Raw genomic sequence first — 61,620 nt, 5'->3', positions numbered from 1 at the left:
AAGGCAATGTCCCAGTTTCTATTCTTCAATAAATCCTGGAGCGGTGTCTGTTGAGTGTGTGGATGTGTAAGGAAATGATAAGACAGCCCCTTATTCTAAAAGTACAGAGAAGCAGTAGAAATAGGCTGTACATTAATTTTTTCTCTAAAGCAGCTCAAAACTGGCATCTCTCTCTCTCTCTCTCTCTCTCTCTCTCCCTCTCTCTCTCTCTTTCTTTCTTTCCTTCTTTCTTGGTACCAGGAATCAAACTCAGGACCTTGTGCTTGCTAGGCAGGCGCTGTGCTAATGAACTATATTCCTGGCCCCAATCTCTTTCTTTAAAATGTGGACCGTCCACAACACTCTTTGTCAACATGTTACTGTTCTAGGGCTTCTGTGTGAGTCTTCTGGAGAGCGGGTCATTGGAAATGTTCATCAAATTAGACTCACTGCCAAGAAAAATATTCATCCTCACGGCATCTTGAGAGGAGATGGGCTTCTTTTTGCGTTGCTTAACGTTTTCCATTTCCTCACACCATGATTTCTTTTCCGTTACTGTGTCTTTTACTGTGATTGCAGAAAATACTTTTGTAGAGTTAGCTTTTTTCTCTCACCTACTTTTTTCTTTGACCATACTTGCCGGTGAGGTCTTCCCACTTTGTGTCTGTCCCCGGGAGCCCTCTGCTCAGGGACCTGCGGCGTTGGGGACGTGGCATTTTACCCAGCTGTGGGTCCAAGTGTGAGTGTGATAGAGACTGGAATAGCTCAGTGACAGCATCAGAAATGTGCTCGTACAATCAGAGGGGTATTTCTGGACTGGGTCTGGACCTGAGGGGCAGTGCTATGAAGGACATTATTAGGCTATGTAGTGAAATTTGAAAAAGTTTGTGGATTAGAGAATAGTATTATACTCGTTTAAATTCCCTGATTTTGAAAGTGGTACAGTGGTTTGATAAAGGAATATTGTTGTTCTTGGGAAATATATGCCGAAATCTTTGAGAGTCAGAGCATGATTATTCTCAAATGCTTCAGAAAAGTGATACATACCCACCAAATAAGTCTGCACACGTCTCTGGAGATGGGGAGAAGGAGCTCGGCAAGGTGTGACCTGGGGGAATGGGGCGAAGAGTCTCGCAGGAGTGTTTTTATCCTGTTTTTGCAGGTTATTTCCACATTGAGCGAGTGCTGTCTTACTTACGCCGGTTTCTCCCTTTGCCCCACAGGCAGACGGGCACCATGTCCCGGCTCCAGAACCAGAACACCATCCAGGAGCTGCTGCAGAACTGCGCCGACTGCCTGATGCGGGCTGAGCTCATCGTGCAGCCTGTGAGCGTCCCTCCCCTCCCCGGCCCTGACCAGGTCCCCCGCCACCTGCGGCTGGCTGCAGCCCGCTGGCCCCGTGTGCATCCCTGTCCCCGATCTCTGCCACAGGCTTGGTGTTTACAGATGATCTTTTCCAGAACAGAGCAGAAAGCGGGGGCGTTTTAGTCCGTTTCCTGTTGCTAATAAGACAGTGACACAGATGCCTAAATTATAACGCACAGAGGTATATTTAGGCTCACAGTCCAGGGCCAAGGTCGAGGGGTCCTATTCAGTGATGCCTTTTTGCTGGCGGAGTCCCCAGCGGTGCAGCGTGTCACATGGTGAGAGACGGGGATCCTGTGGGCGGGAGGCCTTGCCAAGCTGGCTTTTGTAGCAGCCCCACTCGGAAGGTAATCCACGAATCACACAGAGGGATTAATCCCCTCTCACATGTCCCGCTTCTTCATAGTTCATGATAGGGGTTACATTTCAACAGGAATTTTCTTTCCTAGTACTTGGGAAGGAACCCAGGGCCTTTTGCACTGAGCTATATTCTCGGCTTTTTTTTTTTTTTTTTTTTTTTTTATGAGACAGGGTCTTGCTATATAGTTTGGGCTGGCCTTGACTTCATGGTGATCCTCCTGCCTCAGCCTCCCTAGTGCTGGCATTACTGGCGTGCACCACCACAGCTCCTGGAACAGTGTTCTTACACAGTGAAATCCCCATAAATGAGAGTTCCATGTAAATATAAAAGATGGACGCATTTCACATATTGAAGCAAGGGGAAGATGAACATTCTGTGAATTTCCTTTTAAAATCCAAATGAAAATTTAAAAGACTGTCCGCAAAATTTGTTTCCTGAGTCTCCCTCAGTGACCTCCTAATCTCAAGTTCATAGGATCACTTTCAGTGAGGAATCTTTTGCAATGTGATGAGGCGGGGACACCTGACACCTGTTCTGCGTATAGTAGGTTTTGCTTCCTTTCCGCACACGAAGCTTTCCTTCCCAGTACGATGTGTTTTCCCTCCTGTGAACTGTTTCCTTTAGGAACTGAAATATGGAGACGGGATCCAGCTGGCTCGGAGCAGGGAGCTGGATGAATGCTTTGCACAGGCCAACGACCAGATGGAAATCACTGACAGCTTGATCCGGGAGATGCGCCACATGGGCCAGCCCTGCGACGCCTATCAGAAAAGGTGCAGTTGTCAGGCACGGAGCGGGCAGCCCCGCACACCCACTCCCGCTCGGTCCCTCTGCTCCAGTCTTCCTCCGGGAGAAGCACCAGGTTCCTGGGGAAAGCCTTCCTTCCTTGGTGTTCTGCAGCTTTCTGTATCTTCAGTAAAAAACGACCCAAATCATACTTTCATCTTTTTGTAGAATCACAAAGCTGCCACGAGAAGAATGAAATAGATTTGCCCAAGAGCGTTCTGTTTTTTATTTTTATTTTTGTAAATTTTTCTGTGTGATACTGGGGATTGAAGCAGGGCCTTTGCGCTGAGCTACATCCCCTGCCCTTTTATTTTATTTTTTTATTTTGAGAAAAGTCTTGCAAAGTTGCTCGGGGTGGGCTTGACCTCGCGATCCTCCTGCCTCGGCCTCCCAGAGTGGTCCTGTTTATTTTGGAGGGCTGAGTTGCTTAAGGGATGTTACTGCACCTCCACTTACAGGGTGGCGGGTTCTGAAAGGATGATGTCAACTCCAGTTTAATGAATAGGAAAGTGGGACTCTGGAGTTGGCAGTGAGGAATAAAGCAGAGGCGCATGGTCTCAATTTGCTGTCATGATGCCCGGGCATGGGCTACAGGGAAGAGCTCAAGGACAAGACCCCTGAGGTGCGACCTCCTTGGGTGGCAACAGTGACACTTCCATGATGGTTCAGGCTCTTGGCATCTTCCCAGGACTTAATGTTGTTTACACCATCAAGTTTCAAGCCGTGCATGAAGAAAGACAGTTTTCAAATAAAACCTATGTGGCCTCTGCAGTGATTCGCAGGAATCCCAGAAAAGGGGGAACTTGCCCTGAATGTGTCCCCTAACCCAGCGATGGCGAACCTTTTAGTGCTTTCAATGATAACCAACAGCCGGCTGCAGAGCGAGTGCCATAGGTTCGCCACCGCTGTCCTGGGCCCGCTTCCTGCAGTGATCATTGTTTGCGTTCTCTTTCAGGCTGCTTCAGCTCCAGGAGCAGATGCGAGCCCTGTACAAAGCCATCAGCGTCCCCCGCGTGCGAAGGGCCAGCTCCAAGGGTGGCGGAGGGTACACGTGTCAGAGCGGCTCCGGCTGGGACGAGTTCACCAAACGCCTCACCAGCGAGTGTCTGGGGTGGATGAGGCAGCAGCGGGTGAGCAGCAGCTGGATGGGCAAGTGTGGCTCCTCAGACTCCGAACGCCCGCATCCGGAGACCTAGGGGTGGTGGGGTCACAGCCTCCCTGTCCTCGTCACTCAGTGCTCGGGACCTCAGGCAGCAGCAGTTGCTTGGGGTTAGGTGCTAAAGAATAATGTGCAGTTCTGTGCGGGTGATAACTGACCTCCTCAAAGGGAGGTATTCAGATCCCTACTTTCACTGAAAACAGTCTCCCACTGGGGTGGACGGGATGTTCTGGTTCGGGCTCGTGGTTCCCTACCTTGTATCTGTGAGGCGTCAGTTGTCTCGCAGGCAGGCATTGCGTCCCTGGTGTGGGAGTGGAGTGGGACCATGGCAGCAGTAGGATGAACTGGGGCTCTCTCGAGTATTTTTCGAGGCTAATTGTTGTTTTGTTGGTTTATGTAGTGATTATGCCCTATAATGAACAGTAGAACTATGCCCAAACCGTGGAGATGGGGATTTTATAATGAAAACGCACCGCTAAAGAACCATCTTTCTCTGGAGGAGAAAGCGGATATGTTAGGATATGTTAGGATATGTTGTGGTGGGATCGTTATGCAATGTGGAGAGAAGCTTTTGTTACTGTGGAACCAGTTTGACCACGGTTCTGAAATCCTTCAGCCACTTTTGTTTTTTAATTTGACATTGGGTTTCCTTTTGTTGCCCAGGCTGGTGTTGAACTCATGGGCTCAGGTGATCCTCCCTCTTAACCTCTTGATAAGCTGGGTCCACTGGCTCGTGTGCCCATGTCAGCTTTTTAAAATTTTTGAGTGGATTCTTTCCTAAGAAGTGAGGGCTTTTGCCACTAGACATTGATGAAGTCATTCAATCAGTTAACTTTTTCTCAGATTTATTTTATCTTTATTTTGATTTATCTATCTATCTATCTATTTTTGTTTTTTGAGATAGGGTCTTGCCACGTAGTTCAGGTTGACTTTGAACTCTCTGTGTAGCCCAGGCTAGCCTCGAACCAGTGGCGATCCTCCTGCCTCAGCCTCCTAAGTGCTGGGATTACAGGTGTGTACCACTATGCCTGGCTTCTCCCATTTATTATAAAGATTATAAACTACTACAGAAGGTGGGATATATGAAGGAGCAAAATCAGTGATAATCTCAGAAACCTAAGTGTAACCCTTTTTCACATTTCCTTCAAATATTTATTTATTTATTTATTTTTGAGGCAGGGTCTTGCTATGCAGTTCAGGCTGGCCTTGAGCTCACTTTGTAGCCCAGGCTGGCCTTGAACTCACAATGATCCTCCTGCCTCAGCCTCCTGAGTGCTGGGATTACAGGTGTGTGCCACCATGCCCAGCCTTCCTTCAAATCTTTAAACACATATTTCTTTAGGAGTGTGTATGTATTGGCACCATGCCAGAAACATGAACCCTCATCCTGAAAGTGTTAAAGAAGAAAAAATATATACCCCCAAATGCTAAATAATTGCGTGTGTGTGTCTTGCTTAGTTAGGAGTGAGGGAAAGGGTGGCGCTGAGCCCTTTTGGGAGGGAAGGGAGATTTGAATGGATGGGGATGAACTACACCTTCAGGACCCTTTTTTATTTTGACATAAGGTCTCACTGTGTAGTTCAGGCTGGCCACAGACTCTAGGTGATCCTCCCGCCTCAGCCTCCTCAGCGCTGGGGTTATTGGTGTGCACCACCACGCCCAGCTCAGGATCCTTAGTGATAGGCAAAGCAACCTTTGAACCAAACAAATTACAAAACATCATAGCCCCAATGCCGTGTAAATCAGCATGCCAGGGGCTGGGGATTTAGCTCAGCCGCAAAGCGCCTGCCTGGCAAGTGCAAGGTCATGAGTTTGGTTTCCGGTACCGGAGAAAAACCAAAAAAAAAAAAAAAATAAAATAAATCAGTAGCCGGTTGTGTAAGCTGCCAGCTTACCCTTTGTCGTTCTCTGTGTTCATGCTGGGTGTGGCTTTAAGAATGTGCTGTAGCAAAGACTCAACATTTTTAAATTTCAAGGGCTGGGGATATAGTACAGTGGCATGGTGCCTCCCTTGCAAGCATGAGGTCATGAGTTCGACTCCCGGTACCACCAAAAAACCAAAACCAAACAAACAAAAAACCCAGAAACGTTTTTTAAGTTTCAGAAAAAGGCGCTGTCCCATGGACTCAGTGGTACATCGTTTTCTAACAGAAACCTCTTCATGGATCACGCCTCTGAGGTCAGGCAGGTGACCCTGGTGGCTTTCGACAAACTGAGGGCTTTGACCACCCCCTGCCACACACACGGTGTAGCCTGCATTCTTCCTCCTCCTGCGAGTCCCTGTTGAGCCCCTGTGGTAAAGGAGCTGCTTCCTACCAGCATAGTCTGGAGAGGAGGCAGGCACGCGTCTTCCCATGCCGGGGTTTTGTTTTCGCTCCCTGATTTGTGTGGCTGCTGATGGGCGAGTCCGATACCGATACTCGATACCGTACAGCTGGACACCAAACACCGGCCGGCAGGGAGCGGCCTGCGCTGCAGCCCGGGTGTCCCGCTAATGTCCCAACGCGTGCACCTGCTGCTTCTGGTGTAAAGCCAGGACAGCCGCAGGAGCCGGGGGGCGAAGTCCCCGGAGCCCAGGTTATCTGACTCTGAAACGGTCCTGCTTCCTGAAGCCTCGCATGGCGTGTGGCTTGAACAATGTGCAGGCTGTCCTTGCTGCCATCCCACAGGCTGGAGCGTCTGTCCCTGGCTTGTGCGAGAGATGCAAGTGATGTGGAACTTTGCGCATGCTCCTGGGAGGGAGGCGGAGAGGGTGGCCCTGCCGGGGTAGAGCCTGTGGGACCATGCAGTATCGTCTGTTTTGGTTTTGGTGGTACTAGGGATTGGACTCCAGGTGTTTACGCTGACCTCTGTCCCAGCCCTTTTTGGCAAGCACCACCACACCTGGCTTGTCTGTCTGTCTCTCCTTCCTTCCTTCCTTCCTTTCTTTTTTTTTTTGAGACAGAGTCTCTCTATGTAGTTCAGGCAGGCCTTGAACTTACTGTGTAGCCCAGGCTAGCCTCAAACTCATGGCGGCCCTCCTACCTCAGCCTCCCAAGTGCTGGGATCACAGGCCAGCTCAGGCCATAATCTTGAGTGAAATAAATAAGTCAGACACACAAGTTTAAATATTTTGATTTATTTGCTCTGTGTGGCAAGCCCAAAGTGTAAACAAGGAGCAAAATGAATAGATATTGGGAGGTAGGAAGATCTTATTCAAACGGGAAGGGGAACAAGGCAGGGAGGGTAGGAAGGGAAGGATTAAAAAGAGAATGAAAGGAAAAGATGGAAATAGCTTTTTACATGGGGGCAGGGAAGAAGGGTTGAAGAGGGGGAGAGGAATGGGAAAAAAAAGACTTAAGATATATTACGCACAGGTACAAATTCCCTATGATGAATTTGTTTTTGTTTTTTTTTTGGCTTTTCTCCGGTAACGGGAACCGAACTCATGACCTTGCGCTTGCCAGGCAGGCGCTTTGCCGCTGAGCTAAATCCCCAGCCCCCTATGATGAATTTGTATGGCAAACATGTACTAAAAATAATTGCCAACATGAATTAAAATTAAGACCTTGAGTTTGATAGTAACTTGTTTTTCTTCTTTACCTTATTTTTATCTTTTTTTATTAGTATGTGCTTGCAATACATATTGGTAGCTTTTCTTTTTTTCTGAGGTAGTCTCATTATGTGGCCCAGGTTGACCTTGAACTCCTAGGCTAAAGCAATCCTCCTGCCTCAGCCTCCCAAGTAGCTCTACATCTTTAGTTTTATCCGAAGCATAGCTGTGTCTGTTCCCCGGGCACTTTGCTGAGAATGAGTCACTTGCAGACGAGGGACAGTCAAGGGACCTCCCTTTCTCTTCCCTCTGCAGGCGGAGATGGACATGGTGGCCTGGGGTGTGGACCTGGCGTCGGTGGAGCAGCACATCAACAGCCACCGGAGCCTGCACAACGCCATCGGGGACTACCGCTGGCAACTGGACAAGATCAAAGCCGACCTGGTACCTCGCCGCATTTCTGTTCAGTCCAGAAAGCACCTGGGAGGGTTTGTGATCACTCTGTGCCAGGCAGCATTGTCTGAAAGATGAAGCTGTTATTTTCTCCTGTTTTTTTTTTTTTTTTTTGGTTTTTCTCCGGTACCGGGAACCAAACTCATGACCTTGCGCTTGCCAGGCAGGTGCTTTGCTGCTGAGCTAAATCCCCAGCCCCCTGGTTTTTTTTTTTTGTTGTTGTTTGTTTATCTTTTGTGCTCTTGAGACAGGGTCTCGCTACGCGGTTCAGGCTGGCCTTGGGCTCCCAACAGTCCTCCTGCCTCAGCCTCCCGAGTCCTGGTGTGCACCACGCCCGGCTGTTAGTCTTTCCCAAGAGACTGGAAATTTCTAAAAACTCCACAGAGGGGGAAGTGAACTGAGATGGACCTGCCAGAGAGGGTGTTAGCGGCGGGGAGGAGTGGAGCCAAAGGTCAGGGGCCTGTGCACACATGCCCTGGTTCACAGCTTGGAAGGACGCACTTCCAAGGCAGGTAAAGCACTGTTCCTGCAGAAAGCAGAGCCTCACTCTGAGGGAGAAACTGCGACGCCTCTGCAGAGGATGCGGTTGGCGCCTCCTTCCCCCATGGTAATTGGAGTGTGGAGTGCAGTGGTAGAGCACCGGCCGGGTGTGCGTGGGGCCGTAGGTTTGAACCTCAGCCCTGCAAAATGAAGGAAAGCACATTTCATCTGAAGCTGTCTGTTTGCCAGACTCGAGGCTGGGAGAATGACAGCATAGGTACTCACTGCTCTTCCCTGCGTGGTTACCTCTCGGATCTCACCTGAGGCTTTTTTTTTTTTTTTCTTTGGTTTTTTTCTGGTACCGGGAATCGAGCTCATGACCTTGCGCTTGCCAGGCAGGCACTGTGCTGCTGAGCTAAATCCCCAGCCCCACGTAAATCATTTTTTCAATTAGAGCAACGCTGAGGCCAGCATCTGACACCAAAGCTGTTCATCCTCACTTCTTTTCACACCTTTTGCCTTATCCACTTGAGTACACTGCCTGATGGCCGTTCTCCCTCATTTCTCTAAGATTCTGGTTCTTTCAAACCATATTTTCAAACTTTTAAAAAAATTTGTGACCAGAGAGTTAAATTTTTTTTTTTTTTATCCTTCAGTACTGCAGATTAAACCCAGGGCCTTTGCACTGAGTTACTCCCCAACCCTGTTTTTTATTTTGAGACAGAATCTTGCTAAGTTATGAAGTCTGGGCTTGAACTTGTGATCCTCCTGCCTCAGCCTCCCAGAGTGCTAGGATTGCAGGCGTGAACCAGGGAGCTTTTAATTGACAAAGATCAGGCCTTCACTCTGTAGCAGGCACTACAGGCCAGCAAAGGGTTCCCTTCAAACCACCTGGGATAAGGTCCTGTAGGTAAATGACTTCACAGAGAAAATCCCTTTCTGCTGAGGGGGCTGAGGCCAGCATCTGATACCAAGAGGTTTTTTTTTTTTGTTTGTTTTGTTTTTGTTTTTTTTTCCGGTACCAGGAATTGAACTCACCACCTCGCGCTTGCCAGGCAGGTGCTGTGCCACTGAGCTAAATCCCCAGCTCTACACCAAGAGGTTTGGAAGGGCTGCTGCCTTTGTTTGTTTTGTTTTTTTGAGACAGGGTCTCATTGTGTAGTTTGGGCTGGCCTTGAACTCACTTTTAGCCCTGGCCGGTCTAGAACTCCTGGTGAGACTCGTGATACAGCCCAGCAAGAGCTGCTCTTTCTGCGCAATTCCCAGGATCATGAAATCATTAACCTGTTTTTGTCATCTTCTAGCGTGAGAAGTCTGCGATCTACCAGTTGGAGGAGGAATATGAAAACTTGCTGGTAAGTGGGTTTATTTCTGAGTTCTGTGCTTACCACGTACTTCCTGGGCCGGGGCAGGGCCTGGGCTCCCAGTTGGCGTCACACCTAGGACTTTGGAGCGGTGCTCACTCAGGGGCTCGTAGGTGCTGATGTTGTTGCTGCTCCTGAGTTTTTCCTTTTGAAGTGAGCTTTAAAAGTTTCTTGTTTTCCTTTTTTTGAAAACAGTGCCTAGCACTGTTCTGTTTTCAGGTTATCTGTTACATAAATGACAGTTGTTCAATCCTTGCAGTTAAAACAATTAAGCTTTGCCATTTACAAATCAGCTCTTTTGAAGAGGTACAGATGTTCCTTGCTAATGTCCTGAGTTGAGGCTGTGACTCCCTCCTTCCGTGAACTGGCTGCTAAATGAGGAATTGTGTACAGTATGTAGGTTACAAAGAAGTGGTCAAAGGAAATTCCAGCTTGGTGACTTTGCTTTTATTTGCGTAACTCTCACATGCGGTACTGCAATGGATAACAGAACATGAAACTAAAGCACTGCGCTGTACAGTACAGTCAGCAAAGGCTCACTCAGTTCTGTATGAACAAGGGGTACCGAACCAAAAAAAAAAGGACATTGAGGCTCTATAAACAAGATGTACAGAATTCTACCAAAAAAAAAAAAAATAGGGTCGAAAGTCTGAGCAGTGGTTAAATGGGTAGGTTGTTAAGGAATGAATGTATTTCCTTGTTGGTAGTGATGAAATAACGTGGCTCTTGGTGACACACAGTTTTCCTGGTGAGCCTGGGGGTATAGCAGATGGCACCTTGAATGGGGGTGAGGAAGAAGAGGGCGAGAAGAGCTTGATTTAGCGTTAGAAAGTCCCAGTAAGCGCAAACATCGCTGTATACAACAAGGCCTCTTGGGCTGGGTGCGGTCAGCGGTAGAGAGCTTGCTTTCCATGAGTGAGTCCTGAGTTCGGTCCCCTGCACCGCAGTCAATCCATCTGTCAATCAGCCCAGTGAAAGGACCTTTCAGGATTAGGCTGCTTGAATCGTGCTCTCTTATTCACCACAAATCCGCGCGAGTTCTTTTCCCATACCACATGATTAGCAAATGCACCAGGTGAGTAAGTGTTACCTGCTCTTAGAATTGTTTTGATAAAAGGAGCGGCAGTGTGTGTTTGCTTTTGCGGTGGTGGAGATCACACCCAGGTCCTCCCACATGCTAGGCAAGAGCTCTATCACTGAGGTCCACTGCAGCCCGGTAAAAGGCAGACCAAGGTTTAACCGAGGGTCTGCAGAATGCTTTTCACCTGCATGTTGTTGCTCTAACGCTGCTGTTGACCTTGTCCTGCAGAAAGCATCCTTTGAGCGGATGGACCACCTGCGGCAGCTGCAGAACATCATCCAGGCCACGTCCAGAGAGATCATGTGGATCAACGACTGCGAGGAGGAGGAGCTGCTGTATGACTGGAGCGACAAGAACACCAACATCGCGCAGAAGCAGGAGGCCTTCTCTGTAAGCTGCCCCCGAGGTTGTGGGCTCCTTGGAGGACTCCAGGCGGGGCTGGGGGGCCCTTCAGTAATGTCCTCAGCCACTTGGAATTCAGCCTTGAAACATTATTCTTTCTTGAATGCTACTTGATGATGCAGAAGGTGCAGTACATTGTTTTTTTTTATGGGGTCTTGCTGTGCTGCCCAGGTTGGCCTTGAACTGTTGCTTTCTTTTGTTTGTTTTTGTTTTTTCTTCTTTTTGAGGCAGGGTCTCACTATGCAGTTCAGGCTGGCCTTGAGCTCACTTTGTAGGTCAGGCTGGTCTCGAACTCCTGACAGTCCTCCTGCCTCAGCCTCCCAAGTGCTGGGATTATAGGCGTGCGCCACCATGCCCGGCCTGGCCTTAAACTCTTGGACTCAAGCAGTCCTCCCTCAGCCTCCTGAGTAGCTGGGACTACAGGCATGCACCGCTGTACCCAGCTAAAAACACTGCCCTTCCCAGCGCATTGTGTAACATCCCAGAAAACTAAGGTTCATTAGGCATGGGGAGAATTAGTTCATTCAGATGACCTAGAGTTGGGGGCCCTGGTGTGTGGCAGATTAAAATCAGGGAGGAGGAATTAATACACATTGAACATCTCTGATTGAAAAATGTGAAATGCTCTAAAATCTTTGGGCTGAAATGATGCCATTCCACACCTGACCTCAGGACAGGTTGCAGTCAGAACACAGGTGCACACAAATACAACATAAAATCACCTTCAGCTTGTGCGTATAAGATGTATATGAAACCTAATGAGTCTCGTGTTTACACTGGAATCTCATTGTGTATGAGCCAGTGTTCCAAAATCTGAAAAAATCCCAATGCTGAAACACTTCTGGTCCCAGGCATTTCAGGTAAAGGCTACTCGGCTGGTATTCATGGCAGCTCTTGTCACTACCTGGGCAGGCTGTGTCCAGCCTCAGCCACATATTGTCTGATCACACATACCCTACCCAGCCTTCAAGAGAAAGTTGTGTTTCTTGAGGAAAACACAACAAGATTCTTTGGCATTTTTTAATTTCCAAAATGTCCTTTTGTACTTAGCCCCCTTAAATGCTTGGGCATGCTGGCGACTTGTGCTAAAGGACTTTTATTTTACAGATACGCATGAGCCAACTGGAAGTCAAGGAAAAGGAGCTCAATAAGCTTAAACAGGAGAGTGACCAGCTTGTCCTCAATCAGCATCCAGCTTCAGACAAAATTGAGGTGGGCTTCCCGACATTTCTGTTGTTAGGATGCAAGGCTAACTTTTCTATAAAGAAAGACTATATGAAAAAATAAATGATCCATCTTCTTCATAACACTGTGCCAATTTTATTTTCTATTCTTGGATCAATACTGTAGGCTAGGAGTTAGGAGACATTTTCTGGACAAACCAGGTAATAAATAGTTTAAAGTTGTGGGTCATATAGTCTCTCCCAGTTCCTTAACTCTGCTGTTATATCACAAAAGTAATTGTAGATATATGTAAATGAATGACCATGGCTGTGCTCCAATAAAACTTTATTTACAAATACAAGCGGTGGGCCAGATATGGCCCTTGGGCTGTAGTTTGCTGATTTCTACCAGACACTGCAATCTACAGTCTGTGCTCAGGGCTGGCATTAGCTCTTAGCACTGGCATGGCCGTATTGGTTGTTAAATTGAAATTTTCATGGGAGTAGGTAAGAAGTACCATCTTAAGCCCTCAAGATCTGGAACCTCCTAGGAACAGGGCTTGGTGTGGCAGAGGGACCCCATTCCCTCTCTGTCCCTAGTATCTGTTCTGACTGGTCAGTAGCTGCATCATTTGGGTAAGCTACATGTGGACTAATCCAGTACTCCTAGTGGTAGTTATTTGTGCAAACTGATTTAAAATTCACTTTCTCCCATATCAAGGCTACTTTGGTGGGAGGCTCTGTATTTATTAGACAGGTCCACTTGACTGGGAATTAGATGAGAAGGTGTTTCATAGCTTTTATCAGGCTCATGCATCTGTTCAGGGACCACTCCACTAGTCTCTGGGTGGCTGAGTTGGCGTCAGAGAGCTGCCGTTTTTGTGTTCCAGGCATACATGGACACTCTCCAGACGCAGTGGAGTTGGATTCTGCAGATCACCAAATGTATTGATGTTCATCTCAAAGAAAATGCTGCCTACTTTCAGGTTTTTATCCTTACTAACTTCATTGTCTTTTAGGTCTTACTACTTTATCTTTGGAGTGTGTTTTAAAAGGTGCTAAAAAACAATCTTGAAAATACAGCATAAATCCTATTGGTTTTCAATGTAGAGAAATATTTATAACCTGGACACCAGTGACTCATTCTTTTGCTGCCACATACATAAATATTTTCTGATGCAACCCTTTCCTTTCGCCACTTATCCAAGAGAGGTTTAGGGATAGTAGTCCTCGAGACAGAACTGCTAAAGGATTGTGTTGGCTAGCTTTCCAGTACTGTAATAAAACACCTGAGATAACTGACTTCTAGAGAGAAAAGGTTCATTTTGGCTTGCAGTTTTGGAGGTTCTAGTGCATGATGGATTGGGCCGCATGATAATGTGAGGAGTCAGCACATCATGGTGGGGAACACACGGCAGAGCAAAAGCCACTTACTTCAGTAGCCAGAGAGCAAAGGGAGGAGGAGGAAGGGGTGGGTCCACGCCCCCAATGACTTAAGCACCTCTCATTAGGCCCCTCCTCCTGAAAGCTCCATTGGCTCCCATAGTGCCACCCTGGGACCAAGCCTTCCATACAAGGCCCCATGGGGGACATTCAAGGTCCACACTATAGCAGTGACATTGCTTATGTTGCTTTCATTAATGCGGGGTTACTCTCATCCCTAACAGTTTTTTGAAGAGGCCCAGTCAACTGAAGCCTACCTGAAGGGCCTGCAGGACTCCATCAGGAAGAAGTACCCCTGTGACAAGAACATGCCCTTGCAGCACCTGCTGGAGCAGATCAAGGAGCTCGAGGTAGCATCTCAGACCTGGGCCCCCCGCAGCTATGCTGGAGGAGATGCGTGTATTGCTGACCGCTGTTAAGATCTGTGGTTCCCCAGAGCCCTAGCCAGTGTTTGGTTTCTGAGCCTTTCAGTAGCTTCTCACAATACACTTCTTTGCATGCTCAACTACTGCTGAGAATGACTTTGGCTTCCATACTGGGTCACTTGCTGAAAACAAAAGGAACGTGATATAGCTCAAGACATAAGCATCTGCTTGGCAAGCGCAAGGTCCTGAGTTCCATTCCTGGTACCAAAATAACCATGATACGGCCAGGGATATATATAGCTCAGTGGTACAAGCGCCTGCCTGGCAAGTGCAAGGTTCTGAACTTGATTCCTGGTACAAAAAAATACCATGACAACCCTTTTAAGAAAGTGTACTTCAAGTTTTAGCAGCATGGCTTTGACACAAGCAGGTCCTGTCCTGCTCTCTTACTCCATGGCTATATAACTGCTGGAGAGGCTGGTTTTGGAAGCTTCTCATGTTCCCTGCAGACAAATTTGTGGCAAATTTGAGGCCAACTATAGTGATACTTAGCTTGTAATGTAGCTACCTCACTGTCATTTGTTGGTCTCCTCTAAAATTCACAGGGATGCTAAGGGATGATTTTGTTTGCAATTGCAGAAAGAACGAGAGAAAATCCTTGAATATAAGCGTCAGGTGCAGAACTTGGTAAACAAGTCCAAGAAGATTATACAGCTGAAACCTCGGAACCCCGACTACCGGAGCAATAAACCCATTATTCTCAGAGCGCTGTGTGACTACAAACAAGACCAGGTGTGTAGTCTGCTATTCAGAGTGATACAAAAGCTTTCCTTTTCTTAACATTAGCTTCTTGTCCATTCAGACAGCAGACTTTTAACCTTGATTCCAATAATCACCATTGTTGCTTCTTGCATATATAAAGCAGTGACCTGTTGAATAATTGCAGCAGCTCTGTTCTGAGCCATCTGGTAGCTGTCAGTAATTAGGACAAGAGATAATTTCTCCTTTTGTGTGTGTGTAGGTGATTGCACGTAGGGTCTCTGGCCATGCTACACACGTAACTCTATCACTGAGCTACATCTTCAGCCCAAAACAACTGTTATTTTGAGAACTTGAAAACATTCTAAAGCTTACTACATCTTTTTCTGTAGTATAACTTGCTTGTCTATGATCACTGTCATTTTAAAATTTTGGATAAAAGACATGACAAATGGTACCATTACTGCAGCCTTTAAAGTGAATGTCATTGCTTAATGTGGTGGTGAACCCCAGTAATCCCAGCTACTCAGGAGGCTGAGGCAGGAAGACTGCAAATTTGAGACCAGCTTGGGCAACTTAGTAAGAGCTTGTCTTAAAATTAAAAATGAAAGGGGCTGGGGGTATAGCTCAGTGGTAGAGTGCTTTTGGGTTCAATCAGCAGTACTGTAATAAATATTTCTTTCAAAAAGTGAATGTCATTGCAAATTTTATTCAGTAATTGAACACATCAATTCTGTATGCTGAGGAGTAAATGCAATCATTTAAATACAAGTTTAATAGTCATTTATATGATTCCCATGTTCTAGTTTCTTATGTTAAAATTATGAAGGATTTAAGAAGCCACATGTAATTTGTTGGTCAGATAAGCTTGTAAAATATGGGAGTCTAGTCTACTGTGTAGAATGTTTTAAGAATTCTTACTGAAGTAAGAAATAAGTTGAAATGAAGATTGAAGTACATAGAAATCAAGCTTCTTACATTTTGCCAGTTGAAATAACCATCATATTTTAAACACTCTTGTTTTGTTTTGTGTGCTAGGGATCAGGGGCTTGTGCATATTAGGCAAGGGCCCTGCCACTGAGCTATAGCCCCAGCCTCTAAGTAGTCACTTCAAGATGCTAAGTTAATTAATACAGGAAACCATTTAGATACTTGAGTTAATTTAGAAAGCTTTCTCTAGAGACTGATACTAGACTTTTTTTTTAAGTTTAAAGAGCAAATAAGTGAGACAAGAGACTCCCTCATATTATTAAAGTCTAATATATAAAACATGAATACACCGAAATATAAACACAGTGGTGTGAGGTTTTGCTGTACAAAGGGGTTTCTCAGGTAGGTTGATTCCCCAGGCTACTATCGAGTTAAATAACGGTTAGTTACTGCAGGCTGATCAGGCCTGCAGTCTCCCAAGTGATTGGACAGCGAAGGCTTAAATAAATGAGACAATTGAAATGATTTCGGGGCTCCAGGAGCGTCTAACTCTCTTACAGTTTCCATATTCTCTAGGTTTAAACAAAGACTTCTCTGGGCAGCCCCTCTTTATTTGGTTTACAAACAAAGGAGGAAGATACTCAAGAAAATGGGGGAATCTGAGCAGGATCTTGGGAGAATTTTCCCAAGTAGTAAATTATGTCAATCAGTGGAACTACCTTATCTTTAGGTTGACATTTATTGTAGGAGTGTGGAGCCTGCAGCTGCAGTCTCCTTGTGGTTAATTGGGTTGGAGCCAAAGTCCTCAGCTGTGGCCTTATCTTGTCCTTTGACGTGTCACAGCTCCACAGGCCAATACAGGCCTCAGCGGTGACCAGTGACTCACAGAGGTCTACTTACAATAAGTCCACTGCCCATCTTCAAACAAGGTGCCTAAGCTTCAGACAACTCGCAAGTAAACACGGAAAGCCAATTGGTTAATATTAAATCCGGCTCAGAACCAGTTTGTAGTGGTCTCCAACAGGCTACCTTTGAAAAGCCACTTCCTCCACTGTCTTACAGTGTAGTTGTCTGTATATGCACTTTTTAGGCTTACACATATTTAAAGCGTCAATATTGTTGGGCTGTTTGAGGGAGAAATACACCCAGATCATAACTTACGCTCCTTGTCACGAAATTTAACCCCACACAGAATGATCTGCTTCACTGATAGGGGGAAAATAAGAGTTCAGCAGTCCCATGTTTTCATGTCTTTTTCACTGAGAAAAAGGTGAACATCTGTACTTGCGAATAAAGCTGAAACGCAGGGCTGCTTGCCTTTCAGAAAATCGTGCACAAAGGGGACGAATGTATCCTGAAAGACAACAACGAGCGTAGCAAGTGGTACGTGACGGGCCCAGGAGGCGTGGACATGCTGGTTCCTTCCGTGGGGCTGATCATTCCGCCTCCAAACCCTCTGGCTGTGGACCTGTCTTGCAAGTACGTTGCTGGAGCTCCTGGTAGCCGCTGTGTGGTGCGCGATGGGGAAAGGGAGGGCCTGTGCTCAGACGGGAAGCTTAGATCGGCATCTTCTTCCACCTTCCCAAGAGCAGCCTTGAGACGGTCACTCTCACTCTGTCTTGGTGGGCACTGTGGTTCCTTTGGGGAAGTTAGTGCGGGAGGGTTGGCGTGAATAGTATTTGCCCTGCACTTGGAAGCTGTTGTCTCGAATTTCTTTACTTCTTAGTCAGTCCGTTATTGCAGGCAGCCACAGATGGAAAATGCCCATCATGCCAACATTCGCTCACCAATAGGCAGAGCATTCATTTCACAGGTTGTCCACAGCAGATTTTCTTTCCTTCTTTTTTGATCTTTTTGAGACAGGGTCTTGCTATGCAGTTCAGGCTGGCCCTGAGCTCACTTTGTAGCTCAGGCTGGCCTTGAACTCACAATGATCCTTCTGCCTCAGCCTCCAGAGTGCTGGGATTACAGGTGTGCACCACTACATCCAGCAGATTTTATTTATTTATTTATTTTTGGTGCTTTTTTTTTTTTGTCTTTTTGAGACAGGGTCACATTATATAGTTCAGGCTGGTCTTGAACTCGGAGTAGTTCTCCTGCCTCAACCTCCCAGCTGCTGGGACTACAAGCGCGCACCACCACACCCAGCCAGCAGATTTTCTTAAACCTGTTGGTACATTGGTATAGAAGTCTTCAATCACGCAGGGACTAGAGGAGTGTGTAGGGCCCAGTTCTCACTCATGCCAGGCTCTGGTTGTCACTGACATCTCATGTACCTGCCCTCCTACATTAGACCTTTTCTGTTGAAAACTTGCTGGCAAATAACACAGTAGCAAAAAAAACATATCACACATGTCCACCAAAAAGGATTTGAATGGGTCTATACTCATGTTAGATTGAAAATGGATTTTTTGGGGACTAGTTTAGTCTAAATCCATTGAAATATTGACTGTTTTGAAAATGACACATGTACCAGTTCTTCCTTAAGGGAGTTTTCCATGCAGTTGTGTAAACATGTTCAGGTCTCCGGCTTGCACTGACGTGTGAGCTTGACTCCCTCTGCCTCTCGCAGGATTGAGCAGTACTACGAAGCCATCCTGGCGCTGTGGAACCAGCTGTACATCAACATGAAGAGCCTGGTGTCCTGGCACTACTGCATGATCGACATCGAGAAGATCCGGGCCATGACCATCGCCAAGGTATGTCCTCGGGCCCACTCAGGCTGCCTGGGGGAGCCCCGCGCTGCCGCCGCTGTGGTGCCTGATGCTGCCAGGCAAACCTTGCACCAGGCAGCTACTGCCTTGCATCTCCCAAGTAAAGCCTCAGCTTCCCACAGAGGCTCTGATCTGTATAGGATGGCGGAGGCAGGAGTGTAGCCTAGGAGCAGAGGACTTGCCTGGTGTGTGCGAGGCCTGGGTTTGAATCCTAGCTCTGGAGGGGAAAGCCCAAAAGAACAGGGGGAATTAGCACACGGCTGGTCATGAGACAAATGAGAACAGTAACTGAAGTGATCTGATAAGCCAGATGTCCTTTTATGGAAAAGACAGTGTGGCTGGTAATAGTCTAGATCCTGTGCTCCATGGGCATCGTGGAATATTAGGTTGTAAATGTCTCGCTGGAATACGCAGCAGAAACCAGGAGGGGATTTGTGGAAGAAGGAACACCAAAAGTGTTTGTTCTCTGAATCAGTGGTTTGAATTTTGATCTGAAGAATCCTAGGTGGGGAGAGCATCCGAGGTGACTGGGATTGAGTGAGGAGAAGGGCCCAGGATGGCTAAGTTTTGGGGTCCCCAGCCCCCTCCTCTGATTGTAGTCAGAGCAGTTGTCATGCTATGTTTTACATTTGGGGCTTGCATTCCACTGCTATGGCTCCTAGGAACAGTGATTAAGTCCTGAAAGATTTATTTTTTGGCAGCTTAAAACCCAGGGCCTAACTGCACTCCATTCCCAATGCTTTTTATTGTTTTTTTTGTAATTTTTAGACAAGGTCTCGCTAAGTTGCTAAGTTGCCTATGCTGGACCTCAACTTGCGATCCTCCTGCCTCTGCCTCCCAAGGGCTGGGATCACAGGTGTGCACCACCACAGCTGGCTCTCAAAGACCTTTTATATCTTTATGTGACTATGACAAGCGTCGCCTCCAGCCCCATCTAGTGAGAGGCATTTTTAAACCAACACTTCTTGGTTGCACTGGCGGCGGGGAGTCACAAACGATTGATCGCTTTTTCTGATTTCCTGTGCCTGCCTGCCTTCCAGCTGAAAACCATGCGGCAGGAAGATTACATGAAGACCATAGCTGACCTTGAGCTGCATTACCAAGAGTTCATCAGAAACAGCCAAGGCTCTGAGATGTTTGGTGACGATGACAAGCGGAAAATGCAGTCTCAGTTCACGGACGCCCAGAAGCATTATCAGACCCTGGTCATTCAGCTTCCTGGTCACCCACAGCACCAGACAGGTCAGCCTGGGACGTCTCTCTCTTTGTATCCACCACCTACGTGATTCCAGAAAGAAAGTTGCTTGTGTATAAACGTAGCTTGAGAACCATTTCTTTGAAAATTATTGCCTTAGTCTCTTGCGTGTTGCTATAACAAAACACCTGCAGCTGGGTAAGCGGTAAAGAAAAGAGGTGCGTTTAGCTAACGGTTCTGGTGGCTGCAGAGTCCAAACAGCATCGCCCCTGGGTCCTTGATTGCATCACAGCAAGGTGGAGAAGCAGAAAGAGATGGCAGTGTACAGAAAAGGCCAAGCTCACTTTAGAGCAGCACCCCTCTTGAGAATTAATCCGGTCTCTAGAGACCCCCCTCCCAAGCGAGGGACGTTGGTCCTTTCTGGGAGTGGTGCTAATCATCTCCTACCTGGTCCCCTATCTACATAGCATTACATTAGGGACCAATTTGAATCTCTGGGGAACCAGCTATATCCAAGCTATAGAAGATATATGTAAAAAAATCAGGAAGCAGGCATACTTTTTATGCAATGTGGATGTTTTTCAAGGTCTAGCGCCCTACGAGTAAGAAATTCTGATTTTTGTGGTCTTTATTGTTACAGTAACTAAAACGGAAATCACTCACGTTGGTTCCTGCCAAGACGTCAACCATAATAAAATGATTGAAACCAACAGAGAAAATGACAAGCAAGAGACATGGCTGCTGATGGAGCTCCAGAAGGTTCGCAGGCAGATAGAGCACTGCGAGAGCAGGATGACCCTCAAGAACCTCCTGCTGGCCGACCAGCCATCCACACACCACATCACCGTGAAAATCAATGAGCTCAAGGTAGGTATTCATCCACTCTGTGCTGGACTTCACGTGTATCTTTACAGTTATCTGCAAATGAATAAAAATCTCCAGGTTTGCATGTTTATAGGCAAGTATATAAAATAAACAACTCAGTAGACTAGTAAAGGGTCCAGAAACATACCCACACATACGTGATCAGGGGCTGTTTTATAAATGTTGCAATTTGCTTGAAAGTTCTGATTTTAACACAAACAGGAATATTCATAGGAAAAATAATAATCCATTCCTTATACCTTACAATAAAGACTGATCAAGGGCAAAGATAAGAATCACACAGCTACAGCACCAAGTACAAATCACTGTATGAACATACTTCACCAAAAGTATGGTTTATATATACAGTGGAACACAATGGAATATCATTCAGCCTTTAAAAAAGAAAGACATTCTGGAAATTGCAGCAATATGGCTGAACATGGGGGACATTACACCTGGGTGAAATAAGCCAGACACAGAAAGATAAGCACTGCATAATCTCAGTTGTGTTCAGAGTAAAAAAAAAGTCAAACTCACAGAAATAGAAGATAGAACAATGGTGACCAAGGATGGGGCCAGGGAGGACGTGGGAGACGTAGGTTAAGAAGGTATAACCCTGTAGTTTTGTTTGATAAATATCAACGTCTAATATATAACAGCAGCACTTGATGTAAAAATACCGAGTACTTTGAAAATTCACTAAGAGGATACACTTAGGTGCTCTTACACACGTGTATGCACACACTCACACTCACACACACACACGCAAAGGTAACTGTGGGAGGTGATGAATATATTAATTTGCCTCCCCAGGGTAATCATTTCACATATGTATCTCAAAGCAGCATGTTGCAGACCTTAAGTATATATGGTAAAAAATAATCAAAAGCGCTTTCCCCCATTTTTTTTTGGACAGAGTGTACAGAATGATTCACAAGCACTTGCTGAAGTGCTCAACCAGCTTAAAGACATGCTGGCTAACTTCAGAGGTTCTGAAAAATACTGCTACTTACAGAACGAGGTATTCGGACTGTTTCAGAAACTGGAAAATATCAATGGTGTTACAGATGGCTACTTAAATAGGTAAGCACAGCCAGGACTAATCAGAGGTGTTTTGCTTTTCCCAAGCTTCGTTGTTGCCAGATGTCATTGGCCATATGTGCTTGGCTTATTAGAGCCTTTGCCGTGTGGAATCTTTGGCTTTCCTTTACTAGATTTACTTACACTCTTTAGTGGCTTGGTGAGAGTGTCCTCAATCAAGCCTAGGGCATTAATTCTACTGCTCTGAAATCTCATAGCTATTCTCATGTTTCTTAGAACTACAAGTAATGGATTGTCTAGGGCCATGACCAAGCATAAACATTATTGTTCCCACAGCTTATAAAATAAGCAAAAATACATTGTATGCGCCTTAACACTGTTCTTTTTTATGAATGGTGCCGAGAACCACATGCTCACCTTGTCATTATGTCTCCGGCGATTTCGCCCGATTCTCTTGCTCTTCGCAGCTTGTGCACAGTGAGAGCACTACTCCAGGCCATCCTGCAAACAGAGGACATGCTGAAGGTTTACGAAGCCAGGCTCACCGAGGAGGAAACTGTTTGCCTGGACCTGGATAAAGTGGAAGCTTACCGCTGTGGGCTGAAGGTAACTCAAGTGGAGATGACAGGAAGTAGCGTAGGACTCGGCCCCCAGTTATCAAACCTCATGAGGTTTTCATGAGTAGGCTTTTTTGTTGTTGTTGATAACTTTTTGAAAAGACAGTTTGTTTTTAGAAGATAGTGATATACAGAGAAATTAACACGATGGTACAGAATCCGTGTACCTTACACCTAGTTGCTCCTGTTCCTAGTGTCTTATATTTGTGTGGTATATTTGTTACCATTAATAAATCAGTGTTGAGGTATTAGTGTGAACTGAAACATACACTGTAGCTTTGCTGAGTTTTGATGACCACAAACTTCCATGGCTGCCCATGGTTGATACCTGTTATCTCTGAAATTTTTCCAGTGTGTTCAGCACACTGTAAGATGATACAAGTAATTTTGGGGTGGGATTAGTTTGGAAGATGCTCACACTGATTTCTTTACTATGGAATGTCTTAGAACCTTGAAGATACTTATAGGCGTTAGAATTATTCAGGAATGATATGTAATATTTAGCATTTATTTCTCAAACTAATTGACATAATAAATCCTTTTTAAACTAGGTATCACCAGGAATTAGATCACTGGAACAAATCCCCCCAAATTACAATTCAGTAAATACATTTTTCTGAGATATCACTAGCGTCATGAGTGTTCTAAAAAGTTTTATAAATGTGTTTTCCTTTTCAATCTGAGAATTAGACTCAGGGCCTCATGCATACAGAGTATGTGCTCTGCCTCTGAACTACATCCCCGAATCTCTGATTTTTTTCTTTTAATTTGGCAGCGTGTAGCATAGCATGCAGTGGGAGAAGAGATTGATTTGTGCTAAATTTTTATTTCTTTTTTTTTTTTAATTGATTCTTGCAGAAAATAAAAAATGACTTGAATTTGAAGAAATCCTTGCTGGCCACCATGAAGGCGGAACTGCAGAAAGCCCAGCAGATCCACAGTCAGACTTCACAGCAGTATCCGCTTTATGACCTGGATCTGGGAAAGTTCAATGACAAAGTCATCCAGCTGACGGATCGCTGGCAGAAAATAGACAAACAGATAGACTTCAGGTGAGTCAGCCTCCGTCACCTCTTTTTGCCCAGTTGGCAGTTCAAGGAGATAAGGAAGTGGTCACTGTTTAAAAAAACAATGATTTGGACCAGCTAAAGTAGTCACTACAGAAAAATACCATTGTATGTGGGAGATAAGGCTAGTTGGTACTCCTTTCTTGGATGGCTTGGTCTGCACGCAGCTTTGTGATGGAATGGGCTTGTCCCAGTAGCCTGCCAGGGTCTTAGAGAAACAGCAGAAGTCGTTTAATCTTCCCTGTATACTTTTGTTATGACTGTTGCAAGAAGCTGCTTTGAGTCAGTGTTCTCCAAAAATTTGGGAAAATTAAACCTTAGGCCACAAAAATGCCGTACTGTAACTCAGCCAAGTTTGTTTCCTCACACCATGGAAAGGCCACATCACTGAGGCAAGGAAAGAGATTTAGTTGTAAACCAAAGATGGCGGCTGGGCCTGTTGTCTTCAAAGCTCTTAGGGTTCTTGGGTACAAGGGCATTTACGGGGAGGAGAAGGCAGGCGGGGGACATGGGCGGGGAGGCTGTGTGCTGAGTAGGAGCCCCATCATCTAGGGTCTGTGCTTGCCTTTCTATTCTACTGGAGTGTCCTTGAGATGGACCATCCTTGCGAATAGATCTCCTGTGCCAGCCCCTGCACTTCCCTAGATAAACACATTATTTCTCTTCAAGTTAAACATTATTCTACTTTTAATGAAAGCCTAAGATTCTTAAATCCTTGGTCCACACTTAGATGTTATCTGAAGACCAGCAGCTTTCCTCGGCTCTATAAAACTAAAGAAAAGTTAATGAGTAGTAAGTTTTATGACCGGTGGCTTTTTAGTGCCTTTTCTCAGGAGCAGCTAAGATCAGCACTATAGTCCTTGTACACACAAAGGCATCCTTCCCCAGGGAACTGGGGAGAGGTGGTAAAGAGGCAGCAGTTTTACCTTGTTAGAAGGCCTCAGTCAGAGGTGTCACATGGCCTGCAAAGTGATTTTTAAAGTCAACTAGTAACAAGTGAAGCTGGAGGGTTTGTTTAGGTTTGCTCTAGCTTACATGACTAGAAATGATAATGAAAAAGTCTCCTGAATTACCTCGCTTCTAGTCCAATTTGCTAGTAGTACTTTTTAAAAATGTCTTTATGGAGCTGTAATAGACCAATCACACAAACCTTTGTATAGAATTTGCACGGTGAAATAAATATCTGGCAAACAAGACAAATCGGAAGAAGTACAAAAGATTGCAGTTCAGTGGGTTTAATGTATCCAGAGTTGTATAACCGTCACTACAGCATGAGGGTTTTTACTGTTGGTGTGGTTTTGGGTTCTTTCGTGGCACTGGGGATGGAATGCAGGGCTCTGTGTGGAGGCTCTGCTGAACCACGACCCCAGCCCTATAGTCTGAGTTTTGAACATTTTCATCACCCAAATGAAATCTCATCCTACCCAATGATAGCTGGCTGCCCAGCCCTAGGGATAGTCTGGGTATTCCAAGTAACTGGAACCATAACGCTGTGTGGCCTTTGGTGACTAGCTGATCCTGTAGTATGGTGCTCCCAAATTCATCCAGATTGTGTCATGTTTTAGCACTTCATTTCGTTTTCTTTCTTTGTGTGGATAGTATTCAACTGTCTGACGGTGACACATCTTTTAAAGCTTTTCATTAGTTGATGGCTGTTTGCATTGTGTCCAATTTTTAGATCTGATGAAAAATGCTATGAACGTACATGTATAGGTGTCTCTGCGGATGCATGATTTCAGTTCTCAGGGGTATACACCAGGCAGAATTGTTGGATGTGACTCAGTATGTTGCATATTCTGGGAGCCAGTAATAGCATTTGCAATTTTATCATACCTGTTTTCCCTAGGCTGTGGGACCTGGAGAAACAAATCAAGCAACTGCGGAATTATCGTGATAACTATCAGAATTTCTGCAAGTGGCTGTATGACGCCAAGCGCCGGCAGGATTCCTTAGAGTCCATGAAGTTTGGAGATTCCAACACAGTTATGCGGTTTTTGAATGAGCAGAAGGTATAAGCCAACCTGTCATTCCATTGCTCTTTTGAGATTAATCGGTTGTAAATTCCGGTCCTCAAAGCAGCCATGTTTGTTTGAAATGATGAATGCTTCATTTAACGACTCTGCTTTGTGAATGCTTAAAGAATATACCCACAGGAAAAGCAACCAAGATACTTAAAAAGAAATGCAATGTGAACATAGAGATAATGTAACAATGTTCATTTCATTATAATAAAGTATGTTTATAAACCAAGATAATAAGACCAGAAAATGGTGCTGACTGGAAAGCAATCTCTTATACATAATAATAAGTTGGAGAACTTTCTTCTCTTTTCTGCATGGAAAAAAAACATACTTTTTTCTTTTTTTTTTTTGTTTTTGTTTTTCTTCCAGTACCAGGAATCGAACTCATGACCTTGTGCTTGCCAGGCAGGTGCTGTGCCGCTGAGCTAAATCCCCAGCCCCAAAGATACTTTTTTCTTAAGCTCTAACTGAAAACAGGAGATCAGTACAGAAAGAAAACAAAGAATAACCAAAGTAAAAGTGAAATAGCATTTATTTAAAAATATCTGTGTATTTTAACATGTGTAAATATCTCATTCTTTGTGTAGAATTTGCACAGTGAAATATCCGGCAAACGAGACAAATCAGAAGAAGTACAAAAGATTGCTGAACTCTGTGCAAATTCCATTAAGGTATGTTGGGGTCACTAAGAATGATGTGTTTCATTACAAATATCAACTGTATTTGCTGACTTGCTTCAAACATAATCAACTACTTGAGAGTGGTGATTGTGGCTTTTATATATTGTCTCCTAAATGCCATCAAAGCTTGTTATCCCTTAATGAATTCAAGCACATTGGCAATATCCATGGGAATGCGGATATACTAGTGTTTCAGGGATAGATTATGTTTTATGCAAAATTCTCCAGTTAACCTGTAAAGATGTACATCCCCGGTTTAATAACATGTTAGTTACTTAGACAGTATGGCACATTCCAGCTTTTGGGATTGGTTACTAGAAATAATTTTATGACTTTAAACTGTGTAATGAGCCACTAGCAACTCATTTTAAGTCCTCTAAGAGTTTTTTCTAAGGGCTGAGAGTGTAGCTCCTTGGTAAGGTGCTTTCCTGCTGGTGCAAGGTCCTAGGTTTGATCCCCAGCACAGACAAAAAAAAACTTTACTTTTTTCTTAAACTTTACTTTGCAGGACTATGAACTCCAGCTGGCATCATACACCTCTGGGTTGGAAACTCTACTGAACATACCTATCAAGAGAACCATGGTTCAGTCCCCATCTGGGGTGATTCTGCAAGAGGTATACACGTCATTACATGTGTCTCACTCTCTACCCTCACTTCTTCCTCCTTCCCCTGCTTCCTGCCTGACTCCCTACCATCCCTAAATCCATCCCTGTTTTAGGGTATCCACTCAAAAAGGGTCAATAGCAGATAATACTCTTTCCGAAGTGAGCCTCAATATGTGATATATTTTTGGAGATGACCACTAAAATTCTTAGTGTTTCATTTGTAAACTAGAGTTTTTACAGAAATTGGACTTAAATTTCTGGATTATGTGAAGGAGGCTTCTAAAAAGTGGAAGTTATATAGTAGATTTCTAAAAGACAGCTTTTCTCAAAAGAGTTAAAAAAATATCAACAGTCAGATGGTTTTAAGGGAAAAACCTGGAGTCCTAAGGACAGAATACAGATGTTTTTGTCCCTCTGATTTGCTATACTTCTAGATTTTGGAACCAGCAAATATGAAAGAAAGGGAATTTACTTTTTAAATTATAATGTCACTATTTTACTGTTTTAGAATACAAAGTGAAACATTTTAAAAATTATTTTCTGGGGCTAGAGGGAAAGGGGAAAAAAAGAAATGTGTTTTGTACATGTACCCATTCCCTACAGTGAATGTAACCATTATGTACTGTAAACATGTACTAGTAAAAGTTAAAAAATATTTTTAAAAATGAAATCATTATTTTCTTCTCTTTCTCTCAGGCTGCAGACATTCATGCTCGGTACATAGAGCTGCTTACACGATCTGGGGACTATTATAGATTCTTAAGTGAGATGCTCAAGAGTTTGGAGGATCTGAAGGTAATTTACTTAAGTCATTTCCTTGGAATGTCAAAGAAAATAGAATAGAGCTTTATTACTACCTCATTATAATACAGATTGGAAACTCACTGGTAAAGTGGCATTTCCTCTAAATATTCAATATAATACTGTTTGTTTATAAGTCTGGAATTAGTCCTGTGCTCCAGTATACTGCTCTAAATGAACATAAGTAATACTTGCAAAATTGCAGCCGCTTCACTTTGCCAGAAATGGTAATTTCATTTAGGGTTTGGTTAAGGAATTGCCTTTACTCCTTTCTGTGAAATTTGGATAAGCATACCCTGGACTAGCTCGATTTGAACCTTTCATGTCAAGTGATTATTTACTGTTCCTTTCTAATCCTGGAACTAATATGGAAATTTTATACCTTGAAGTAAAAAGAAGGTCATGTATGAAGTCATAAGCCTTTGATCTTGAAAGATACTACTTCATTTTATAGTTGAGGAAGCTGAGATTAAAATGATCATCTAAGATACAAGCAGCTGGTGGAAAAATTATGATGAGAATCCAGATTTCTTGAATTTTTGTCTAGTTTTGCCTCATTTTGCTCTGTGTGTATGTGGGTGTGCACATGGGTGTGAGTATATGTATGTGGGCCTACAAAGAAAAAGAAAAATGGGGGCTGGGGATTTAGCTCAGCGGCAAAGCTCCTGCCTGGCAAGCGCAAGGTCGTGAGTTTGGTTCCTGGTACCGGAGAAAAACCAAAAAAAAAAAAAAAAAAAAAAAGAGAAAAATGTACATCATTGTGGGAGGAGAAAAGTACTGTTTGTTTCTTACGGTGTGGAGTGCTTTTCTTTCAACATAATTTCTGATTTCATGTCCACAGCTGAAAAATACCAAGATTGAAGTTTTGGAAGAGGAGCTCAGACTGGCCCGAGATGCTAATTCAGAAAACTGCAACAAGAACAAATTCCTGGATCAGAACCTGCAGAAATACCAGGCAGAATGTTCCCAGTTCAAAGCGAAGCTCTCGAGCCTGGAGGAGCTGAAGAGACAAGCGGAGCTGGACGGAAAGTCTGCCAAGCAAAATCTAGACAAGTGCTATGCCCAAATAAAAGAGCTCAATGAGAAGATCACCAGGTTGACATACGAGATCGAAGATGAAAAGAGAAGAAGAAAGTCTGTGGAAGACAGATTCGACCAGCAGAAGAGTGACTACGATCAGCTGCAGAAAGCCAGGCAATCTGAAAAGGAGAGCCTTGGTTGGCAGAAACTGGAATCTGAGAAAGCCATTAAGGAGAAGGAGTACGAGATAGAAAGGTTGAAGGTTCTGCTGCAGGAGGAGGGTGCCCGGAAGAGAGAATATGAAAATGAGCTGGCAAAGGTAAGAAACCACTATAATGAGGAGATGAGTAATTTAAGGAACAAGTATGAAACAGAGATTAACATTACGAAGACCACCATCAAGGAGATATCCATGCAGAAAGAGGATGATTCCAAAAGTCTTAGAAACCAGCTTGATAGACTCTCAAGGGAGAACCGAGATCTGAAAGATGAGATTGTCAGGCTCAATGACAGCATCTTGCAGGCCACTGAGCAGCGAAGGCGGGCTGAGGAAAATGCCCTTCAGCAAAAAGCCTGCGGCTCTGAGATCCTGCAAAAGAAGCAACACCTGGAGATCGAGCTGAAGCAGGTTATCCAGCAGCGCTCAGAGGATAACTCGAGACACAAACAATCCCTGGAGGAGGCTGCAAAGACGATTCAGGACAAAAATAAGGAGATTGAAAGACTCAAGGCCGAGTTTCAGGAGGAGGCCAAGCGCCGCTGGGAATATGAAAATGAACTGAGTAAGGTAAGAAACAGTTACGACGAGGAGATCATTAGCTTAAGGAACCAGTTCGAGACGGAGATCAACATCACCAAGACCACCATCCACCAGCTCACCATGCAGAAGGAAGAGGACACGAGTGGCTACCGAGCTCAGATTGACAACCTCACCAGAGAAAACAGGAGCTTGTGCGAAGAGATCAAGAGGCTAAAGAACACCCTGTCCCAGACCACCGAGAATCTCAAGAGGGTTGAGGAGAACATCCAACAGCAGAAGGCCACTGGCTCGGAGATGTCCCAGAGGAAACAGCAGTTGGAGATCGAGCTGAGACAGGTCACTCAGATGCGCACGGAAGAGAGCACCCGGTACAAGCAGTCCCTTGACGATGCTGCCAAGACTATCCAGGATAAAAACAGGGAGATAGAAAGGTTAAAGCAACTGGTAGACAAAGAAACGAGTGAGCGGAAATGCCTGGAAGATGAAAATGCGAGATTGGAAAGGGTCCAGTACGACCTGCAGAAAGCCAACAGCAGTGCAACGGAGACCATAAGCAAACTCAAGGGTCAGGAGCAAGAACTGACGCGCCTGAGGATCGACTATGAGCGGGTTTCCCAGGAGAGGACCGTGAAGGATCAGGACATCACCCGCTTCCAGAGCTCCCTCAAGGAGCTGCAGTTGCAGAAGCAGAAAGTGGAAGAGGAGCTGGGTCGGCTGAAGAGGACGGCCTCTGAAGACTCTTCGAAGAGGAAGAAGCTCGAGGAGGAGCTGGAGGGCATGAGGAGGTCTTTGAAAGAGCAGGCCATCAAAATCACCAGCCTGACCCAGCAGCTGGAGCAGGCATCCATCGTGAAGAAGAAGAGCGAGGACGACCTCCGGCAGCAGAGGGACGTGCTGGACGGGCACCTGCGGGAGAAGCAGAGGACCCAGGAGGACCTGAGGAGGCTCTCCTCGGAGGTGGAGGCCCTCAGGCGGCAGCTGCTCCAGGAGCAGGACAGTGTCAAACAGGCTCACCTGAGGAACGAGCATTTCCAGAAGGCCATAGAAGATAAAAGCAGAAGCCTTAACGAAAGCAAAATAGAAATCGAGAGGCTGCAGTCTCTCACGGAGAACCTGACGAAGGAGCACCTGATGCTGGAGGAAGAGCTGCGGAACCTGAGGCTGGAGTATGACGACCTGAGGAGGGGCCGGAGTGAGGAGGATCACGATAAAAACGCTGCCATCTGTGAACTGAGGAACCAACTGCAGATCAGCAACAACCGGACCCTGGAACTGCAGGGCCTGATTAATGATTTACAGAGAGAGAGGGAAAATTTGAGACAGGAAATTGAGAAATTCCAAAAGCAGGCTTTAGAGGTATTCACAAATATTTGATCCCAGCTTCACTGTTTCTCAAATAATTCACTGCCTTTCCATCTGTTCTGAACCGTTCGCTTGCTACTTACAAGACTGCTCAGCTATCACTGTCTTAATCCAGATAACTGCTTTAAAATAATTGCAGTGCTATTTGCCCTCCTGTCCTACGACTGAATTGAATGCCAGTCGTATGGAGCCTGTGTTTAGCTCTGCATGTGTGTAACATCTAAGATCACTCCTCTGAATGTTCTGCTCTCCTTTCTAGCAGATACCTCTTGGCTGGGGGTGTGGCTCAGGGGTAGCGCACCGTTCAGTACGAACAAGGTCCTGGGTTCAATCCTCAGCTGCAAAAAATTTAAAATAAATAAACTTGAAATAAAATAGAGGGTCATTCCTAGTGAGCTGGGATGTACCAGTTTTGGTCAAAATTGAACTCTATTTATTTATTTACTACATGTTTGTAGTGCATAATTTTTACATTCCTTGTGGGGAACTGATACATGTACATAGCAGGATGTGCATGTTTAATTCCAATTTTCCTCGATGAAAGCCATATTAAAGCATTTATCTATGCAGTTTCAAGATCGTCTTTTTTTCTTACACACTTGAGTTTTCTGCATGCATTATTGTGTTCTTTGGACCATGCTCCTAATATTTTTCTTTGTTTGAGCTTTCCTTTAACCCCTAGTTTAACATCTTTTAACTTTTAATACATGTGACCTTTATAGACAATATTTGTGTGGGGCTGGGTGGGGTGTGTGCATGTATCCGTATATGTGTATTGCTTTATTGAGTATTAGTACAGCTGTAACAGGTGAGGTATAGAGCTATCAGGGATGATGACCTTGAACAAAACTCCCCATATTCTTTCAAACCGTTATGATCGCTGAGAGTAAGACAGGTCCACAATTTCTCCTAGTTTCTTCTATGGAAAAAAGAAAGTAAGTATGAAGCCACTTATTGAAGTGGCAACACATATTTACAGAATTTTTTCCATGAATTTGTATGTCCAGGGAAAATACAGAAAGGAAAAACAAGTTAAAAAAAAATAATGCAAGAAGGAAGTTAAATTGTGATAGTAATATGATCTGATCAAAACATTATTTTTTTCCCCCCCATTTCTTCCTTTGCAATTCCAGGCATCTAATAGGATTCATGAGTCAAAGAGTCAGTGTACCCAGGTGGTGCAGGAGCGGGAGAGCCTCCTGGTGAAGATCAAGGTCCTGGAGCAGGACAAGGCCCGGCTGCAGAGGCTGGAGGAGGAGCTCAATCGCCTGAAGGCCACACTGGAGGCAGAAGGAAGGCTGAAGCAGCGGCTGGAGAGTGAGAAGCAGCAGATCCAGAATGACCTGAATCAGTGGAAGACACAGTTCTCCCGCAAGGAGGAGGCGATCCGGAAGATAGAGTCCGAGAGAGAAAAGAGTGAGAGAGAGAAGAACGGCCTCCGGAGTGAGATCGAAAGACTCCAGGCCGAAATCAAGAGGATTGAAGAGAGATGCCGGCGAAAGCTGGAAGACTCTAGCAGGGAGACCCAGTCCCAGCTGGAGACGGAACGCTGCCGGCTTCAGAGGGAGATCGACAAACTCAAACAGCGCCCGTACGGGTCTCACCGAGAGACGCAGACCGAGTATGAGTGGACTGTTGACTCCTCCAAGCTGGTGTTTGATGGGCTGAGGAAGAAGGTGACAGCGATGCAGCTCTACGAGTGCCAGCTGATTGACAAAACGACCTTGGACAAACTGTTGAAGGGGAAGAAGTCCGTGGAAGAGGTTGCTTCTGAAATCCAGCCTTTCCTTCGGGGTGCAGGAGCAATCGCTGGAGCATCTGCTTCTCCTAAAGAAAAATACTCTTTGGTAGAGGCCAAGAGAAAGAAATTCATCACTCCAGAATCCACAGTCATGCTTCTGGAGGCCCAGGCAGCTACAGGCGGGATCATTGACCCCCACCGGAACGAGAAGCTGACCGTGGACAATGCCATAGCTCGGGACCTCATCGACTTCGATGACCGCCAGCAGATATACACGGCAGAAAAAGCCATCACGGGTTTTGATGATCCATTTTCAGGCAAGACAGTATCCGTCTCAGAAGCCATTAAGAAGAATTTGATTGATAGAGAAACCGGAATGCGCCTGCTAGAAGCCCAGCTTGCCTCAGGGGGTGTAGTAGACCCTGTGAACAGTGTCTTTTTGCCAAAGGATGTCGCGTTGGCCCGTGGCCTGATTGACAGAGATTTGTATCGATCCCTGAATGACCCCCGAGACAGTCAGAAGAACTTTGTGGATCCATTCACCAAAAAGAAGGTCAGTTACATGCAGCTAAGGGATCGGTGCAGGATTGAGCCCCATACTGGTCTGCTCTTGCTCTCGGTACAGAAGAGAAGCATGTCCTTCCAGGGAATCCGACAGCCTGTGACCGTCACGGAGCTTGTGGATTCAGGTATATTGAGACCGTCCACTGTAAATGAACTGGAATCAGGTCAGATTTCTTATGATGAGGTCGGTGAGAGAATTAAGGATTTCCTCCAGGGTTCGAGCTGCATAGCAGGCATATACAATGAGACCACAAAACAGAAGCTTGGCATTTATGAAGCCATGAAAATTGGCTTAGTTCGACCTGGTACTGCCCTGGAGTTGCTGGAAGCCCAAGCAGCCACTGGTTTTATAGTGGATCCTGTGAGCAACTTAAGATTACCCGTGGAGGAAGCCTACAAAAGAGGCCTGGTGGGCATTGAGTTCAAAGAGAAGCTTCTGTCTGCTGAACGCGCTGTCACTGGTTATAATGATCCCGAAACTGGAAGCATCATCTCTTTGTTCCAAGCCATGAACAAGGAGCTCATCGAAAAGGGCCATGGCATTCGCTTACTGGAAGCGCAGATCGCAACCGGAGGGATCATTGATCCCAAGGAGAGCCACCGCTTACCAGTCGACATGGCGTACAAGAGGGGCTATTTTAATGAGGAGCTCAGTGAGATTCTTTCCGATCCAAGTGATGACACCAAAGGATTTTTTGATCCCAACACTGAAGAAAATCTTACCTATCTGCAACTGAAAGAAAGATGCATTAAGGATGAGGAAACAGGGCTCTGTCTTCTGCCCCTGAAAGAAAAGAAGAAGCAGGTGCAGACGTCACAAAAGAATACCCTCAGGAAGCGTAGAGTGGTCATAGTTGACCCCGAAACCAATAAGGAGATGTCTGTGCAGGAAGCCTACAAGAAGGGCCTCATCGATTATGAAACCTTCAAAGAACTGTGTGAGCAGGAATGTGAGTGGGAGGAAATAACTATCACAGGGTCAGATGGCTCCACCCGAGTGGTCCTGGTAGACAGGAAGACAGGCAGTCAGTATGACATCCAAGATGCTATCGACAAGGGCCTTGTCGACAAGAAGTTCTTTGATCAGTACCGATCTGGCAGCCTTAGCCTCACCCAGTTCGCTGACATGATCTCCTTGAAAAACGGCGTCGGCGGTGGCATCAGCATGGGCGGTAGCGTCAGCGATGATGTTTTTAGCAGTTCTCGACACGAATCAGTAAGTAAGATTTCCACCATATCCAGCATCAGGAATTTAACCATCAGGAGCAGTTCCCTGTCTGACCCCCTGGAAGAATTGAGCCCTATCGCAGCCATCTTTGATACCGAAAACCTAGAGAAAATCTCCATCACAGAAGCTATAGATCGGGGCATTGTCGATAGCATCACCGGGCAGAGGCTTCTGGAGGCTCAGGCCTGCACAGGCGGCATCATCCACCCCACCACTGGGCAGAGGCTGTTGCTTCAGGACGCGGTAGCCCAGGGTCTCATTGACCAAGACATGGCCACCAGGCTGAAGCCTGCTCAGAAGGCCTTCGTTGGCTTCGAAGGTGTGAAAGGAAAGAAAAAGATGTCGGCAGCAGAAGCAGTGAAAGAAAAGTGGCTCCCGTATGAGGCAGGCCAGCGCTTCCTGGAGTTCCAGTTCCTCACTGGTGGTCTTGTTGACCCAGAAGTGCATGGGAGGATAAGCACAGAAGAAGCCATCAGAAAGGGCTTCATCGATGGCCGAGGAGCTCAGAGGCTGCAAGACACCAGCAGCTATGCCAAAATCCTGACCTGCCCCAAGACCAAATTAAAGATATCCTACAAGGATGCTGTGAATCGCTCCATGGTGGAGGATATCACCGGGCTACGCCTCCTGGAAGCCGCCTCAGTGTCTTCCAAGGGCTTACCTAGCCCTTACAACATGTCCTCGGCTCCGGGCTCCCGCTCGGGCTCCCGTTCGGGCTCCCGCTCTGGTTCCCGCTCTGGTTCCCGCAGCGGGTCCCGGAGAGGAAGCTTTGATGCCACGGGAAATTCTTCCTACTCTTACTCCTACTCCTTCAGCAGTAGCTCCATTGGCCACTAGTTGACAGCTGGAAATGATTGCTATACCTTGGATTCATTTATATGATTTCTAGTTTATGAAATAACAGCAAAAAGAAAACCTGGTGCTTGTAGGATAGTGAATAGAACCTTCTGTGCTTAAAACAGCCTTGGTTGGAATAGAATAGTAAAGGTTTTTCTGGCTTTTTATCTTTTTAGCTCATCTTAACTAATGCAGTCCTCTTTGATGTAGTTGTGTGAAGTGGTAATCACTTGTAAGGATGGCACAAATTGAATTTAGAATTGGCTTTTTGTGTTTAGATTGATCACTTCTTGAGCTTTTGGGGGGGGCAGTAAGACAGATTTCTGTTCTTGGAGATAAAAATTAAGTTAATCTGATAGTTCCATCATCATTCTCTTTTTCATCTAAATATTTCCACTTTCTGCATTAGGAGAAGATTATCCATACACCTGCCAAAAAACCCTGCCCCAAACCCAAGTATTTTGGAATGTGTTTCCCTTAGGTGAAAAAGCATGGATTGTATAACCCATATATTCTTTAATGCATTTGTTTGGTTTAGCATTAAAAAAAAATGGCTATATGTGCACAATAGCAGTAATCTTTGCTTTTCTTTGGTCAAAGTTTTCTGTTTATTTTGCTTGTCATTTTCTATGTACTTTAAAAAGGTGTCTTTATGAAGTTTGCCGTTCTGACAATAAACTTTTAGACTTTGGAAATTTTTGTGTTTTAATATGTTTGTACATATATTTAATAGCAGCTTATTCTTTATCATGCATCTTTATCCTTTGTTTACTAAATATCCCAATACAAGAAAAAAGCCATTAAAATACTGTTCTGGCTTGTAACTCTTGGTAGGTGATGGTCTTGGAAAGGTAGTTCTTTCAATACTTCTTCACATGGTGCATACCAGATGGAGTCCTTAGAAAGACACCCATGGAAATAGGCCATTCCAGAGGTCAAAACTCTGCTCTGGCTGATTCTGGACTGCACCAGAAGCGCTGGCAATGTCACTATCATAACACTGAAAAATCATGAAGAGGCTAAGATTTTTCTTTTCTCTTTTTTGATATCCTCAAAATAGGTAGTGTTTTGCCCCCTAAGAAGAAAGAATTATTTTTGGATCTATGAACACAGTCCTTGAAGAGTTCTAGTTTCTGGGATGAAGGATAATGGAATATAAGCTTGTTCCTTTGGGTCATAAAGAACCCACTGAAATTCAGTCATTAAATTAACATGACTTTATGGGATACCTGTTATGACAGGTATTGGGTAGTTATTGCAAAGATTCAGTAGAATTTACTAGCTTTCTAACTGCAAGATATTTGCAGTCTGGGTGGGGATAGGAGACAGATAGCAACCAGTGGGACAATTTTCATTTATCTGCAGTATAAATAGAATTAAATCTTATAATACAGGTAGAAGTTAGAAGGCAAGTGAAATGGTGAACACAGAACAAAAAATATGATCAGATACCAGAGTTACTGGGGACTCGAATGGGCCACTTTCCTCACAATACGCATGCCTCATCTCACCTCTTTCTTCCCTTTTGCTGCATCACACAGGTTTTATGACCCAAAATTAATTTCATTAAGTAATTGAGTTCTGTGTGCCATCCCTTGTGCCAGAGTCATGGATTCCCTGATAGAAATACATGGTACAAAAATAGCTTGTGTAATCTAGAAGGAAGAAGAGAGATAAATGCCGTTGGTGGGAAGCAGGGGTAATAGAATTCCTATGCTAGAGATGGAAGATTTAGTCACTTCAGGTGCCATAGCAAGATTCTACAAACTGCAGGGCTTAAAGAAAAATATTTTCTTACAGTTGTGGAGCCTGGCAGTCCAAAGAAAAGGTGCTGTTAGGGTTGACTTTTGATGAGACCAGTCCTCAAGGTCTGTGTGTGACCACCTTTTTAACGTGTGTTCACAGGACTTTCTCTGTGCCTAAGTAGAGAGGAGACGGATAGCTCTGGTCTCTGGTAGGGAACCCTGTTTTACCCTTATGATCTCAGTTACAGCACTGACCTCCTTAAACGTCCATCTCAAAATGCATTCACATTGTGGGTCAGGGTTTCAGCCCAGGAACTTTGGAAAGTCCCAAGTCAGTCTATAACAAGGATCTAACATAGAGCAGGTGACTAGAGACCTCTCCAGAAAAGTGATAATTAGATCAATAACACCAATGTATAGCAGTCCCCCAGGTTAAAAAAGGAACTAGAAAGGACTACAGATTTTTCCTACCCCGACCTCCAAGTTGCTTTGAAAGTTGTTCCTAAGCTCTGAGATAACATGGGGCTGTGTCCTGGAGAGGACATGCTTGACCTGGGTTGAGTTTTTGATTTGTTTCACACACACAGTGCATCTGGAGGTGGGTGTGTGTGTGTGCACACGTAGCATTCAATGAGAGTCATCAGAGGTATCCAAAATTGGTTTCATATTTTCTAGATGACATGGTTAACTAGGGAAATGCCAATAAAGAGTGAAGATACTGTGGGTAGAGTATAAAACAAATCACTGTGGGATGCATCCCTTGTCCCGAAGCTGTGGGCCCACTTCTGTATTTTATGGTACTGCCTATCTACAATGTGTTTCTTTCTTTCTTTTTTTTTTTGGTTTTTTTGGAGACAGGGTCTCACTATGCAGTTCAGGCTGGCCTTGAGCTCACTTTGTAGCCCAGGCTGGTCTCGAACTCCCAACGATCCTCCTGTCTCACCCTCCTGAGTGCTGGGATTACAGGCACGTGCCACCACATGGGGCATACAATGTGTTTCAAAGGTCAGAACTAGGCTATTTGCCTTTGGGAATAGTTGTTCATGATAATGACCTCCACCCTTCTGTCATCAGGGGTAAGTAAAGTGCAAAAGGAAGCACAGATTTGATTTGAAAAAATAAAAATACATAAAGGAGTAGATCCTGAGAGTTCCACTTGGAAAAACTTTAAAGAGCTGTTCCAGGTTTTGAGAGGGAAAGGTGGGTGAAGCAAATCAATGAAAGACGAATGGGGATATGTCAGAGACACCCAGGGAGTGGCTTAATGTAGCTTCTACTGGCCAAATTGAAGACAACATAAGTTTTAACAAGAATGATGATGATAACGGAGCGTTTAAAAACCTTAGTTTTTGAACCTCTTGATTCCACGGTGAAATAACAAAATGGATGTGTGGAAAGAATGCTAGCTAATAAATGGAGAATGCATAATACTTTAAGGGAATCACATTTATAAGTTGTAATAAATGATTCAGTGAAGGATTTGGAGGTAGTTGGGATCATGATATTCTTATGGCTTCAAGATATGTCAAGGTATGGCCATAGATTACCAAGTATTAAAAGAAAGATATTACAATGGAGAGATTTGGCCACCAGCCTTACCAAGTGATCAAATTTAGCATTACTAAGATATATTTTCTCTTTAGCATGTAATAAAAAGGTACACGTATCCTATGTAGTATTCTTGAAAAATCGTTTAAACTAATCGTAGTTGTGAGGGGACCTAGAATGAAGGATATTTTACAAGACAACTGGCCGAAACCCATCACAAAATTCAATAACAATTTAAAATGGAGAGTAGGTGACATTGTTCTAGATTAAAAGAGACAACTGATAATTTTATGGGTTAAAATAATAAAACATAAAAGGATGGGGACAACTGCAGGGAATTGGAACCATATATTAGATTTAATGGAATTAATTTTCTTACGTTTGATCATGCACTACAGTTACACAGGAAAATGTTCTGAGGATATATTCTGGGGCAAATAATCTGCAACTTACTTGCAAAGAATTGAGAAAAAATAAATGCAGGGCTATGGGGACAGAAGAGATCCAGAAATATCAGATGTGGCAAAATGTTGATGAACTAGACAGCGACACAAACGCTCTTTGAACTATTTAAACATTTCTACCGATAGAAACAATTTTTTCTAAAAATGTCTACGAAGAGGGGGAACCCCATTCAGGGAAGACGAGGCAAACGCACCCAGGAGCAGCAACACGGAAGCGACGTTCGGAAGGGATTGAAAAACGCCTTTGAAAATGACAGCTCCCGCCTTCCCCCGGCTCCTCCCCTATAGGCTGCTCCAGTCACGTGGTGACAAGACCCCGCCCACACCTCCCAGAGGCCCGCGCGCGCCGCGCACCGATCAGTCACTTCCTGTTTGCAGGTAGGCATCGGCCATGGAGGACGAAGCTCCTCCGCTGGAGGAGCGGCGGCGGCTGCAGGAGGAGCTGAGCGAGTTCGTGGAGAGCTGTTACCAGACGCTGGGGGAGGTGACGGCGTCCCTGGGCTGGAGCCTGGATCAGCTGGATCCCGGGGAGGAGGAGGCGGCGGAGGTGAGGGCTGCGGACCTTCCGGGGCTGCGGTCCTTCCGGGGCAGCGGGCCGGCGGCGGGGAGGTCCGCGCGGGGTGCCGCGGAGGGCAGGCGCGGAGCCCGAGTCCTCGGAGCCCTGAGGGCGGCCGGGAACCGCGGTGGCCCGGAGTGTGGGGCTGGGACGCCCCATGCCCTCCCCCGCCGTGTGGCCCTAACTTGGGGTGTCAGGAAAATAGGATGATGTGGGTGAGGAAGGACTGGCACGTCGGTGTTTATTTAAAGAATAAACGAGTAGGAGCCAAGTGCTGCTCTCAGGGTTGGCCGTTTGCTTTGTCATCTGTCCTAAGGATTCCGCAGTTGCGCCAGATTTCGGGGTCTGGAGACCTGGGAGTTCACCAGTTCTCTTTTTTCTATCCTAAAAACAGACACTTGTGGTTGAGACAATATAGATTCTAGGATTATTAAAAGATGCCGCTAAGAAAGGGTAACTAGCAACTCACTGAACGGTAGAATTACTTTAAAAAAATGTAAGCAAGTGTATTAGATGGAACAACCCGGATTTTTGTTTTCTTTGCCTTTTTGGTGGGGTAGGAGGAAGAGGAGCGCTCGATGGTAGGGTAATTTCCTGTGTTCTTCCTGGGTGTACTATGCTGTAATCTCTCCCGGCTTTAAGTCACAGGTCTGATTTCCACAGAGGCGTTTAAATATTTCATTCACTATTTCTTGTGTTGAAACCGCAGTGGAAATTGCAAAACAAAACGAAAAGGACTTCATTGTTCATTTAGAGGGGCATTTCTAGCCATTCGGTGGGGCTTAACAGAACTTTCCATACCATAGTTCGTTCAGTACAGCATTGCAGGAGAATTGGATTTTTTGTATTAACAGTTAAGTAGCATTTTGTGTATGCCATTTAGTATACATTGCCCTACTTAATAATCCTATGAGGTGAGTACTGTTTGCAGCATTTTATAGATGAGAAAGCAGAAGAGAGAGGTAACTAGTGCGCTACTACACTGTTACCAAGTGGCAGGTAGGATTTGCATTCGAGCTTTCTTGCTCCTAAGAGTGTGTGCTTAATTGCTGTGTTGCTTTTTAAAAGCTCCTTGTGAAATTCCCAAATTTTGACAGTAAGTGGTGGGAATACATCTAACGTTTGCAAACCTTGTATCCGATGTTCAGGAGAGTGATTAGAAATCCTGGTAAGAGGTATAATTCATAGAATAGATGGCAGTCCGAGTAGTTAATGAAGCTTCATTTTCTTTGATGTTTTGATACTGAAGTTTAGTGAACTATAGTCACTTTTTCTGTCCTTGTATAGTTTGTTCGGTGATGCCTTTGTCCCCAGATTAAACAATCTAGATTTTTTTAAAAATAAGGTCATTGAGGAGGCATAGTAATAAATTTAAGCCAGGGCATATCAAAGTCATACTTGCTTTTTAATAAAAATAGTATCTGCTTACATTTATTGAACACTTTCTATATTCCAGGCCTTACTCAGATTGCTTTACGTTAGTCTCTGTAATGGCCTTGTGAGTATTTCCACTTCCAGATGAAGAAGCTGAGGCAAAGAGTGGTTAAGTACCCAGCCCAGTTTCCTACGGCCTGTAAGTGGCAAAGCTGGGGATTCCACCTAGCTGCGGTGTGGAGGGTGCAGTGGAGGATGGCAAGACTCGAAGCAGAGAGAGACAGCGCTTCGAGGTGGCTGCTGGAACTCAGCGGGGACAAGACGATGTCCAAACTGGGGAAGCAGCAGTGGTGATAGCCCGTGTGTGCAGGAGTTCAGATATAGTTAGGAGTGAAACGGACGGGGGTAGGTGATTTATTGCATGCGGGTGATGAGGGACAAGAGGCAGTTTCTTGCTCGAGGAGCGGTTGGAACCTTTTCATCAAAATAGGAACACACAAGAGGACCAAGTTTGGGGATTATTTATTTAAAAATAAATTGCGATGCATTTATTTTTTGTTCATACTGAATTGGTTGCTAGTTAGACTCACAGGAAACACCAGCATATGAAGGAGGAAAGTCTCTGAGGCACCAAGTAGAAGAGACCAAGAGACCAAGTAGAAAGAGCCAACAAGGTAGAAAGAACCTGAAAAGTGGGTCAGGATGGCAGAAAGGGACAGGTGACTGATGGCCTTCCAAGAGCTTCAGTCCTGTAAGGATTATGACATGTTCTTTGACTCTACTAGCAAGAAGATGGAGTCGGGCGTGGTGGCACATGCCTGTAATCCCAGCACTCGGGAGGCTGAGGCAGGAGGATTGTTGTGAGTTCGAGACCAGTCTGGGCTACAAAGTGAGCTCAAGGCCAGCCTGAACTGCATAGCAAGACCCTGTCTCAAAAAGAAAAAAAAAAAAAAAAAAAAAGAGGCTTTGAAGAGGTGGAGAGAATGCAGCTTGGGTAGAGGTTTAAGGGAGGTTTGTTTTGTTTTAATGCAAACACATTTGTATGGGAGTTGAGAGAGGCCTGCAGAAGAGGAAGTGGTGGAGAGTACCATTTATTCACATAGTAAACATTCAGTGCTATAATTATTTTTAAACTATTGTGTACCTTTTTTTTCCTCTTTATTTTTTATAGGGTGAAGTTGTGATATGTCCTTATGATTCCAATCATCACATGCCTAAATCATCTTTATCAAAGCACATGGAATCCTGTAGATTGAGAAAAATGGGCTATACTAAAGAAGAAGAGGTAGCATATATTTACTGCATTACATATATGTCATATAATTCATGCATTAATGAATTCACAATATTTTGAAGATGTATCGTGAGGTTTTCTGATACAAAATAATAACTTTTATTTGTAGGGTAAGATGGCACTTGCCTAATGTCACAAATTATTATGGGAAAAATTTAAAGATACTACTTGTTAGTTTATGTCAAATCTTAACATAATTAGGAACAATGTTTTTTTAATTGTTTAGGATGAAATATATAATCCTGATTTTTTCTACGAGAATGCGAAGGTACCTTCAATTACTTTGGGTAAGTATTAAGTTGTTAGATTGTAATTTTAAAATATTTTAGTGTGGGTGTTAAATTTTCATTTTTGAATTACCAGAAGAATGGATTTTATAAACATGCTTTTGACTAGGAAGGATATTTAGTGCCTTAAGAAAGTATAGGATTTATTAATGTACTGTGAAACTAGTTCATGTAATCTGAAATTTAAAGATCAAGCTTATATAATAGGGAGTGAAAACCCTGGGAAACAGATGCCTTCCTCCTTGGTTATTGCAAAATCTGAGCACACAGCATAGACTGAAAATGAAAGTGAGGCTGGAAATGTGTTCCAGATACTTACGGCACGTGTAGAGGTTAAAGTCTTGGGTTCTAAAAGCAGAATGCCCTGATTCACTTACTAGTTTTGTTCCTAACAAACGTGTGACTTTCAGCGAGGTAACTTGTTTAAAGTTTTTTTTTTTTAATAAGTTAGAAAAAAAAATAAGTTGGGAATAATGATAATAGAATATTGTGAGGATTAAATTATGTTTGTAATATACATAGAATAGTACCTGATGCTTAGCTGGAGTTGAAGAAATGTTAAGAGATTAGTAAGTTTGTAGCTGCTGCTCCTGCGTGCCTGATTATAGTGTGATGCTTCTTGTTTTTTTTTTTTTTTTCTTGGTACTGGAGATTGAACCCATGTTAGGGAAGCACTTGACCAGTGAGCCAGCCCCCTAGCCCTGAATATAGTGTTTTCTGAAGTACTTTAAGTCTTGTCACTCCTTGGGCTCTAGGTAGATGTGAATGAGTTCTGTGCTCACATTGTGTAGGCAGTGACGTAGATGTTGGTCTCCTCAGATTCTGGAAGGTTAGTTGCTGTGTCTGGAGAGCTTGCATTGGAAACTGACGAAACTTGATGAGTCCTAACATATTTAATTTTTTTTGACAGATAAGGACTTACAATTCCAGATCATTAATCAAGCTAGAACCAAAGCTGGAAAAGATGGTGATTGCTACAATCAAAGTAAGAGCCGTTATAGTTTGAGCTAATTAATGAGTCAAATAATTTTTCTCCCCCAGGGACATGGTACTAAATTTTTTCTTCACGAAAAAATGTGTGAAAAGAGTTACATGGGAAAGGTTAAGCTTTACATTTAACACTGGGCTAATTTCCTTTTTTTCCCATCATTTGTTATGTGTCACCGGTCTTCCTCAGACACTGTTAAGTAGTGGTGCATGCTTTGGAATTACCTAGTAAGGAAGCTTGATGAGGAGTTCTAAGGGTCGCCTGCTCAGAAAGCAAGCCCCAGCATAATGTCGTATGCGTCATCTTAGAGGATCTGTGGATTTGTTTGTGCCCAGTGTTAGAGCTGGGTTCAACAGTTTATGCCCAGGACTTCAACAGACATTAGGCTAAAAATTGAAGCATAAGCTTTTAGGAGATTGAAAGAAAATGAAGTCTATCACGGTAGAAGTGAACAGTTAACAAAAATGTTCAGATTTCCGGACCCAGATTTGACATCCAGCCAAAGCATGACTGGTTCCTCTTACAAGGATTTCTGAGCTGTGTTGGAACCTTCTGTGGGTAGCTTTGTCTGGGCTTGCCGCCTTTTTGTCCTGCTCCTCGCCAGGGCATAGTCAGGGTTGGTTTTTCCCCCTTCCTGAAGTTCAGGATCTTTACCAAACATTGTTCTCAGCCAGTATCTGGTCTCAGTTTCTCTGAGCTGCGTGTGGCTTCAGAAGGCCGCCCGCTGCTCTTTGCCTGTGTTTGTTACCTTCCTTCCCGCCAGCGGCCTGAAGCATCTTTCCTGGAGCTCTTGTTTTGAAGCCTCCACCTTTGTGCCTGTCAGCTTAATTCCAGCTCGACTTTGAGCTGATTAGACACGTTAATGGAGCTTATCCAAGAGTTGGAAGAGCTCTTGGAGATCATCTACCCAGAGTGTGCATTTTACAGAGGAAAAGCAACTCTGTATGACTAAGATGCAGCTCGGGTATGTTTGTTCTAAAAGTCTTCAGTACTTTTATTTTTGAAAAGGTTCTTTTTTCGTAGCTCTTCTATGAATTTCATTTCTCTTTCACCATAAAATTATGATAGGTTAGGACAGTATTTCCTTCTTATGTGAGGTGAAGAAACAGACTCACAAAAGGGAAGTAACTCATCTCTGCCAGATAGTGATAGCAAAGCTGGACCCAGAACCAAATTTTGAATCTTAGCACGGATTCTTGTCTGAGTTGTGCTAGCTTGGGATAGAAGCCCGACGTTTAGTGAAATTCATAGACTGGGTACCGCCAAAATGTGTTCATTGTTTTTCTATCATGATTAAGTGAAAGAATAGTACAGACTTTAGATACGTACACACTCCTGTCAGTGCAATTCACTATTCATTCATTTTGCAAAGCCTGTTCTAAAGAAATAAGCTAACTGCTTAACCTTGTATAAATGACAACTTCTTTGAGTTTTTCTATCTGTAATACAGATTTTCTTTTAGTTTTGTTTAGAGGAGGAGAGATGATAATTGCTAAGCTAGCCCTCGCAACAATAATTGGCAGCTGCTCTTAGGTGAAAATAAATGTACAGAAAGCAATATTAATACAGTGAACTGCTAGAGTTTTGTATATGTAGGTAATTTAGGCAGTGTTCCAAGTTTATAAATTTGTATAACTGAGTAAGAAGGCGAATTTAGGCATTGAATTTAGTTCTTTATAAAAGAAAAAATTACTTTGAATAGTTCTTTCAGTAGATAGTCAAGAGGAACTTTGATTTTGGACTCTTACACTCTCCTAAGTTAAGATTCCGTTGTTATTAACAGAATAACTATAACCCTTTTTAAAAGAACTTTTTTGTATCCTGTGTACAATTCTGCAATTTCCCAACAAAGATTATTTTTGTGGCCCACTTCAGTCAGATAGTTTTAGACCTTTGGCATCAGGGCAAGAATCTCTTTAAATATCTTTAACTTTGAGTAAAAAAATTATTACATTACTTTGAAGGGAGGACTAATGTGGAAAACTTTGCATTTCCCCATCTAAGTAATATTTTCCTGGATATACAGGAAGACGTAAATTGTTTTGGTGAGGCTGTATGTGTTTTCATTTAATCAGTTGTGTCAGGCCTAAACTCACTTCATAAAATTCTTTCTGCAAACTTGAACAGCTGTTAGATCTGTGTTGTTCCTTTCAGGTATATTTACATTAGTTAATTTTATACTAAGACACTGATTTCAGTAATAAACAATTTTATGTTTACTGGTTTATCATTTTCCTCCAATGTTAAATATTCAAGTTGCTATTCTTAAATTTCATGAAGTACATTTAAAACATGGCCATGATTTAAAAATTCAGTGGGCGTAAAATAAGAGAGGCTAGCATGGCGTAGACCAGATCTCTTTTCACTACTTGTGAGACTTGGCAAAACTCATTTTACTTCTCTGGACCTTAATCTGTTTATCGTTAATATTAGGGATTATTGCTGTATGAATTTGTCAAATTCTGAATTTGTAACTTTGAGACAGTAGCTTTTACCAATATTTAATATAGTAATTTGTGTTTAAGATGCCCTTTGATGGCAAAAGTGACTGAAATAGGAGTGTAAGAGTTACTTATTACAGCCGGGCATGGTGGCGCATGTCTGTAATCCCAGCACTGGGGAGGCTGAGGCAGGAGGATCTTTGCAAGTTTGAGACCAGCCTGGGCTACAAAGTGAGCTCAAGGGCAGCCTGAACTGCATAGCGAGACCCTGTCTCAAAAAGGAAAAAGAAAAAAAGAGGAGTTACTTAATACAAACACCGACTAGGGCTTCCTTTGGGGTGAGGAGACAGTCTTCCTATGAAGTTGAAGGTTGCATAGCAATGGGAATATGCATAGTACCTCTGAACTGTTTGCTTAGGAATGACCAAAAGAGTGATTTTTATGTTATTTTCTGTTTTACCACAATTTTTTTAAAAAGCTGGAAAAGGAGAGGGACACAGAATTACAACAAATGTGGCAATACATCATATAGAAACTTGCATTTTGAAAATTTACATTTTATGTAAATGTAGCTTACTTAAATGTATTTTTTTTTTCTTTTGTCAGAATTATGTTCTGAAAGATTTGAATGCAGTTTTTTACTTAACTTTTCCTGTACTTTTTCTTTTTCAGTAATTGGGGTGAGTATAAAGAGGAATTAGGAACCTGAATGTACTCCTTATTTAAAGATATGCAGTATCCTTTTTGCAAATGATATCCTTTTAAAAGTATTACTGAAACTTCTCAACTTTTATCTTACTACCTGTCACAACATTATAGGCTTCATTTGAAATTTTGGTTGAATTTCCAGAAGTTTAAACATCAGTCTTTATGATAACACCAATTTAAGATGAATAAATCAAGAAAACTCCAAAATATTTTGAGGAAATTACATTTCATTGTTTAAAGATTAACAGGCAAAAGTTTATGAGGAGCTTGTTTGTAATGTAGCATTGTTTTCTAACCTTTGTATTTTCTCCCAGGTTTTTATAGCCTGTATTCAAAGAAATTAGGCATGTGAAAGCTAATTTTATAGTATAAAATGTTTTGACACCTGGTTTCATAGAAAGGCCTTTCCTAGGGCCTGCCAGCATTAGGGTAAAATTGATTAGCTTGAAAGGGAACTCTTCTTCCTAACTAATTTAAACCCTTTGACTAGTGAAAATGACCGTGTGTCATTACACATAGCTGTTAAGCCACAGCCTTTGATTCAGTGTAGCTCTCCTCTTAATTTATGGGGAAATATAAAGCACTCTCTCGCTGTGTCTCTCTCTGTTTCTCCCTCTCTCCCTCTCTCTCCTCTTCTCCTCCCCTTCCCCCCCCTTTCCCTTTCTTTTTTTTCTCCTCTTTCTTTTGTTAAAAATGCTTAGTTCATATTTTGTGTTTATTTGAATTCTTTTGCCTCTTATCTAAGAAGTTAACATAGTAAGACTTTTAAGTGTCTGGGAAGAGCTACTGCTTTTACATTGTTCTTTGAACGGAATTACTGCTTTAGGATAACCTAGCAAACATTAGAGGGATTCCTTTAGTAGATCATGTTCTTTATTTGCATTAGTGAATAATGAAGTTTAGAAAGAATTGTATTAAATTGCTTTATTTACAGTCACAGTCATTTTATTTCTTTGAGTACATTTGAATCTCAAAACAAACATTTTCTTCAGTGTTTTAATACATCATATCAAGGTATTGTATTTACTTTTTCTCATTAATGAGCAGACTTTAGAAAGTTCTGTAACTATTGGGGCGCGGCTGTTACCTGTTTTTAATTAGTTTGGTTAAGCCACTCTACTTTCTCCTTAGTAAGTTAAAATGAGTTCAGTTTAATCTGGCCTTCTCTGGTCTGAGGAACTTTGGGATTTCTACTTAATATATATTTTTTTTTTTGTCTTTTTGGGACGGAGTCTGACTGTGCAGTTCAGGCTGGCCTTGAACTCACTAAGTAGCCCAGGCCTTGAATTCACAGCGATCCTTCTGCCTCAGCCTCCCCAGTGCTGGGATTAGAGGTGTACACCACCATGCCTGGCTTAATTGTGTTTTTAACCCCTAACTATACGTCATTGCGCAAGTAGAACGTGTTTCAAATATTGAACTTCTAACTTGATAGCTCAAACAAGTTGTTTTTTAATCATTTTTCATATTCTCATTATTTTTGAAGGAACTACAGTGTGCACTACATAGCAAAAACTTTTTTCCAGCTTTTATGGCAGAAGCATGTATACAAAAAGTAGTATCTACAAAGTAGTATCTGTATTTGTAATGTGGGCATCTTTAAAAAATTATTACTCAAAAGTTTTTCTTAGCTGGGTGTGATAGTATACACCTCTAGTCCTAGTCACCTGGGAAGCTGAATCACGAGGATCCCTTGATCTCCAGAGTCAGTCTTGGCAGTGTAGCAAGAACTCAACACACACATGCATGCACACACACACACGCATGTATGCACACAAGCACACAAAAGGAAGGAAAGAAAAAGAAAAGCTTGTCCGGTGTGGTAGTGCATGTCTGTAATCATATCAGGAGGCTGAGGCAGGAGGTGTACAAGTTCAAAGCCAGTCTAGACTATACTGTCAAGACCCTGTCTCAACCCACTTCTACCAAAAGAAAGATTTTCTTCTCTGCAAGTTGCTTTTTGGGATTATTTTTGCCTCCCTTCCTGAGATATGTCTTAACATCGTTGGAAAGAATAATAAAGATCCAAGATATATCCTTTCTGTGCAAAGCAGCATTCAGGATAGTCGTTGTTTAACATTTATCACATTACATATATTGATACTTTATGTGTTTCAGGATTACTGTGTATGTAAAACATAATGTGTGTTAATATTGCCTTAGGACAGCATGTATTTGAAGTTAAGTTGTCGGTATTAAGTCTGCAGTGCTTCGTGTATTGTTTATTCTTGTGATGTTTTCTTTTCTTTTACTTTAGGAGTGTATTCTTCATTGCCTGTTGAAGTTCCTCTGAATCACAAACGCTTTGTTTGTGATCTGACCCAAGCAGATCGTCTTGCCCTTTATGATTTTGTTGTTGAGGAGACAAAGAAAAAGCGCTCTGATTCACAAATCATTGAAAACGACAGTGATCTCTTTGTAGACTTGGCTGCCAAAGTCAATCAAGGTTTGAGAGAAATAACATACTTTACGTTTCTTCTTGTCGTTCCATTCTATGAGAGTTCAAATGACTTTATTATCATGCCCTTTTGGATTGGGTGGGGTGGTTTTCTATCATCTGACATGGATATGTAGATTATTAAGTTACCCAGTACTTGAAGTTTTACTGTGAATTTTACATTAAGCATCTTTCTTTTGTAAAACAGTTATTTACAATTGTGCTGCTACTTTTATCTATGGACTGAAATATTCTTACATTCAACTAATGGCTAGAGGAAAAAATATAAAACAGCCCAGATAGAAGGAAGGCAGGGTTTCTAGGGTGTCCTTGTATACTACCTTGAAACGTGTTGCAGCATAGGACAGTTGTGGGTTTCTACCTGTTAATTTTTTTCCTTCAGTTTTGGTATTTTGAGGCAGGGTCTCACTATATACTTCAGGCTGGCCTTGAACTCACAGTGATCCTCCTGCATTAGCCTCCTAAGATCTAAGATTACAGGTGTGCACCACTGTGCCGGACTACCTGTGGATTCTAAAGAAATTAAAAACCCTTCAAGATATAATAATTTGTTTTACTCTTTCATTAGATAATAGTCGGAAAAGTCCAAAGTCTTATCTTGAAATCCTGGCAGAAGTTAGAGATTATAAAAGAAGACGTCAGTCCTATAGAGCTAAGAACGTTCATATAACCAAGAAATCTTATACTGAGGTAGGTTTTACATAATTGTGTGGAACTTTGTCGGGAACAAAAATTCTCCATAGATGGTTTCCTAAGTCTGTTCTGTGGATTTCCTCAGCTCCTGGGAAGGTGCACGAGGAAGTGTCCAGAGGGCTGCTCCTGACCAGGGTTTGCCCCATCTGATTCCGACCCACCCTCTGCCAGACAGGCTCTTCACTGTACAAAAACCTTATATAAAGAAGTTGTATACTCTTTAAAAATACCTGCTCACAAGAAAGTAGTACTGCAGCATGATAGTGTGCATTTTGGTTTCCCTCAGGTCTTAGCTTGAGTTTTGATTCTGCTGTTTATATTGTTGGTTGTGTGACATGGTCAGGTTAAGCTTTTTAGATTTTTTTTCATTTTGTAATCATGCAAACTTCACAGGGTTATTATGAGAACTTACTGAAATAATGCATGAGAACACAGACATTTCTCAGTAAATACTAGCTATTACCTTCTTTGGGCAGAAATCTTTCGTTTTTTTTTTTTTTTGGTTTTTCTCCGGTACCGGGAACCGAACTCACGACCTTGCGCTTGCCCGGCAGGCGCTTTTGCCGCTGAGCTAAATCCCCAGCCCCCTGGCTCCATATCTTGGCAGTTGTGAACTTGCTGCCGTAGACTTGGGTTTGCAGGTGTCCCTATAGTGTGCTGACTTTCATTGCTTCCGCTTTGTACCAAGGAGTGGTGTAGCTGGATCGATCAGATGGCTCACAGTTCAGAGAGGTGTCAGTCTGTAGTCAGCTGGCTCCAAGGCAGGGCAGCGTGGTAGATGGGGGAGGAGGGAGGGGACAGACCTTCTGGGCCATGTATCCAGTGAGCCACTCCTCCACCCAGGCTTCACCCCGCAACGTTGCTTTAGCTATACACTCACAGTGCCCTAATCCACCGATGAGGACCGTGTACCCATGACCCGGTCACCTCCCCAAAGCCTGCCTGTGCACACATGGGCTTTGGGGCCACGTCCAGATATAAACCAGAACAGTAGCTCCAGTTTTAATTCATCGTGGCTACACTGTTCCTTCCTGGTGTAGAAGGGTTCCTTTTCCCCCTCGTCCTCACCAACATTTATTGTTCTTTGTGTTCTTTACGCTAGCCATTTTGACTGATGTGAGATGGGATCTCATTGTAGCTTTGATTTTTATTTCCTGAATGGCTAAAGGTGCTGAGCGTTTTTCCTTACACCCACTATGCTCTGTGATATGGTGAGGTCGTGGAGGGTATTGGGTTTTATTGAGGAGTATAAGACATTTTTCCATTTCACTTTGGGAGCTGCTGGGAGTTTCTCTGAGGAGGGAAAATGCAGCAGACAGAACTCTGAGACTGCCCTTGTCCCCAGTGCCTTTTTGCTTCCTCTGTCACCGGGACTGACCGGCTGTCAGTGAATTCTTGGTTGACTGTTAGCGGTGCTTTTCTTAATTGTTTGAACCACTCTCCTATCTGAGATTTGGTGCTTATTTCTCCCAAGGTGATTCGGGATGTAATAAATGTGCACATGGAAGAACTCAGTAACCACTGGCAAGAAGAGCAGGACAAAGCAGAGGGGGGCGCTGAGAAGTATGTCACTGTCTGTACTGGTAAAATGGTTGCCTTTATTTAATTTTTAGTAGTGCTGGGAATCAAACCCAGGGTCTTGTGCAAGACGAGCAAACGCTCCGTGACTGAACTGCATCCCTCTCCCAAAATACTACCTTTTTAATCTGTTATAAGTGTTAAATTTTAGCTTTTCTTTCTTTTTTTTTGAGACAGGGTCTCCCTATGTAGTTCTGATTGGCCTTGAACTCACTGTGTTGCCTAGGTTGGGCTTATGCTCACAGCAGTCCTCCTGGCTCAGCCTCCCAAGTGCTGGGACTACAGGCGTGTGCCACCGTACCTGGCTTAATTTTAGCATTTTTAAGACCTTTTGTAGCAAACTATAATTCATCAAAATTATTGTTTGTTGTCATCAATGCTCAGAATTTCACTAGAATTATTCTACGATGTCATCAGTCTTAGCAGTAGAGAGGTGGGGGAAACAACCATACTACTGAAATACTTCAAAAAGAAAACACTGTAGAAGCTGCTGTCTGGCTGCCTTCTCATGGGGAGTATAAGGTTATTCCTGTCAGTGTGGGCCCTCTCTGTCCCTGGCTGCGGGGTCTTAGTGGAGGCCAGTGGAGGACGAACTGGCTCACTTCCTCTCTGGGTCTCAGGAATGAAGACAGGCGCTCGGCTTCGGTAGATTCCCGGCAGTCTGGTGGGAGCTATCTGGACGCGGAGAGTTCACGCCATAGGAGGGATAGGAGCAGGAGCCCACATAAGCGGAAAAGAAATAAAGATAAGGATAAAACCTCTGAGTCGAGAAGGAGGAAAGAGAGGTGAGTCATCACTCAGCGTCGTGCTGCCCCACTGAGCTCATACCTTCTCCATGACGTTAATACTCTACTTGAATTCCCTGGCTGCCTATCATTTTATATGCATTTGGAGTTAATTTTAAAGCAGAATTCCAAAGTATAACTTAGTTTTGCTTCCATTTCGGTTTTTCTCTAAATTTTAATAATTGATTTTCTCAGTTCAGTTTAATTATATGTTTTAACTTGTCCTGATTTATGTCTGATGAAAGTACATCACTGTTGAATTATTTAATTTAATTTAATTTAATTAATTAATTTATTAATTTGGTCTTTTTGAGACAGGGTCTCGCTATGCAATTCAGGCTGGCCTTGAGCTCACTTTGTAGCCCAGGCTGGCCTCGAACTCGCAACGATCCTCCTGCCTCAGCCTCCCCGAGTGCTGGGATATAGGCGTGTGCCACCACGTCTGGCACTGTTGAATTATTTTAAAGTGTTCATATTAAAACATACATGATTTTAAATCGTTTTTTATACCCCTTTCATTGCAGGGATGGGGAAAGACATCATAGTCATAAAAGAAGAAAGCAAAAAATATAAAGGAATGTTTGTATGTATAATTAATTATGCTTGCATCATTATAACCAGTATTCTGGTATTTTAATTGTAATTTGCACAGAAGAGTGTGTTGGTATGATGTATTTAGTGCTCATTATTTTTCAATAAATACCTACACTTCAAATCATGAGTTTGCTTTATGCTATGCAACTTTGTTTTCCTTGTATTTTAATAGATATTCTGTTTCTTAGTATTGATTCCCCATGGTAATTTATCATAATATTCTTTTAAAAAAGTTGATACTTAATATATATAAATTGTACATGGGTATAGTCTCATTAAACCCGATAAACTAAACCTGATAGATAAGGCTGAAGTCTGCTTGGAGCACCATCTGCCTTCCCTGACCCACCCCAGGGTAATTGCTCATTGTTGCTGCCCTGGTGAGTTGTAATGGGGGAAGGGCTTCGGAACTGTGTGAAGGGGAGTGGCCTGGCTGGCTACCACGGTGTGACCATAGCGTAGGTGACTGCTGGAGTGAAAAGAAATAGCCTCAGTCTGAGTAACACGGGTAGATCTCAGAAACATAATACTGAGTGGTAATAACAAGTTATGTAAGGATGTTAGATCTGTGTACAAAACAATACTATATATTTTCTATGGCTGTATATGTGTGTACATTTATTTTTAAAAGTTCAGAATAATCCATACCAAACTCCTAGCGGTGCTTATTGTGGAGGAGAAATATATATGAGATTAGGGTGGAAACCAGATTTGGAAGGTAGTTAAAATAAACTTTAACTTTATTCATAATATGTTAATTTTTTCAAAATAAAAGAATATTCATGTTTCACTTGTTTATTAAAAATATACTGTCATTTTGTGTCTTGTAATGAACTTTACTGATGTAGTATGTATGTACATTAAAAAGCGTTCATTTTGCTGGTATATTTCCTTGGGTTTTGACAAATTGATATCCTTGTGTAACCATTACACTCCAGTGCCCGCAAAGTTCCCTTGTACCCCTTTTCCCAGTTAGTTCTTCTGCCCTAGCGCTAGGCAGCCAAAGATCCTGCCTTTTTTTAACCATTGATTTGATGTGTCTTTTCTAGAATTCACGTAAATGGGATCCTGCAGTGCCCTCTGCCTTTTTCTACTCTGTAAGTTTTTGAGATTGATCTGGTTGGGCATCTGCAGTTCATTCCTTCTTGTTGCCCAGCAGTAAGTTCTGTTGTATACTGAAGCATTCACGTGAAACTTGGAGTTAAATGTTAAGCATCTCACATTAAGTAATGACAGTGTAGATATTTTAAAACTAGGTTAAAAGTTTCACTTCTGGGCTGGGGATATAGCTCAGCGGCAGAGCACCTGCCTGGAAAGCACAAGGTTGTGAGTTGGATTCCTGGTACTAAAAAAAAAAAAAGAAGTTTCACTTCCAAATAAAAAGAAACCTTACTATTTGAATAAATGAGATAGAACGATTTGATTTGGATCAGATGGGCTGTTAGGTTTTGAGTGGAAGGCAGTTCTCAGGTTTATATTTAAAGGCCTTCAAAACATGGGCTTAGGAATTGTTATAATATTGGGTCATATAAAATTGCTATTTTCATAGGTCAGAACTACCTGAATTATTGGCAGTTTCATATTATGTGACTCAATTTTTAATTTTGTATTTAATTATGATTTCTACCACATGGAAGAACAGCAGAGTGAAATTGAGTGGATCGCTCCTTTTTTTTTTAACAGAGGAGAGAAGTGGGAAGGAGGGATGGAGTGGAGAAACTGGGGGACGGGAGAACAGTGCAGAGAAAGGAGAATATCTAAAGTATAGTTAGAGTCCTTTGAAGTCCGAATTGTTAAACACAGTGCCAGTGTACAGTTAGATGAAAAGAGGCGGGCTGGGGAGATAGCTCAGGGGCACAAGCGCTTGCCTGGCAAGCGCAAGGTCCTGAGTTCGATTCCCAGTACCAAAAAAAAGAAAAGAGGCACTTTTATTGTTGCTGGAATCAACTAGTTTTTCACGATTATCTGTGTTTTTGACTCCTATGCATTATAAGTTCCCAGACAGCAGGGTTTTTATCTTTATTGATGTAACCCCAGTGCCTGGCACATAATAGTTGTTAATTTGTTAGATTTTGACAGAAGCATTCAGACCCTTGTCACTTAGCTTCTAGTTTTGGTTTATAAAATGCTGCTTTTAATCATTGCTAAAGCTGTTGTCCACTTTACATTTCTTTCTTTTTTTTTTTTTTTTGGTATCAGGAATCAAACTCAGGACCTTGTGCTTGCCACAACATTTCTCATCTATTAGTAAATTAACCTATAAATAATTTCATCTCCTGAGATCTCTTAAGAGCAGTGATAATAGTTAATGTTTGTTATTTACTATGTGACTAACTATATTTAAAAAGTTGTGATGTAGATCTGGTACAGTCAATGTCTGTAATCCCAGCACTCTGGGAGGCTGAGACAGGAGGATTGTGATTTGGAGCCTAGCCTGGGCCACTTGTGAGATCTTGTCCCAACATTTAAAAAAAGGCTGGGAGTGGAGCTCAGCGTGAAGGCCCAGGGTTCACCTCCAAGTATTGGGAAAAAAAAGTGACATCGCCAGGTGTGGTGGCACGTGGCTCTTGTTGCGCACTTAGGCTGGGATAGGAAGGATCGCTTGAGCTCAGGAATTTGAGATCAGTCTAGGCAGCATAGTGAGACGCCGTCTCAAAAAATTAAGTGAAAAAAAATTGTAAAATATGTATCCAAGGTTAACCATTTTAGCCATCTTCGTCCGTTTTGGCAGTGCTGGGGACTATCCCAGGGCCTTGCACTCTCGGCAAGTGCTAACCACTGAGCTGCCCCCCAGCCCCGTTGTGACCATTTTTGAGGTGCGTTTACGTGCTGTGCCGTGTCACTGTCATCTCTCTGCAGAGCCTTTTCACGGTTCCAGACCGAAAGTCAGTGGTGCAAACAGTACTCGCCTGTCCTTTCCCTCAGCCCTGGGCGACCACTTCTTCTTCGTGTCTCCCTGAGTCGGATTCTCTAGGTTTATCGTTCGTCTGGGTGGAATCATAGTGTGTTTGGCCTCTTACGACGGCTTCCTTCTCCCTGCCCCGCATTCCGGTGCTCCTGCGTGTCCTCGCGTCTGTCGGCACCTCGTTCCTTTTCTAGGCTCAGTGCCGACCGTTACCTATTTATACTACACTTGCCAGTTTTGCTAAAAACTGTGACTCTTCAGTTCTTAGAGATGTCCAGTAGGTAATTAAAAGTAAAACCAAGATTGAGCTTCATTTTGTGTCTTTTATTACCTTAAAACTTTGGAGGTGGGTTTGTTAATCATTTAGGAAAAGTTGGCAAAGCAAGATTTATTAGTCGTAGGCCCTTCAAGACTGAGGACACTGAGAGAAGAGATTTACGGGCCATTCAGCCACACCAGAAGTCCCTCCACCGTGAGCTGGGGTTACCTTGGATCCCAGCGGGGCCTCACCAGCTTGAGACTGCCCCAGCAAAGTCACAAGGGTCCCTCCAGAGCTAGCAGAGCAGCACCGAGATGCTGGTCAGCCAGCCCCCAGCTGACCGTAGCACCCCATAAAACTGGTCTCCATGCTTTTGTGAATGGCTCAATCTGATCCACTTCTTCAGACCCAAGTCTCCTTCATGTTCTCTGACTGAAGCCCTCTCCCTGTCTTCCCTTCCTTTCACTAGAGGACCAGCTTCATCTTTGTCAGAGCTGTGCTCCTCTTTACTTTCACTTTTTAACTGGAGGTCTTTCCGCTGGGAAGTTGTACAGAGCCTCAGTTTTGATTTCCATCGTCACTGAAGCAAGGACCCACACTGCTGATGGTACTCTCACCTTGAAATAATCGAAGTGCCGGGCTGGGTCATTTTGGGTGTCACGTCTTTGCCTCCCTCCTAGGTCAGTTTGGGGCTTTGCTATGTTATGATCACAAAGGGCTTTGAGTTCTTCACTGACTATAAGGCAGCTGAAAGCAACTGGGTCTGAACTAGAATACATATCTTGCACCCAGTTTGGCGCTGGACATTTGGAAGAAAAATGCTTTGGGTCAGTCACTGGGAAAATAAAAACCTACCCTTGAGAAGTACAGGGAAGCTCATGGCATGGGTGACTAAATATGGAAACATCGGGCTCTGATGGAAAACACAGGCAGAGTATTTGCCGCCGTCTCTGTGGGAGTCGTGGGTGCTGAATAGCTGTCTGTTGGAGATAAGGTGCCATTAGTAGTTCTAATAATAACCCTAAGAGAAAGAGAAGAACTTGTGGAGCCTGACAAAGGGGATAGAACGTGGGGGGGGCCTGTGTCGTGGTGAGGCAGGAGGGAAGGGTAAGTCCCTGAGCAACACATTTGGAAAGCAAACAATAACAATAACAGCGCACCACCCCTGCAAAGTCTACAAGTGTAAAAAGTTTATTTCTTTGGAGAAAAAGTAGGCTCCAAGGAGGCAAAAATGCAGCTGTGTTGAATTATTATTACATCAAAAATAGTTTACATAATTTTTTTCTTGAAGTGATTATGCACACAAAACAAGTCATTCCATGTCTTTGTGAGAAGAAAGATTCTGCATAATTACAGAGCTGATTTTACTAGAGAAAATGATTTTAAGAATTACTAGGTGTGATGCTGGTAGTGTGGCTGTGCTGGGGGCAGAGGGACTGTGGGATCTCCACCTTCTGCTTCTGTGTGAATCAAAAACTCCAAAATGTAAAGTCTATTTAAAAAAAAAAAAGACTTCAAAAGTGTCTTTGATAAAGAAGAGTTAAGGTTCTAGAATTTTCAAAAAATTGTAGGAGGTCAGAGGCTTCTGGTTAATATGTAAACATGAATGAAACGACATGCTGTTTTTCTGGGTCAAAACTGGCTTGTGTTGAAATCACATTAAAAAGTCAAAGGGAGCAACATCTAGATTTCAGGGTGCCAAGTCAGGAAACTGGTGAGTCTCCTCCAGGGAAGGAGTCACGGCCTTGGTGATTACGAATACTCTGCCTGTGGAGGAGCCCGACGTTTCCATATTTAGTCACCCGTGCCCTCAGCTTCCGGGTACTGATCTGGTGAAGAAAGGGGTGAAGTCAGCAGAATTGGGTACCATGTGGGGTGCCCAGGGGACCTGACGGAGCCAGGGATGGGATATGGAAGTGAGGAAGAGCAGATGAAAGGCTGGCACCCTCACAGAGGGTGGACAGAACAAGGAACCTCCAAACTTGTCATCTCTGCAAGTTTGCAGAGTTCCTAACCACAGTAAGCACTCTGCAAGGAAGTGGCTTCTTCAGTTCCGTGAGAATTCTTGCGCTGTGGGAACATTCCAGAGATCATGCCAGGAGCATCCCTGGGAAACACATCCACCTCGGTGGAGGGGTGGTAATGGTGATGACAGTAGCAATGACAACAATGACCACAGCTATTGCTCAAGACTTGTAATGTCTGGTACAGTCCACCCCACGTGCATTATCTCATTTAATCCCCATAACACTCTGTGAGGTAGGGGTTGTCATCAGGGTTGTTACTGTTACCATGTATAGTTGGTATTATAGTCTGTGTCTAGATATACCCCCTCAAGCCTCATGCAGTCCTGTGGTTGCAGGGCTTTTTTGGGGGTGGCTGAATCTGGAGTGTCTGGTTGATCGGTGGTGCAATGCTGGAATTAAGGGTGCTGGGATTAAGGGTGAGTGATTGCTGGATCAGCCCACTGATTAGATTGATACTGCTCTAATCCCGGTAGGCTGGATACAATGTAAGGGCGAGACAGAGGCTTGTCTCTTTTTCTACTTTGTTGCTTTTGCATGAACCATTTTTCCTCTGCCATGCCCCTCTGCCAAGCCACCCTCCTTTGGAACCAGCCAGCTGTGGACTGAAACCTGTACAGACTGTGAGTTAAATAAACCTTTCCCACTTTAACTTTGGGTGTCAGGTGTTTGTCTCAACAACAGAAAAGTAACTGAAACAGCTGGGGAGTCTTATGAAGGTTCAGGAACTTGCTTGCAGCCACGTGGCTGCTCAGGCTCAGGGAAAGGGTTCCAGGCCAGAGGCATTTGCCTTTGAAACCTCTGCTCCTAGCTGCTGCAGGGTGCTTCCTTGCCAGTCATCTCCGAGGGACACTTGACTTGCTGCGGTCCAGAGTCAAGGGCGATTGTAACTTTGGGAGGCTGGGCTTGGAAAAGGGCTCAGGAGTAGGGAAGGGCCTCTGGATGCCGGAGCCCTTCTGATGGAGGTGGGCCCCTGTGTGGCCAGTTGTAGAATTTCCACCCAGAGCCACGTGCCTTGATGGCCCTGCCCCTTCCACATTCCTGCTTTCCCTGCATGACCTTCCGGCTGCTGAGTGGTTCATCCTTGGCTCTGCATGTGTGAGACAGTCAATCACTACCTGGCACCTCTTCGTTCTTCTGTTCACCCTTTCGGGATGGGACCTTCTCTTTGCATTGTTCCTATGAGGTGTGTATCAAATCCTGTACCTTAAGGAGGAACCAGTTTACAACGGCACTAGAATCTGCAGAACGTAAGCGTCATTAGGGCAGAGAGTTGGCCCTATTTATTAAGTGTCTCTGTCAGATCTAAAGCACGTAGAAAGTCTTTGATAAATATTTGTTGCGTAGGAATAATAGTGTGTATGTAACCCCTCAAAGGACTTGATCATCTAATATTTGAACAAGAAGGCAATAATTTATTTTCTCATTGATGGGAAGTTGTTAAAGAAAGGAACTTCGGAAAAGGTAAGTGGGTTACCCTAGTTCAGATAGCTAATCAGGGGTAGAAATGGACTGATGAGTCCTGCTCTGCCCATTTCTACTTGGAGTTCATCCCTGCCTTTTCAGTCTGGTGAGATATTTGTGGCCTTCTGAGATACATTTTTATCTTAGTGATTTCCATTTGGATCAGTGAGCTTCAAGTTTGATAGGAATTCATTTCCCCCAGACCAGTTTTGATTATGGTGAATTATTAAGGAACTGTGATCGAAGTTACCACCCCTGCGGTGGAGGCTGAGCATGCTCATGTTCCTGCTGGACAGAATAGCACTCTGAGTCATTGATTTGAATGCAATTAGCATTTCTCCTTTAGTATCTCTAAAGTCCGGGTGGGCTTTACAACCCCATTGCCAAGAAGCGCAGCTGCGTTTTTGCACAGCGTCAACATCGTAGAGGATACTGAACACATCGTTCTGTTTCAGCATTGCTTGAGGAAGGCTCAGTTCAGGTTATCAGGGCAGATTTTCTGCTTTCTTTCACCCAGTATCAATCCCCACTAAGAGGAGGAGGAGACCATAGCGCCTCAGGGAGATTGAGCAGCCAATGGAAGATCTTCACGCCAGTTGCAGAGGATCCCAGTCAGATTCTGGTAGCAAGATGGCTCTGTCCTCTGAGCCTCGTGGCCATTGTGTGATTCTCTGGTACTGGGGACTCTCTGGGACGTGGATGCCACACTCTTACCATCTGGTGTTACGCTGTCGCTTAGGTAAGAAAGAAAGAGGTAGCGTGTGGTTTTCCCAGCCTTAAGTAAGACTTTATAAAGTAGATTTTATAAAAAACATGGGGGGAATAACAGGGATTGAAGCTACTGTGGTGTAGTGAGGGCTGGAGGAGGGCAAATTAGTTTACTTCCTTAAAATGTTGAGAGATTTGTATATAATCTGCGCTTTTGTGATTTGCCTAAATGTCCAGGGAGGTTAGTAGAGAACATAGGCTTTGCTCCCTTTCCAGAGCTGAGGGTGTGGAGATCTAGGAAGACAGTGGTTTGCGGGATCATGTAAGGAAGGAGGCCTGGGGACAGTGTAGGGGTGTGTCCCCTCACGGCTGTGTGTCCCAGAGGAGCCTATGTAAGAGGACTCCATGCCCCTGCCCTGTCCCCCTTAACTTGGAGGGGCTCAGGGCAGATGTTGGTTAGATGAATTGCATTGATCTCTTTGCTCTCTTAAAATAACAGACATTATAAGCCTTAAAACTGCTGAACTTGCAGAAAGTTTCTAAAACTTGCAGGGCTTAATTCATCATTGCAAAAAAGCAGTATATTTGTGGGAAAATTTTTTTTTTTCTGCCGTGAATCTGCTGGGTTGTAAAAGGCAGCTGTCTTAGTTGAACACAACATTCTTTTGTTTGCTTTATCTAGGAATTTCACTTTCTTGGCTACTTTGCAAGCCAGCAACTTCAAAAAACCATCTGTGTTATTGCTGGGTTGATAGCAGTAGGACATATTCCTGTTTGGGGACAGAGGCCACCCAAGAGAAAAGCAACAGGTTAGCCTTCCCCTTTTATTTGATTCTTCCCTAAGCTAACAAGGAAAGCAAGTTGTTTTTGATGCTCGTGGTTTTTGCTCGAGCTTGCTAGGTGACCAGCACAGCCGTGGGTCCTTTATAGAAGCTCTGTGGGGTGTGCGTGGTGGGCAGGCACTCAGTCACCCTCCAGCATGCTTTCCTAAATATTACCAGTTGCAGGCTAAGCCCCACTTTTCCGGGTTCTATTGCAGCAGGGGTTTATGATGGGAAGCTGGGTCTGCTGATCCTTGACAGGGCTAGGCGGAGGCCTTGCTTCTGCTGCCTCTGCTGCTGCTGGGTGGAGGCGCCTGGAGTTGTTTCCACAGCACCACGAGCTCACAGCCCAGCAGGGTTCCTGCTGGTGTGGCTCTGGAACCTCCCGTCCTCAGGGAGACATGTGGTGCTGAGTCAAGGACATTTGTCCTTGAGCCACAGCGGCAGTGGCTTCTTTATCATGTGGCTCATTGCTGCGTTGTATGAGCCTAGATCCCTGGCAGCTTCTTGAGTCCTAGGTGGCTGGGTGTGGCAGAGGTGGCCACTGTCCTGCTGTGCCAGTTCTGTGGTGTTCTGGTAGTTACTTCCGAAAGCCCAGACTGGAGCTCACTCTCCGGCGCTTCCAGTGATTTTGTGAGCACCAAATGCCTGAAAATGGTAGCTTGAAATATGGTAGCTTCCTTTTATTGTGTGCTTCTGATTAACTAGGCCCCTTGCATAGAGGTCTTAGGTTGGGATCCCTGTAAGTCTACGTACAAGAGCAGGGTGGTTTCTTCTGTTTCTTGTGAGCAGCCGATGCATGGATGCGTTTGACCTTGGCAGACACCCCAAGAGGCAGACATCTCTAGTCCTAGTTTCATAGCTCAAGAAACTGAGCTCAGAGGGTGAAAGTCACTTGCCCAACATCACCAGCTTGTCAGCGGCAACGCAGGTAGGTCAGTCACACACCCAGGTGTTTTCCCCTCTCTGCTGGCACCAGTCTGCAATCCTTTGTATCAGTGCATGATCATCTGGATATCTGCACATTCTGTGTGTTCCCTGGTATGATGTATTTGCTGGGGAAAAATAAGATGGTAGATTCACTTTCCAAAGAGCTTCGTTTATGCTTTCGTTTGAGAAGTAGCTTGTCAGTGCATGTTATGGTGCATGGTTTGTCCCTGAAAGGTTCATGTGCTGGAAACT

General features: G+C 43.8%; 2 protein-coding genes across 2 annotated transcripts; both read left to right on the top strand.

Moving 5' to 3' along the window:
• Window positions 1-1,202: 1,202 nt before the first annotated feature.
• On the top strand, window positions 1,203-35,439 carry Dsp (desmoplakin; the record flags this gene model as incomplete). The annotated part of the gene is given in 23 exon segments (XM_013521834.1): window positions 1,203-1,305; window positions 2,330-2,478; window positions 3,447-3,621; window positions 7,498-7,626; window positions 9,420-9,470; window positions 10,789-10,950; window positions 12,070-12,174; window positions 13,016-13,111; window positions 13,793-13,918; window positions 14,573-14,725; window positions 16,947-17,101; window positions 18,195-18,321; window positions 19,377-19,578; window positions 20,172-20,398; window positions 21,315-21,481; window positions 21,907-22,045; window positions 22,915-23,108; window positions 24,970-25,132; window positions 25,732-25,815; window positions 26,333-26,440; window positions 27,128-27,226; window positions 28,074-30,368; window positions 31,508-35,439. Coding segments are annotated over 23 exon segments (8,446 nt in total), but the record flags the coding sequence as incomplete, so codon positions are not given.
• Window positions 35,440-38,845: 3,406 nt separating this feature from the next.
• Snrnp48 (small nuclear ribonucleoprotein 48kDa (U11/U12)) lies at window positions 38,846-53,047 on the top strand. Its single transcript, XM_005398851.2, has 9 exons — window positions 38,846-39,048; window positions 41,603-41,716; window positions 41,952-42,012; window positions 42,923-42,997; window positions 48,407-48,595; window positions 49,176-49,297; window positions 50,775-50,863; window positions 51,499-51,663; window positions 52,188-53,047. The coding sequence occupies exons 1-9, from the start codon at window positions 38,893-38,895 to the stop codon at window positions 52,234-52,236; spliced, it is 1,020 nt and encodes a 339-aa protein (XP_005398908.1). The 5' UTR covers window positions 38,846-38,892; the 3' UTR covers window positions 52,237-53,047.
• The last annotated feature ends 8,573 nt before the right edge of the window (window positions 53,048-61,620 follow it).

The sequence above is a fragment of the Chinchilla lanigera genome, unplaced genomic scaffold (genome assembly GCF_000276665.1).
Source record: "Chinchilla lanigera isolate Chin_1 unplaced genomic scaffold, ChiLan1.0 scaffold00064, whole genome shotgun sequence".
In the NCBI taxonomy this organism is placed as follows: domain Eukaryota; kingdom Metazoa; phylum Chordata; class Mammalia; order Rodentia; family Chinchillidae; genus Chinchilla; species Chinchilla lanigera.
This window is presented reverse-complemented; position numbering and strand designations above follow the sequence as displayed.

What these genes read in the sequence shown, in the direction of transcription:
- Snrnp48 (XM_005398851.2), top strand. Translation starts at nt 38,893, where the DNA reads ATGGAGGACGAAGCTCCTCCGCTGGAGGAGCGGCGGCGGCTGCAGGAG. An exon ending in GGCTGCCAAAGTCAATCAAG is followed by an intron (nt 48,596 to 49,175) that starts GTTTGAGAGAAA and finishes CTCTTTCATTAG; the next exon opens with ATAATAGTCGGAAAAGTCCA. An exon ending in CCAAGAAATCTTATACTGAG is followed by an intron (nt 49,298 to 50,774) that starts GTAGGTTTTACA and finishes ATTTCTCCCAAG; the next exon opens with GTGATTCGGGATGTAATAAA.